At 45.2% G+C, this 72,089-nt stretch overlaps 1 protein-coding gene across 1 annotated transcript; it reads right to left on the bottom strand.

Moving 5' to 3' along the window:
- Positions 1-49,070: 49,070 nt before the first annotated feature.
- Positions 49,071-50,391, bottom strand: LOC125516596 (E3 ubiquitin-protein ligase BOI-like). The gene is made up of 2 exons (XM_048681979.2): positions 50,053-50,391; positions 49,071-49,953 (listed from the first exon to the last, which is right to left on the bottom strand). The coding sequence occupies exons 1-2, from the start codon at positions 50,356-50,358 to the stop codon at positions 49,396-49,398; spliced, it is 864 nt and encodes a 287-aa protein (XP_048537936.2). The 5' UTR covers positions 50,359-50,391; the 3' UTR covers positions 49,071-49,395.
- Between the last annotated feature and the right edge of the window lie 21,698 nt (positions 50,392-72,089).

Genomic DNA, 72,089 nt, shown 5'->3' with positions numbered 1-72,089 from the left:
CATGAAGGTACTTTCCTTAATAATCTTTTGCTCTGATGCATATGGCCAAGATACATGTAACACATTGCCTACTCTGTCATGATTATGCTCTCACATGCCTCTATATTTCATATTTACATGAGTGCATACATGTAGGGGGATCCTATGCTTGCTACATGTTCTTCCAAAGCTTTACTTGCTGTTCTTTATATCTTTATCTAAAGCTTTGATGTATGTTGCCATCAATTACCAAAAAGGGGGAGATTGAAAGCACAAGTGCTCCCTAGGTGGTTTTGATAATTGATGACAACATATCTTTTGTTGGACTAACACTTCTATCTAGCATGTTTCAGATAAGTTCAACAATGGAGTGGCATGGACTAAAGGTTGTGGGAACTCCTTCAAGATGCTAAGGACAAGGGATTGGCTAAAGCTTCAAGCTCAAGACTCTTCACTTTTACATTTTAGTGATCCAAGATCACATTGAGTCCATAGGAAAAGCCAATACTATCAAGGAGGGATGAGGTGTTGCTTAATGAGCCTCTTGCTTCATGTGCTTAATGATATGCTCCAAAAATCCTCAGCTACTTTCCCACATCCACATATGAGCTAAACTCTAAGCCAAACTCGGTCCTACCAATTCTTCCTATTCGGCATCACCGAGTTTCACATGTCATTAGCCACTGCCAAACCCTAGCAATTCGGTTCTACCGATAAGGTTCTTGGTCCCACCGAGATGGGATTGCAAACTCTCTGTTACCCATTGCAATATTCTCGGTCCCACCGAGATATGCAATCGGTCCCACCGAGATTGCAATGCAAACTCAGTGTTTCCCCTTTGTAACTTTTCGGTCTCACCGAGTTCCACTCGGTTCCACCGAAAGAGCAAATCGGTCCCACCGAGTTTGCCTGACCAACTCTCTGGTTAGCTAATTACCAAACTCGGTCTCACCGAGTTTGTGTAATCGGTCTCACCGAGATTACGTTATGCCCAAACCCTAACCGAATCGGTCCTACCGAGTTGCATGTCAGTCCCACCGAAATTCCTAACGGTCACTAGGTTTACATTTTCAGTCCGACCGAGTTTTATGATTCGGTCCCACCGAGATTGGAAAAATGTGTAACGGTTGGATTTTGTGTGGAGGCTATATATACCCCTCCACCTCTTTCTCATTCTATGAGAGAGCCATCAGAACACACACATCATTCCAACTCATTTGTTCTGAGAAAGAACCACCTACTCATGTGTTGAGATCAAGACATTCCACTCCTACCATATGAATCTTGATCTCTAGCCTTCCCAAGTTGCTTTCCACTCAAATCTTCTTTCCACAAAATCCAAATCCTATGAGAGAGAGTTGAGTGTTGGGGAGACTATCATTTGAAGCACAAGAGCAAGGAGTTCATTACCTACACACCATTTGTTACTTCTTGGAGAGTGGTGTCTCCTAGATTGGCTAGGTGTCACTTGGGAGCCTCCGACAAGATTGTGGAGTTGAACCAAGGAGTTTGTAAGGGCAAGGAGATCGCCTACTTCGTGAAGATCTACCGCTAGTGAGGCAATTCCTTCGTGGGCGATGGCCATGGTGGGATAGACAAGGTTGCTTCTTCGTGGACCCTTTGTGGGTGGTTGCTTCTTCGTGGACCCTTCATGGGTGGAGCCCTTCGTGGACTCGCGCAACCGTTGCCCTTGGGTGGAGCCCTGTGTGGACTCGCGCAACCGTTACCCTTCATGGGTTGAAGTCTCCATCAACGTGGATGTAGGATAGCACCACCTTTCCGAACCACGGGAAAAACATCCGTGTCTCCAATTGCGTTTAATCTTTCCAAACCCTTCCCTTTACATTCTTGCAAGTTGCATGCCTTACATTCTGCTGCTCATATACTCTTTGCATGCTTGCTTGATATGTATTGTGTGTATTGAATTTATGCCTAAACCCCACTTAAACCGAAAAAGCTTAAAAATTGCAACTTTAGCACTATGTGTCTAATCACCCCCCTCTAGACACATCTACTTCTAGATCCTACACTTGCGCTTGCGGGCTTCGGCTTTAGCTACCCTGGTTTTCTTGAGTTCCGAAGCCACTATGGGGACCTTAGGCTTTGAGCCTGTCATACTAGCTGGGAAGACAATGCGAGTTTCTTCCTGCCTTGAAGCTTCTGGTTGGGCCATAGCTGGCTTCTTCTTCTTCTTCTTGGCAGCCATTCTGGGGTTGATGCCTGGTCGCCCCAAAGCCTTGAACACATTTGGCAGCAAGATTCTTCATGCGCTCATGAGAACCTTTTGCTTCTTCTCGTTTCTTGTGGAATGCCTCCTTGAGCTCATGCATCATGACCGTGAAGTTTTGAATGTCTTCAACATTGAGCTTGGCCATGTGCTTCTTGAACTGAGCCTTTTCATAATCAATCTTGTGCTTCATCTCAACAATCTTCTGTGCAAGAGCCAGCTCAGGAGCAATGGCTCCATGGAAGGAGACGCTGAGGCCAATTGGGAGCTGAAGATCATCAAAACTGAGACTTGGGCTGTCAAACCACTCATCAACAAACTTGTACAGAATCTCCACATCAAAGAGGGGAAGATCATTGAGGATTTCCTCCTCTTGCTTGCTCTTTATCAATTGCTCAAGAGCATCATTGAAAGTGCTAGTGATCGACTAGAGGGGGGTGAATAAGCGATTTTTATGAAAGTCTTCAAAAATGGAAGTTTCGAAGACAAACGATAGAAATAAACCTATTACCATGCAGCGGAAGGTAGACTACAATAGGCAAGCCATAGTCAAGTATTCAATGAAGTGAAAGCACAAAGACTAATAGCAGCTAGGCAGTATGGATCAGGATGGAAGATAGTATGAAGCCAATCAGAACAAGCAGTCACTCAGTGAAGACAAAAAGATAATGCAAACAAGCAATGACTTCACAAGGACCAACTGCAAATAAAGAGATGGGAAGGATAGAACCAGTACCTCGTTGAAGACAATGATTTGTTGGACCAGTCCGCACGAAGCCAACCAATTTGTGGTGTAAGGGGTGGGCTATTTATAGCCACTAGGCAACCCGACCTGATTTGTCCGAAATGACCCTGGGTCACTAAGGAACTGACACGTGTTCCAACAGTCAGATTTCAAAAACACACGGCAACTTTACTTGGGCTACAAGCAAAGCTGACTTATCCAGCTCTGGATAAGATTTGCTCTTATTGTCTTCGCTCGAAGACGTAGGATTTTGGTTAAGCATCACTTCAGTCATTCTGACTGGTTCACTTGGACCCCACTTAACAGTACGGTGGTTTCTATGACTCAACAAAGAAGAAAAGGAAACGACAAAACAACTAAGTCTTCGCGCTCCATAGACTTCACGCGATGTCTTCTCTTGTCATTGTCTTCAATGTGAATGTCTTCACATACCACCTTTGTCTTCAATGTCTTCATACATTTTTAGGGGTCATCTCCGGTAGGAAAACTGAATCAATGAGAGACTTCTACCTGTGTTATCCTGCAATTCTCACAAACACATTAGTCCCTCAACCAGGTTTGTTGTCAATACTCCAAAACCAACTAGGCGTGGCACTAGATGCACTTACAATCTCTCCCTTTTTGGTGATTGATGACAAACTGGTTGAAGTTTTCAACGCGGATAAAAGTATGTGAAATTGTAAAAGATTAAAGACGTTGTCTTCGTAAGTAGCAGGAAGGCTCCCCTTGAAGATGTGCATATAAGTATTTCGCTTTTGAATGCAAATGCACATGGTAGGTTGTTGAAAGTGTTAGTGATTGACTAGAGGGGGGTGAATAGGCGATTTTTATGGAAGTCTTCAAAACATGGAAGTTTCGAAGACAAACGATAGAAATAAACCTATTATCATGCAGCGGAAGGTAGACTACACTAAGCAAGCCATAGTCGAGTATTCAATGAAGTGAAAGCACAACGACTAATAGCAGCTAGGCAGTTTAGATCAGGGAGGAAGATAGTGTGAAGCCAATCAGAACAAGCGGTCACTCAGTGAAGACAAAATATAATGCAATCATACAATGACTTCACTAGAGCCAACAGTAAGTAAAGGAATGGGAAGGATGAAACCAGTGACTCGTTGAAGACAATGACTTGTTGGACCAGTTCCAGTTGCTGTGACAACTGTACGTCTGGTTAGGGAGGCTAAGATTCAACTCAGAAGACCACGTCTTCACCTTATTCCCCTTGAGGTAAGGACACCCAGTCCTCGCCCAATCACTTTGGTAAGTCTTCAAGGTAGACTACAAACCTTCACAGACTTCGTTCACCGGCGATCCACAATGACTCTTGGATTCTCAGAACGCGACGCCTAACCGGCTGGAGGATTCACAGTCCTCAAGTGTAATAAGTCTTCAGATCACACAGACAGGAAGACTTCAGTGATGCCTAACACTCTTTGGCTCTGGGTGTTTTGGGCTTTGTCCTCGCAAGGAATTCTCTCTCAAAGGCTTCGAGGTGGGTTGCTCTCAAACAACAAAAGCCGTACACTAACTCTGAGCAGCCAACCATTTATGGTTGTAGGGGGTGGGCTATTTATAGCCACTAGGCAACCCGACCTGATTTGTCCGAAATGACCCTGGGTCACTAAGGAACTGACACGTGTTCCAACGGTCAGATTTCAAACACACACGGCAACTTTACTTGGGCTACAAGAAAAGCTGACTTATCCAGCTCTAGATAAGATTTGCTCTCATTGTCTTCGCTCGAAGACATAGAATTTTTGATTAAGCATCACTTCAGTCATTCTGACTGGTTCACTTGGACCCCACTTAACAGTACGGTGGTTCCTATGACTCAACAAAGAAGAAAAAGAACGACGAAACAACTAAGTCTTCATGCTCCATAGTCTTCACTCGATGTCTTCTCTTGTCATAGTCTTCAATGTGACTGTCTTCACATACCACCTTTGACTTCAATGTCTTCATAGATTTTTAGGGGTCATCTCTGGTAGGAAAACCGAATCAATGAGGGACTGCTACCTGTGTTATCCTGCAATTCTCACAAACACATTAGTCCCTCAACCAGGTTTGTCGTCAATACTCCAAAACCAACTAGGGGTGGCACTAGATGCACTTACAATCTCCCCCTTTTTGGTGATTGATGACAAACCGGTTGAAGTTTTCAACGGGGAATAAAATATGTGAAATTGTAAAGGATAGGGTATTGTCTGCATAAGTTGCAAGGGCTCCCCCTGAAGATGTGAATATAAGTAATTTGCTTTTGGAATGCAAATGCACATGGCAGGTTGTACTTGTCGAGATCCTATTCAACCTATGATGACAATTCATCATGCATGTTATGATGTAACAAAGATAATGACATGCATAATGGAAAATGGACGTCTGCAAAATGATCTAAGTGCGGAATTTATCGTCGCACATGTGGAATTTATCATCGCCTCACATAATAGCAAATAAGTGGCAGATGACTATCGAGTTTAAGTGTTACAACTCAAAGAACCAAATGTATCGAAAACGAGAGTTGTAAGCACTGGGCAAAAGTAGCAAAAAGTAAAGCATCCTCCCATATTGACCCGCTTGAAGACTATCAACTCATATGCTTCTCCCTCTTTTGTCAATGAGGACCAAAAAGGTTTGAAGACATAGAGCGCCTACTCGTTCCCATGAGGTGCAGGCGAGGCAGCAGGGTCGTCATTGAGATCCGGTGGTGCAGAAGAACTTGGTGTAGTGTCGACATGCGCTGAAGTTGGAGGAGGTGAAGTTGCATCATCTTGGTCATCGATGACTCTGGCATTGATGGTCGCAGCTGAGGACGAGTAGTCAGAGTCTTCAAGTGAGGGAGTCCGACGCAAGTGAGCATTTCTGGGAGGAGTTGAGTCAAACTTGAACCGTTCAGTGAAGCCATCGTCTTGCAGATCAACTTCAGCACTAAGTAGGGTCAAACTCTTCCATGACCTCCGACAGGTTTCATGAGTGACAAAGGCATTCTTGGTGGCAAGATTGCGAATGCGGTTGACATCCACCAAGAGGCTTTGCACTGACGCTTAAGCCAGTCGTGATGTTTGTCCTGTTTCTGATGCAGCGCGACGAGAAGCTCTCGGTCATTTAGGACACGAGACCATATTCGAGGCCTTTGCGCAATGGTGCTACCAGTGGCGCCAGTCTGAGCGCGAGGGGCACGTGTGTTACCAGCAAGAGGATAAACACCAGAAACTGCTGGAACTCCATCAATAGGCTGGGTGAAGCTTTGGTGATCAACATTGTGAAGATAAAGGGGATCCTTAGCTGGCTCTGGGTAAATAGCTTCAACTGACAGATCAACCTCTGGCAAGAATACGAGATGATTGCGCGCAGATGGCTGATAGTTGAAGGCGGAGTGACGCTTGATAAGACGCATGACCCATGGAGCATAGAATTTCAACCCAAAGATGTTGGAGCCAGATGCAGCCAACTGCCTGATGAAGAAGTCTTGAGCATTGAAGCTGATGCCATTGAAGATGTAGAAAACCAAAGTCTTCATTGCTCCTTCAAGCTTCGCTGCAGATGAATGTCCTTTGACAGGCCATAGAGTCTTCCTAATGATATGGTAAATGGTGCGAGGCAGGTACTCTAAGTCTTCAACAAAGAACTCAGATGGGTATTCAGTGTCGTGAGGCAGAGGCTTCATCATGCTCAACATTTGACTCATGTTGGGTTCTGTCTTCTGAAAGATGCTTTCCAAGGCATTTTGGTGTTGTTGACAACCTGGTTCATAGTATTCACCAGGAGTGGGCAGGCCCGTGAGCTCAATGATATCAAGAGCTTTAGCTTCATGATGGACATTGCCTGTCATCCACTCAAGGACCCAAGTCTTTGGATCCCTGTTGTAGCCTCGAATGTGGAGAGTTGCATAGAACTATAGCAGAAGATCTTCATTCCAGTGTTCATTATCTGTGACAAACTGCATCAGTCCAGCATCTCTGAAGCAATCCAATGCTTCTTTAAGACAGGGCAGGCCAGCTATAGATTCAGAGTCGAGGCGCATATGTGGAAATATGCGCTCTTGATTGTATAGGACGCAGGAATAGTAGCTGCGCTGCTGATAGCTCCAGAACCGATCTGAGGAAATGCGAGGTCTGGTAGAAGCGTTCTTGGAGCTGTTGAAGAAGGTGTTATGTGCCACGAAGCCATTCACATTGAAGACCCCAGGAGAAGTGGCAGTGCCTGGGAATCGTGGAAGTCTTGCCTTGGGCTTTTGGACTTGAGGTCTGTGCTCGACATGATACTCAAATTGTTGACCCGCAGCAGGTGGAGGAACCAGAACGGGCCAGCGGACCATAATAGGCTGACCACGATCAAATGCCAGCTCAATTGTATGAGGTCTTGGAGGGGGAACAGGAGCATTGGTATTGTCTTCATGGGCTTCAGGGGCCACATTGGGTTCAGGTGCTTGTACCTCAGGTGCTTCAGCATTGACTTCGGGTGCAGCAGTGGCTTCAGATGCTTGGACTTCTGGCACCGCAGTAGCTTCAGGAAACGTATTAGCTTCAGCCATGACGACGTCATTGGCTTCAGCGGTGATGTTGGTGGCCGCCTCAGGGTTGTTAACCTCCACTTCAAGAGCTGGAGGGTCGGACACGTTCTACTCGAGAACAACATCTTGGTGGGACGGGGGTGTAGCAACTCTTTAACTCTTGGTGCTTCTTCTTCATCGGTTGAAGCAGTGGAATATCTTCAACCATTTTGGCCTCGGACTCAGACATGTGCATAGTGGGAGTGACTTGGGGCCTTGGTCCTTTGCGAAGCCTGCGTAATGCTGGCGACACTAGTGGAGATGGAGTGTGCCGGGCCTCAAAGTCATCGTCTTCTTGCACTGGTGGGGTAGCTTGCGGTTGGGGAGAGCTTGGAGTGTCTTGTTGTTGTGGGTGATCAACCCACGATGCATCCTGAGCAGTTGGCGTCAGAGGACGACCAATGCTGATGAGTTCGCTGTGCGTGAGCACAGGCGATGATACCAATTGGTGCTCGATCTGAGGAAGGACTTCATCATCTTCCACATTGTCGCGAGGACCAATGTCTTCAGCTGCGGTGGGGTCAACAGCTGGATTGTCTTCAGCTTCAGGAGCCTCTAGAGAAGCAGGCTCATGAATTACCACTTGGCGTTCTTGATTTTCAGATGCAGGACGAGCCACTGAGATTGGCTCGACCTCAAGGGGCTCTGTGGGAGCAGCCCGATCTCTCTTCTTGGTTTTGCGTTTATTTGTTGGAGGAGCATCATCAGTAGTGCCCTTGGTTTTGCGTTTTCTGGCTTCATCTTCAGCAACCCTTGTTTTCTTCAGTTCAGAAGCCACTGTGGGGAGCTTAGACTTCGAGCATGTCATACTAGCTGGGAAGACAATTGGATGTACTTCCTGCCTTGGTGCTTCAGGTTCTGCCACAGCTGGCTTCTTCTTCTTCTTGGCCGCCATTCGGGGGTCTATCCCTGGTCGCCCCAAGGCCTTGCACTTTTCAGCCTCATTGTATCCTTGGACACATTTAGCGGCAAGATCCTTCATGCGCTCACGAGAACCCTTGGCTTCTTCGCATTTGGTTCGGAAAGCTTCCTTAAGCTCATGCATCATGGTCTGGAAGTTCTGAATGTCTTCAACGTTGAGCTTGGCCATGTGCTTCTTGAACTGAGCCTTTTCATAATCAATATTATGCTTCAGTTCAACAATCTTCTGAGCTAGAGCCAGCTCAACAGCAATGGCTCCATGGAAGGCGACGCTTAGGCCAATCAGAAGCTGAAGATCATCAAAGCTGACATTTGGGCTGTCAAACCACTCATCAATGAATGTGTTGATGATTTCAACATCAAAGAGAGGAAGGTCATTGAAGATTTCTGCCGCTTGCTTGCTCTTGATCAGCTGCTCAAGAGCATCATCGCCAAGATCGTCGTCGCTGGACAGATCAATGGCGTCACATCCGCGGGCCTTTTCGTTTGCCAATAATGAGGATGTCTCAGTCCAAAATTTTCTGCGCATCTCTTCCTTAGATGAGGCGTTTCAACTACCCCTCTCCATTGAGGCCCATGTAGAAGTTCCGCGTCTTGTGGCCAATATTGTCTTAAATGATGACCCGACCACTAGAGACTTCTGGTCTTATTCCTGGGGCTCTACAGAATACACTGCACAAAGATTTTATAAGTTCTGCTTCAGGGATGTCAAAGCTCACAAGACATACCATTGGCTGTGGAAATCCAAAGTTACAATCAAGATAAAAGTTTTCGGTTGGCTTCTCCTCTCAGATCGCCTCAATACAAGAAAATGCTCAAGAGAAGACACTATAATGTGGGAGATGACCTATCCTGCCTCCTTTGCGGGAAAACAGAAGAAGATGTGGACCACATGATCCTGAACTGCCCGTTCAGCAAGTATTGTTGGTCAAAACTTGGGATGAAACCCGAACATCCTACCACTCGACTGACATGGTTGGAAACAGCAAAACGTAATTGGCACAAACCCATGTTCATGGAGGCCTTTCTACAAGCATCTTGGAGTATATGGAAGGAGAGGAATGACAAGCTTTTCAGAAATATCAGCCCCTCCTACAATTCCTGGCTAACTAGATTCAAAATAGATTTTGGCTTACTTCAGTATAGAGTGAAAGATACCATGAAGGATTTCATCTTCCTACTCCTCGACTCTCTACCTTTGGACTAGTTTTGTTTTCTAGCTTTTTCTCCCCCCCAATAACCACAAAGTGGTAAGGGGTGCTCTATGTAAATCTCTTGTACAAGGTACTATGTAAATTTTGAAAAGTAATATATCACAGTGGGAGCCTCTCCCACTGTCACAGGATTCAAAAAAAATGGCGTCATTGCGCAGAATAGCAGCAGTCAGTGCTTGGCTAGTGGGTTGCAAGGGCATCTTCACTCTGGAGGGCTTGGAGATGCATGACAAATCTTCAGGCTGCACACTATGTTCAGGAGGTGCAGTGGCCAGAGGCTTCGCTCGTGAGGCCTTTGGTGCCGGGGAAGGCTTCGAAGCTTGAGGTTTCTTCAGCTTCTTCGGCTTCGGTGGTGCATGCGCTTCGTCAGTATCAGCGTCGTCTGCAGGCTCATCCACGGCTGTCCCTTGAACCATGATATGAGTGATGAGACCTTCTAGGTTGTAGAAGGGCCCAACAAGATTGGGTTCAGCTTCGCGTGTGCCATCGACACGAGGAGTAGAGGGGCCTGGATTGAAGTCTAATCTCCGTGACTTCTTGTTTTCTTTGGCCGAATTCTTGGCAAATTGGAAGTTGCGCTTGAACAGATTATCGTCGCGGCACCACAATAATGAAGATGGGTCTGGATCTGCAGGCTGTGGTCCACGGACCATGTAAGGATAGAAGCCTTGTTCAATGGCTTCAGCTCTAGACCTGGGTTGAAGATTTCTGTATAGAATGTCTCCCCATGGTCATTTGATGGCATTCTTCTCAGCATACTCCTGGGCCACGAACCTGTACTTGAACCATTGTTCTGCCCAATATCTTCGAATCCATTGGATTCGAGTTTTTCGCTGATTGTAGTCCTCCTCTGGATCTGTCTTGTATAGCTCATAGAGGTCAGGAAGCAAATCTCTTGAGGTGTTGCCACGACGCTGTCTGCCACCCTTCCTTGCAGATTTCTCTGGTGCCATGAAGTTTAAACTGAAAGGCTTCAAAGCTGTCAAAGGCTTCTGTCTACTGGTCAGACAAGAACTGGCTTCAGGAGAATTTATATGATGCTGTAAGAATTCTGCAAATGAATGCAGACTATGAGAACCAAGGGATTCTCCCACGGACATGTACCTGTGACAGCATTAAGGTGTGAGGGAAGGGGAAGAGGTCATATGCATTCTCAGAAGATTTTGAATATAAATCAGTTTAGAAGACATTGACCTCACAGTGCAAAGACATTCACTCATAGATAGAGAGTTGGTTCCAGATTTGTACGAATCCACGAATAAGTACAAGTGAGGAATCTAACTACTTTGTGAAGCATAAGTGAACATACTTGGCATATTATGAGATGCAGTATGAAATAGATTCAACTTGTGTGAATAGAAACTGCTTGTGGTAGAAAATGATGAATCTATAGGATCAAAGGGGTCGTAAAAAGGAGGTTTTATTTACCACATGAAGAACTGCTAGACGGAGTGGAAGAGGAGGCCGAGCAGTTCGAATCTTCCGTGCCCTAACTTGGCGACGGAGGACACCTACAGCGACGGCGGAGAAGACGATGTCCACGGTCGGCGTGAAGACAGCGTCGGTGAGGTCGCGGCAGCGAAGCGCTTCGTCGCCGGCGTCGTCGAGGGCTAGCGGTGGCACTAGGGTTTGTGCGAGAGTGGAAGAAAGGATAATGACTGTGGTGAGGCGTGTATATATAGGGATAGGGAAGGAACAGTGTTATTACACAGGTGCCCCTGGCGATTCACATCTGAAGGACACGTGGCTATCATGCAACACATTGGAGGTTGTTCCATGTTCCCACGCACGCCTGGATTGTCGGGTGGTCGTTCCCACTTCTCCGGGTTTCAGGTGAAAGGATTTAGCATTGAAAACGGTTAATGTTTGTCTCTGTGTCTTCTGCTGACAAGGATGCAGAGAAGACATTTTGACAGTGTCAATAGAATGCATATGATTTGGATAGATAGGCTTATGAAAGAAGCATAGAGGGGTTAGGGTCCGATCACATTCACTTAGTTCAAAAGATTCAGTAAGAAGCCATAGCTATAAGTGAATGTTGTAGAGGACGAAAACCAAATCAGTATGTTGAAGATAATCATGAGGACATTTTAACATTGAAGACAAACAAAATGCGAAGACTTTTCAAATGTAATGCCATGAGAAAAACATTTAAAAGGGAAATTTTTTGGTGGTGGCGTCACCCACCGTATAGGAAATATTAGACCCAGACACGGCGCACAATTATCGTGGCGCTCCGAAGTCAAATTCCACGTTAATATATTCACACTCAGAATGTAAGTCTTCATTGATTGAAGATATACTTTACTTCGTGTGTTGCACATCTAAGTCATCAATATGCTTAAGTGTTAGGATGTGTGCCTGATCACAGGAGATATGAGGATTCCAAGATATTTAGCTCACACCGTAACTTGCAAAACCTCTTCTCATCCAAGGGCTTGGTGAAGATATCTGTCAATTGCTCTTCAGTGTTGACGTGTATGATATCAATATCTTCCTTCATAACATGATCTCTGAGAAAGTGATGACGAATTTCAATCTGTTTTGTCTTCGAGTGCCGAACTGGGTTGTTGGCAATCTTGATGGCGCTTTCGTTGTCGCAGTAGAGTGGCACTTGCTTCAGATGAATGCCATAGTCTTTGAGTGTTTGCTTCATCCATAGAAGCTGAGTGGAGCAAGATCCAGCAGCAATGTATTCAGATTCAGCAGTGGAGAGATACACAGTTCTACTTCTTTGAAGACCAACATACAAGTGATCGCCCCAGAAAATGACATGTGCCTGATGTAGACTTGCGATCCACCTTGTCACCAGCATAATCAGCATCCGAGAATCCAACTAGATCAAACTCTGAGCCCTTTGGATACCATAATCCTAGTGTTGGGGTGTGAGCCAAATATCTGAGAATTCGCTTCACAGCTAAGTGATGCGATTCCTTTGGTGCCGCTTGGAACCGGGCACACATGCAAACACTAAGCATGATATCTGGCCTAGATGCACATAAATAAAGCAAGGAACCAATCATGGAGCGGTATACCTTTTGATCGAACTCTTTACCATTGTCGTCGGGACCCAGATGGTGTTTGGCTGGCATTGGCGTCGTGTAGCCTTTGCAGTCCTGCATTCCAAACTTCTTCAGGCAATCTTTGAGGTATTTCTCTTGAGATATGAAGATGCCGTTGCGTTGTTGTCGTATTTGAAGACCAAGGAAGAACTTCAGTTCACCCATCATGGACATCTGATATTGCTCTTGCATCATATATCCAAACTCATCACTGTATTTCTGGTTGGTGCACCCGAAGATAATATCATCCACATATATTTGGCACACAAACAGTTCACCATCATATGTCTTCGTGAAGAGAGTGGGATCCAGGGAACCAGGTTTGAAGCCTTTGCTCTTCAGGAAGTCTTTGAGTGTGTCATACCAAGCCCAAGGGGCTTGTTTGAGGCCATACAGTGCCTTGTTGAGCTTGTACACCACGTCAGGATGTTTTGGATCTTCAAAGCCAGGCGGTTGTGCAACATACACTTCTTATTCAATCTTGCCATTGAGAAAAGCGCTCTTCACATCCATTTGATACAGAAGAATCTTATGATGATTTGCATAGGCCAGCAGTATGTGTATGGCTTCAAGCCTAGCCACAGGAGCAAATGTTTCATCAAAGTCAATCCCTTCAACTTGAGTGTATACTTGAGCAACGAGACAAGCTTTGTTTCTAACAACTTGACCATGCTCATCTTGCTTGTTGCGATATATCCATTTAGTGCCTATTATATTGTGCTTACGAGGATTAGGACACTTAACCAGTTCCCAAACATTATTCAGCTCAAACTGCTGGAGCTCTTCTTGCATGGCTTGAATCCATTCAGGTTCCATGAAGGCTTCATCAACTTTCTTGGGTTCAGATATTGAGACCAATGCGAACTGCCCACAGAAGTTAGCTAGCTGTGTTGCCTTTGAACGAGTGAGTGGACCTGGTGCATTGATGCTATCAATTATCCTTTCAATCTGTACTTCATTTGCAACATGAGGATGGACAGGACGAAGATTTTTCTCTTGGTGATCATTGTCATCGTTAGAAGGATTGTCTTCAGGCTGAGCATTGTCTTCAGGTTGATCAGGTGCAGAGATGTTAAGTTCCTCTTTAGGCTGAGCTTCAGATGGTATGATTTCTCCAGTTCCCATAAGTTTGATTGATTCACTGGATGGAACTTCATCTAGCACATTTGGCAGGTGCTCTCTTTGCGAGCCGTTAGTCTCATCGAACCGCACATCCACAGTTTCAACCACTTTATAGTGAAAGAGGATGAAGACTCTGTAGGAGTGCGAATCCTTTCCATATCCAAGCATAAAACCTTCATGTGCTTTCGGTGCAAATTTTGAAGTGTGATGTGGATCCTTGATCTAGCACCTGGCGCCAAATACTCTGAAGTAACTGACATTTGGCGCATTGCCAGTAAGGAGCTCATAGGATGTCTTGTTCAGAAGCTTGTGAAGATAAACATGGTTGATGATATGGCATGCAGTATCAATGGCTTCAGGCCAGAACTTTCTTGGAGTCTTGTATTCATCAAGCATCGTCCGGGCCATCTCAATAAGTGTTCTGTTCTTGCATTCCACGATGCCATTCTGCTGCCGCGTGTACGGAGCTGAGAATTTATGTGTGATGCCCAAAGTATCAAGATAAGTATCTAGGCCAGTGTTCTTGAATTCAGTGCCATTGTCACATCTGATGTGCTTGATCTTGACGCCATAGTTGTTCATGGCTCGATTGGCGAAGCGTCTGAAGACATCCTGCACTTCAGTCTTGTAAAGGATTATATGCACCCAAGTATATCTTGAATAATCATCAACAATGACAAAGCCATAGAGACAAGCAGTAGTAGTAAGAGTTGAGTAATGAGTGGGACCGAAAAGGTCCATGTGGAGCAGTTCGAAGGGTTGAGTCATTGTCATGATTGTCTTCGAGGGATGCTTGGCCCTCGTCATCTTTTCTGCTTCACAGGCACCACATAAGTGATCCTTCTTGAACTTGACGCCCTCGATGCCTATGACATGCCTCTTCTTAGCAAGGGTGTGCAGGTTCCTTATGCCAGCATGCCCTAACCTCCGATGCCAGAGCCAACATTCAGAAGCTTTTGCTAGAAGACATACGGCAAGTTGTGGTCCTTCTGAGAAATCTACCATGTACAAATCATCTTTCCGATACCCTTCAAAGACTAGAGACTTGTTAGATTCCATTAGAACAAGGCAACGATATTTTCCAAACATCACAATCATGTTCAAATCTCAAAGCATTGAGACAGACATTAAGTTGAAACCAAGGGATTCAACAAGCATGACTTTATCCACGTGTTGATCCCTTGAGATTGCAACTCTACCTAGACCCAATACCTTGCTTTTACAAGTGTCAGCAAATGTGATGTGACTTTTGTCAGATGGACTTCACTTGCCAGTCATGTGATTAGTACACCCACTATCAATAATCCACTCTGAAGCAGCTGGTGTCGTACCCTACAGTGCAGTTAGGGGGATAGGCTTCACGAAGAGAATTGTGAAGCATAAACATTTGACGAGCAAGTGGATTATGAAAGCTTAGATCGAGGTTAGGACTGATAGGGAAAGTAGCAAGTGACTCAGGAACAAAATACATAATAAGACCATTTTGGCATTTGATCTTGCGCCCTACAAGATGTTAAAGGTCCCCAGCAATAGCTTCAGACGAATTTGATTGTCGGCTGGAGACCTTTCCCTGCAAAAGAGAGTTAAGCTTTCTTAGCCACCCACATCTTCAAGGGTGGCTTCGAAGCAATGAGTCTAAGTGCAGCATCTGAGAATTTTGGCTTTGGAGCCCTAGAAAAAAGTCTTGCAGGTGGACCATAGTAGTCCTAAGAATAAGCAGAGTAGTTCTTGGTCTTATGAACATGGCGGTTTGATGAAATGCGCTCATATTCATAGGCCTGAGTATGGCTTCCCTGCAAAACATTTGCATTAGTGCGACTTAGGTGAGTCCTTTGTCTGTATGAAGCCTTTGGACCATATGAAGCCTGTGGTCTGGGGTTTGTCTTCTTCACTTGTGGTGTCATGATGACATTCACAGGAAGATTCTCCAGCAACCTTTTCGGCACCCAGACTTTCTTCACAGGTGGCCCATTCCTGCAGTTAGTACCAATATACCTGGAAAACACTTCACCATTCTGATTCTTAAACAGTTTATAGTTTGCATCAAAGGATTCATCAATAACAATGGGATTAGCACAATTGAAGCCTGACAGGTTGGATGGATCCACTGAGGGTTCCTTTGCAGCAACCCATGTGGTTTTGGGGTACTGCTCAGGTTTCCAGTAAGAGCCATCAGCGTTCATTTTCCTTTCGAACCCAAGACCCTCTTTCCTATAGTTTCGGTTCAGGATCTGCCTTTTGAGAACATCACATAGTGTTTGATGCCCTTTGAGACTTTTGTACATCCCTGTTTCAAGCAATGTCTTCAACCTTGCATTTTCATCAGCAATAGCAGTGGTATCCTCAGCAGAGGGGTTAGTTACCACATCAACAGTTGAAGATATTGCAATAGTAGCAGCAGTAGAACATACAGCAACAGAAGTAGCGTTGTCACGCTCAATGCATTTAAGACATGGTGGTTCAAATCCTTCCTGAGCGGGACTGATCTGTTTGGCGCAAAGTGACTCGTTTTCCTTTTGAAGATCTTCATGAGCTGCTCTCAATTTCTCAAGATCTTGCTTCCTTTGAAGATAATCATAGGAAAGCTTTTCATGAGTTGTTGAGAGCGTTTCATGACGAATTTCAAGTTCCTCATACTTAACATGAAGATTTTTTATGTCTTCAATTAAGGACTGAGATCGAGTCATTTCAGCGTCTAACAGGTCACCGCTTTTGTCTAATAATTTTTGAATATGTTCCATAGCTTTCTGTTGTTCAGTTGCAATTTTAGCAAGTGTTTTGTAGCTGGGTTTGGAACCACAGTCAGAGTCATCTTCACTGGATGTTTGATAGTGAGTAGTGCGTGAGTTTACCTTGGCACTGCGTGCCATGAAGCAGGAGGTGGGAGCGGAGTTGTCCTTGTCATTAGCATCGGCGTCGGTGATGAAGTCATTGTCTTCAGTGTTGAAGATGGACTTGGCAACGTAGGTTGTAGCCAGACTTGGAACGCCAGAATCGGACTCCTCCTCAGACTCCACCTCCGCCTCCCCAGAAGCGGACTCCTCCTCTGAATCCATTTCCTTGCCAACAAACGCACGAGCCTTGCCAGATGAGCTCTTCTTGTGTGATGAAGACTTTGAGGAAGACTTGGAAGAAGACTATGAGTATTTCTTCTTCTTCTTCTTCTTGTCGTCAGAATCATATTCCTTGCTCTTCTTTTTCTTCTTGTTCTCATTGTCCCACTGCGGACACTCAGAGATGTAGTGGCCAGGTTTCTTGCACTTGTGGCATGTTCTCTTCTTGTAGTCATGAGCAGAAGCTTCATCATTCCTTGAGCTTGATCGTGAAGACTTTTTGAAGCCTTTCTTCTTGGTGAATTTTTGGAACTTCTTCACAAGCATAGCAAGCTCCTTTCCAATGTCTTCAGGATCATCAGAACTGCTGTCAGATTCTTCTTCAGATGAGGAGACAGCTTTTGCCTTCAAGGCACGAGTTCGCCCGTAGTTGGGACCGTAGATGTCTCTTTTCTCAAAAAGCTGAAACTCATGTGTGTTGAGCCTCTCAAGTATGTCAGACGGCTCGAGTGTCTTGAAGTCAGGACGTTCTTGAATCATCAGGGCTAGGGTGTCAAACGAGCTGTCAAGTGATCTTAGGAGTGTCTTGACGACTTCATGCTTGGTGATCTCAGTAGCGTCGAGGGCTTGAAGCTCATTTGTGATGTCAGTGAGTCGATCAAACGTGAGCTGGACATTCTCATTGTCATTTCTCTTGAAGCGGTTAAAGAGGTTGCGAAGGACACTGATTCTCTGATCTCTCTGGGTTGAGACGCCTTCGTTGACCTCAGAGATCCAGTCCCAGACTAGCTTAGATGTTTCCAAAGCACTCACACGGCCATACTGTCCTTTGGTCGGATGACCACAGATGATGTTCTTGGCAGTGGAGTCCAGTTGAACGAACTTCTTGACATCAGCAACGGTGACACCTTCACCAGCCTTGGGAACGCCATTCTTGACGACATACCATAGGTCGACATCAATGGCTTCAAGATGCATGTGCATCTTATTCTTCCAGTAGGGATATTCAGTTCCATCGAAGACGGGGCAGTCAGCGGAGACTTTGATTATCCCTGCAGTCGACATAGCTAAAACTCCAGGTGGTTAGACCGAATCACACAGAACAAGGGAGTACCTTGCTATAATACCAATTGATAGTGCTAGTGATAGACTAGAGGGGGGGTGAATAGGCGATTTTTATGGAAGTCATCAAAACATGGAAGTTTTGAAGACAAACGATAGAAATAAACCTATTATCATGTAGCGGAAGGTAGACTACACTAAGCAAGCCATAGTCAAGTATTCAATGAAGTGAAAGCACAACGACTAATAGCAGCTAGGCAGTATAGATCAGGGAGGAAGATAGTGTGAAGCCAATCAGAACAAGCGGTCACTCAGTGAAGACAAAAGATAATGCAATCATACAATGACTTCACTAGAGCCAAGAGTAAGTAAAGGAATGGGAAGGATGGAACCAGTGAATCGTTGAAGACAATGATTTGTTGGACCAGTTCTAGTAGCTGTGACAACTGTACGTCTGGTTAGGGAGGCTGAGATTCAACTCAGAAGACCACGTCTTCACCTTATTCCCCTTGAGCTAAGGACACCCAGTCCTCGCCCAATCACTTTGGTAAGTCTTCAAGATAGACTACCAAACCTTCACAGACTTCGTTCACCGGCGATCCACAATGACTCTTAGATGCTCAGAACGCGACGCCTAACTGGCTGGAGGATTCACAGTCCTCAAGTGTAATAAGTCCTCCGATCACACAAACAGGAAGACTCCAGTGATGCCTAACACTCTTTGGCTCTGGGTGTTTTGGGCTTTGTCCTCGCAAGGAATTCTCTCTCAAAGGCTTCGAGGTGGGTTGCTCTCAAACGACAAAAGCCGTACACTAACTCTGAGTAGCCAACCATTTATGGTTGTAGGGGGTGCACTATTTATAGCCACTAGGCAACCCGACCTAATTTGTCCGAAATGACCCTGGGTCACTAAGGAACTGACACGTGCTCCAACGGTCAGATTTCAAACACACACGGCAATTTTACTTGGGCTACAAGCAAAGCTGACTTATCTAGCTCTGGATAAGATTTGCTCTCATTGTCTTCGCTCGAAGACATAGGATTTTTGGTTAAGCATCACTTCAGTCATTCTGACTGGCTCACTTGGACCCCACTTAACAGTACGGTGGTTCCTATGACTCAACAAAGAAGAAAAAGAACGACGAAACAACTAAGTCTTCGCGCTCCATAGTCTTCACTCGATGTCGTCTCTTGTCATAGTCTTCAATGTGACTGTCTTCACATACCACCTTTGACTTCAATGTCTTCATACATTTTTAGGTGTCATCTCTGGTAGGAAAACCGAATGAATGAGGGACTTCTACCCGTGTTATCCTGCAATTCTCACAAACACATTAGTCCCTCAACCAGGTTTGTCGTCAATACTCCAAAACCAACTAGGGGTGGCACTAGATGCACTTACAGTTGTACTTGCAGAGCTCCTCTTCTACTTATGAAGACAATTCATCATGCATGAAAGGATAATGACATGCATAATGAAGAATGGACATCTGCAAAATGACTTCGTGCGGAATTTATCGTCGCACATGAGGAATTTATCATCGCATCACATAGTGTCGAAAAATAAAAGGTAGCAGACGACCATCAAGTTTAGGTGTTACAACTCAAAACGAACCAAATGTTTCAAAAGCAAGAGTTGTAAGCACTTGGCAAATGTAGCAAAAGTAAAGCAACCACCTATATGGACCTGCTTGAAGACTATCAACTCATATGCTTCTCCCCCTTTTGTCAGTAATGACCAAAAAGGTTTGAAGACATAGAGCTTCTACTCTTTCCCATGAGGAGTAGGCGAAGCAGTAGGGTCGTCGTTGAGGTCCAGTGGTGCAGAAGAACTTGGTGCAGTGTCGACACGCGCTAAAGGTGGAGGTGGTGAAGTGGCATCATCTTGATCATCTATGACTCTGGCATTCACCGTTGCAGCTGAGGAAGAATAGTCAGAGTCTTCAAGTGAGGGAGTCCAACGCAAGTGAGCATTCCTTGGAGGAGTGGAGTTAAACTTGAATCTTTCTGTGAAGCCATCGTCTTGAAGATCTGCTTCAGCAGTGAGCAATGTCAAAATCTTCCAGGACCTCCGACAGGTTTCATGTGTAACAAAGGCATTCTTGGTGGCAAGATTACGAATGCAATTGACGTCCACCAAGAGGCTTTACATATGACGCTTAAGCCAGTCATGATGCTTATCTTGTTTCTGATGTAGAGAGACGAGAAGCTCTCGGTCATTAAGAACACGAGATCGCTTCCGAGGCCTTTGGGCAATGGTGCTTCCAGTGGCTTCAGTTTGGGCGCGAGGGGCACGTGTGTTGCCAGCCAAGGGATAAACACGAGAGACGGCCTGAACTCCTTCAATGGGCTGGGTGAAGCTTTGACGATCAACATTGTGAAGATAAATTAGATCCTTTGCAGGCTCTGGGTAAATGGCTTCAACAGATAGATCAACCTCTGGTAAGAATACTAGATGATTGCACGCAGACGGCTGATAGTTGAAGGCAGAGTGAAGCTTGATAAGGCGCATTACCCGTGGAGCATAGAACTTCAGACCAAAGATGTCGGAGCCAGATGCAGCCAACTGCCTGATGAAGAAGTCAACATTGAAGCTGATGCCATTGAAGATATAGAAAACCAAAGTCTTCATTACTCCTTCAAACTTCGCTGCAGATGAATGTCCTTTGACAGGCCATAGAATTTTTCTGATGATATGGTAAATGGTGCGGGGCAGATACTCTAGGTCTTCGACAAAGAATTCTGTTGGGTATTCAGCGTCGCGTGGCAGAGGCTTCATCATGCTCAGCATTTGGCTCATGTTAGGCTCAGGCTTCTGGAAAATGCTCTCCAAAGCATTCTGGTGTTGTTGACAACCTGGTTCATAATATTTGCCAGGAGTGGGCAGGGCTGTAAGCTCAATGATGTCTTGGGCTTTAGCTTCGTGATGTACATCGCCCGTCATCCACTCAAGGATCAAAGTCTTCGGATCCCTGTTGTATCCACGAATGTGGAGGGTAGCATAGAATTGAAGCAGAAGTCCTTCATTCCAGTGTTCCTTGGCAGTCACAAAGTTGAGCAGAACCGCATCACGGAAGCAGTCAAGGGCTTCTTCAAGGCATGGCAGTCCGGCAATGGCTTCACAATCAAGACACATATGATGCAAGAACAGAAGCTTCCCTGCTGATAACTCCAGAATCGATCTGAGGAGATTCTTGGCCTTGTGTAGGGGTTCTTGTCACTGTCGAAGAATGTGTTGTGTGCCTTGAATCCATTCATATTAAACGATCCTGGTGACATTGCAGTACCTGGGAACCGTGGTAGCCTTGGCTTTGGCTTCTGGACCTGAGGCCTGTGCTCCACATGATAGGCAAATTGAGGTCCCGGAGCAGGCGGAGGAACCAGAATTGGCCAGCGGACTATAACAAGCTGACCACGATCATATGCTTGCTCGATGGTGTGTGGCCTGGGAGGTGGTACAGGAGCAGAGGCATTGGCTTCAAGATGCAGATTTGCATCAGGTGCATCATAAGCTTCAGGTGCAGCGACATCTGGCACCACATTAGCTTCAGTCATGACAACGTCATTGGCTTCAATGTTGGTGGCAGCCTCAGTATTGGTAACCTCCACTTCAGGAGCTGGAGGGTCAGACATGTTCTCCTCGAGAACAACTTTAGGGTTGGATGGGGGTGTAGCAACTCTTTCTGCATCTCTTGGTTCTTCTTCTTGATCATCGGCTGATGCAGCCAGAATATCTTCAGCCGTTTTGGCTTCAGATTCAGGGATGTTCGCAGTAGGAGAGGCTTCAGGAAAGACTTCGCATGAAATGGATTGGCACTCTTCTCCTTCTGGAACACTTGACAATGTGACCTGTGGCCTTGGTCCTTTGTGAAGCCTGCGAAACGCTGGCAACGCCTGTGGAGATGGAGTTGGTTGGGCCTCAAGGTCTTCACTGTCAATCACCGGAGTGGTGACCTGTGGTGGGGGAGTAACTGGTCTTTCTTAATCACGAGGGGATTCTTGAGGGTGATCAGCCCGTGAGTCATCCTGAGCAATTGGCGTCAATGGACGACCAATGCTGATGAGTTAGCTGTTCGTGAGAACAGGCGATGATACCAAATTGTGCTCGACCTGAGGAAGGACTTCATCATCTTCAACATTGTCTTGATGACCAATGTCTTCAGCTGTGGTGGGGTCAACAGCTGGATTCTCTTCAGCTTCAGGAGCCTCTGTGGAAGCAGGTTCATGAACTACCAAACGACGTTATTGATGTGCATAGGAAGGATGAGCAACAGAAATTGGCTCGACAACAAGGGGCTCTGTGGAAGTAGCCCGGTCTCTCTTCTTTGTTTTTCTTTTTTTGGTTGGTGGAGCATCATAAGTGGCGGCTTTGGTCTTGCGCTTTCTTGCTTCGGCTTCAGCTGCTCTCATTTTCTTGAACTCCGAAGCCACTTTGGGACCTTAGGCTTCGAGCCTGTCATACTGGTCGGGAAGACAATGCGAGGTTCTTCCTGCCTTGATGCTTCTAGTTCGGCAACAGCTGGCTTCTTCTTTTTCTTGGCAGCCATTCTAGGGTCGATGCCTGGTTGCCCCAAAGCCTTGCGTTTTTCAGCTTCATTGTAGCCTTGAACACATTTGGCAGCAAGATTCTTCATGCATTCACGAGAACCTTTTGCTTCTTCTTGTTTCTTGTGGAATGCCTTCTTGAGCTCATGCATCATGACCTTGAAGTTTTGAATGTCTTCAATATTATGCTTGGCCATGTGCTTCTTGAACTGAGCCTTTTCATAGTCAATCTTGTGCTTCAGCTCAACAATCTTCTGTGCAAGAGTCGGCTCAGGAGCAATGGCTCCATGGAAGGAGACGCCGAGGCCAATTGGGAGCTGAAGATCATCAAAACTGAGGTCTGGGCTATCAAACCACTCATCAATAAACTTGTATAGAATCTCCACATCAAAGAGGGGAAGATCATTGAAGATTTCTGCCTCTTGCTTGCTCTTTATTAATTGCTCAAGAGCGTCATCACCAAGATCGTCGTCGCTGGACAGATCAATGGCGCCATTCTCGTTTCTCAAAACAGCAGTAGGGGTCAATGCTTGACCAGTTGGTTGCATGGGCTTTTTCAACTTGTCAGACTTGGAGATGCGAGAGAGATCTTCAGACTGCACACTGGCTTTAGGAGGTGCAGGTGCCAGAGTCTTCACCCGTGAGACCTTTGGTGCAGAGGAGGGCTTTGAAGCCTTTGGGTTCTTTTGCTTCACAGGCTTCGGTGGTGCAGGCACTTTGTCAGAATCAGCGTCATCTGCAGAGTGGTCCACGACTTCCCCTTGAACCTGAATGTGAGTGATGAGACCTTCTAAGTTGTAGAAGGGCCCAACAAGATTGGGTTCAGCTTCACGTGTGCCGTCAGCACGTGGCGCAGGGGGGCCTGGGTTGAAGTCTAATCCCAATGACTTCTTGTTTTCCTTGGCCGAGTTCTTTGCAGACTGATAGTTGCGCTTGAACAGATTGTCATCTCGACACCATAGCAATGACGATGGGTCGGCATCAGTAGGCTGTGGCCCTCGGACCATGCAAGGGTAAAATCCTGGAGCAATGGCTTCAGTTCTGGTCTTGGGTTGAAGATTTTTATAGAGAATATCTTCCCAATGACGTGAGAGAGCATTCTTTTTAGCACACTCCTTGGTGACGAATCTGTACTTGAACCATTGCTCGGCCCAGTATCTTCGAATCCATTGGATTCATGTCTTGCGCTGACCATGGCTTTCTTCGGGGTCAGTTTTGTATAGTTCATAGAGATCTTCGGGCAGGTCCATTTATGTACCCCCACGGCGCTGTCTGCCACCCTTCCTTGTTGATTTCTCTTTTTCCATGAAGTTTAGACTGAAAGGCTTCAACACTGTCAAACTCTTCCGTCTACTGGTCAGACAGGAACTGGCTTCAGGAGAATTTTTGTGATGCTGTAAGAACTCTACAAATGAATGCAGACTATGAGAACCAAGGGATTCTCCCACGGACATGTACCTGTGACAGCATTAGAGATGCGAGGGAAGGGGAAGAGGTCATATGCATTCTTAGAAGATTTTGAAGATAAATCAGTTTAGAAGACATTGACCTCATAGTGTGAAGATATTCACTCATATGTAGAGAGTTGGTTCCAGATTTGTACGAATCCACGAATAAGTACAAGTGAGGAATCTAACTACTTTGTGAAGCATAAGTGAACACACTAGGCATACTATGAGATGCAGAACAGGATAGATCCAACTTTGTAGCAACAGAAACCACTTGTGGTTGAAAATGATGAATCTATCGGATCAAAAAGACTGTAAAAAGAGTTTTTATTTACCACTCGAGGAACTACTAGACAGAGTAGGAGATGAGGCTGAGCAGTTCGATCTTTCGTTCCCTAACTTAGCGATGGAGGACACCTGCGGCGACGGCGGAGAAGACGATGTCCGCGGCCGGCGTGAGGACGGCGTCGGTGAGGTCGTAGCAGCTAAGCGCTTCATCGCCGGCGTCATCGGGGGCTAGCGGTGGTGCTAGGGTTTTTGTGAGAGAGAGAAGTGGAAGAAGAGATAATGACTAGGGTGAGGCGTGTATTTATAGGGACATGGATGACACAACGTTATTACGCAGGTGACCCTGGCGGTTCACATCTGAAGGACACGTGGTGATCATGCAACACATTGGAGGTTGTTCCATGTTCCCACGTACGCCTAGATTGTCGGGTGGTCGTTCCCGCTTCTCCAGGTTTCAGGTAAAAAGGATTGAGCATTGAAAACAGATTAATGTTTGTCTCTGTATCTTCTGCTGACAAGGACGCAGAGAAGACATTCAACAGTTTCAATAGAATGCATATGATTTTAATAGATAGATTTGAGACGGAAGCATAGAAAGGTTAGGGTCTGATCACATTCACTTAGTTCAAAAGATTCAACTAGAAGACATAGCTATAAGTGAATGCTGTAGAGGACAGAAACCAAATTAATATATTGAAGATAAACATGAAGCCATGTTAACATTCAAGACAAACCAAATGCGAAGACTTTGCAAATGTAACGCCAACAGAAAGTATTCTAAACAAAAGTTTGGTGGTGGCGTTACCCACCGTATGGGAAGTATTGGACCCAGACACGGCACACAATTATCGTGGCACTCTGAAGTCAAATTCCACGTTAATGTATTCACACTTAGAGTGTAAGTCTTCATTAGTTGAAGATGTACGTTACTTCGTGTGTTTGCACATCTAAGTCATCAACATGCATAAGTGTTAGGATGTGTGCATGATCATAGGACATTTCATGATTCCAAGATATTTAGCTCACACCGCAACTTGCAAAACAATTTATCATCCAAGGGCTTTGTGAAGGTATCTGCCAGTTGCTCTTCAGTGCTGACGTGAATGATATCAATATCTTCCTTCGTGACATGATCTCTGAGAAAGTGATGACGGATCTGAATGTGCTTTGTCTTCGAGTGCTGAACTTGGTTGTTGGCGATCTTGATGGCGCTTTCATTGTCGCAGTAGAGTGGCACTTGCTTCAGATGAATTCCATAGTCTATGAGTGTTTGCTTCATCCATAGAAGCTAAGCGCAGCAAGATCCAGCAACAATGTATTCAGATTCAGTAGTGGAGAGAGATACACAAGTGATCGCCCCAGAAAATGACATGTGCCTGATGTAGACTTGCGATCCACCTTGTCACCAGCATAATCAGCATCCGAGAATCCAACTAGATCAAACTCTGAGCCCTTTGGATACCATAATCCTAGTGTTGGGGTGTGAGCCAAATATCTGAGAATTCGCTTCACAGCTAAGTGATGCGATTCCTTTGGTGCCGCTTGGAATCGGGTACACATGCAAACACTAAGCATGATATCTGGCCTAGATGCACATAAATAAAGCAAGGAACCAATCATGGAGCGGTATTCCTTTTTTTTGAACTCTTTATCATTGGCGTCAGAATCTAGATGACTCTTGGTAGGCATTGGCGTCGTATAACCTTTGCAGTCTTGCATTCCAAACTTCTTCAGGCAATCTTTGAGGTATTTCTCTTGAGATATGAAGATGCCGTTGTGTTGCTGTCGTATTTGAAGACCAAGGAAGAACTTCAGCTCACCCATCAGGGACATCTGATATTGCTCTTGCATCATGTATCCAAACTCATCACTGTATTTCTGATTAGTGCAGCCGAAGATAATGTCATCCACATATATTTGGCACACAAACAGTTCACCATCATATGTCTTCGTGAAGAGAGTGGGATCCAGGGAACCAGGTTTGAAGCCTTTGCTCTTCAGGAAGTCTTTGAGTGTTCGAAATATGCCCTAGAGGCAATAATAAATTGGTTATTATTATATTTCCTTGTTAATGATAATCGTTTATTACCCATGCTAGAATTGTATTGATAGGAAACTCAGATACATGTGTGGATACATAGACAACACCATGTCCCTAGTAAGCCTCTAGTTGACTAGCTCGTTGATCAATAGATGGTTATGGTTTCCTGACCATGGACATTGGATGTCATTGATAACGGGATCACATCATTAGGAGAATGATGTGATGGACAAGACCCAATCCTAAGCCTAGCACAAAGATCGTGTAGTTCGTATGCTAAAGCTTTTCTAATGTCAAGTATCATTTCCTTAGACCATGAGATTGTGCAACTCCCGGATACCGTAGGAATGCTTTGGGTGTACCAAACGTCACAACGTAACTGGGTGGCTATAAAGGTTCACTACAGGTATCTCCGAAAGTGTCTGTTGGGTTGGCACGAATCGAGACTGGGATTTGTCACTTCGTGTAAACGGAGAGGTATCTCTGGGCCCACTCGGTAGGACATCATCATAATGTGCACAATGTGACCAAGGAGTTGATCACGGGATGATGTGTTATGGAACGAGTAAAGAGACTTGCCAGTAACGAGATTGAACAAGGTATCAGGATACCGACGATCGAATCTCAGGCAAGTATCGTACCGCTAGACAAAGGGAATTGTATATGGGATTGATTAAGTCCTTGACATCGTGGTTCATCCGATGAGATCATCGTGGAGCATGTGGGAGCCAACATGGGTATCCATATCCCGCTGTTGGTTATTGACCGGAAAGTTGTCTCGGCCATGTCTGCATGACTCCCGAACCCGTAGGGTCTACACACTTAAGGTTCGATGATGCTAGGGTTATAGGGAAAGTATGTATGCGGTTACCGAATGTTGTTCGGAGTCCCGGATGAGATCCCGGACGTCACGAGGAGTTCCGGAATGGTCCGGAGGTAAAGATTGATATATAGGAAGTATGGTTTTGGCCACCGGAATTTTTCCGGGTATCACCGGTAGTGTACCGGGACCACCGGAGGGGTCCGGGGGTCCACCAGGTGGGGCCACCAGCCCCGGAGGCCTACATGGGCCAATAGTGGGAAGGGACCAGCCCCTAGGTGGGCTGGAGAGCCTCCCACCAAGGCCCAAGGCGTCCTCAAGGGGAGAGGGGGCAAACCCTAGGCGCAGATGGGCCCTAAGGCCCACCCTAGGTGCGCCCCCTCTCTCTCCCCTTGGCAGCCTCCCAGATGGGATCTGGGGGCTGCCGCCACCCCTAGGGAGGGAACCCTAGGTGGGGGCGCAGCCCCTCCCCTCCCCCTATATATACTTGAGCAAAGGGGGCAGCCCAACACACGATTCAATCTCCCTGTTGGCGCAGCCCTACCCCTCTTCCTCCTCGTCTCTCGTAGTGCTTGGCGAAGCCCTGCTGGAGTCCCGCGCTCCTCCACCACCACCACGCCATCGTGCTGCTGCTGGATGGAGTCTTCCCCAACCTTTCCTTCTCCCCTTGCTGGATCAAGGCGTAGGAGACGTCACCGGGCTGTACGTGTGTTGAACGCGGAGGTGCCGTCCGTTCGGCACTAGGATCATCGGTGATTTGGATCACGACGAGTACGACTCCATCAACCCTGTTCACTTGAACGCTTCCGCTTAGCGATCTACAAGGGTATGTAGATGCACTCTCCTTCCCCTCGTTGCTAGATTACTCCATAGATTGATCTTGGTGATGCGTAGAAAATTTTGAATTTCTGCTACGTTCCCCAACAGTGGTATCAGAGCTAGGTTTATGCGTAGTTTCTATGCACGAGTAGAACACAAAGCAGTTGTGGGCGTTGATTTTGTCAATTTACTTGCCGTTACTAGTCTTATCTTGATTCAGCGGCATCGTGGGATGAAGCGGCCCGGACCGACCTTACACGTACTTTTACGTGAGACTGGTTCCACCGACTGACATGCACTAGTTGCATAAGGTGGCTAGCGGGTGTCTGTCTCTCCCACTTTAGTCGGATCGGATTCGATGAAAAGGGTCCTTATGAAGGGTAAATAGAAATTGGCATATCACGTTGTGGTTTTGGCGTAGGTAAGAAACGTTCTTGCTAGAAACCTATAGCAGCCACGTAAAAACTTGCAACAACAATTAGAGGACGTCTAACTTGTTTTTGCAGCTTATGCCTTGTGATGTGATATGGCCAAAAGGATGTGATTAATGATATATGTGATGTATGAGATTGATCATGTTCTTGTAATAGGAATCACAACTTGCATGTCGATGAGTATGACAACCGGCAGGAGCCATATGAGTTGTCTTAATTTATTTATGACCTGCGTGTCAACATAAACATCATGTAATTACTTTACTTTATTGCTAAAGCGTTAGCCATAGTAGTAGAAGTAATAGATGATGAGACAACTTCAAGAAGACACGATGATGGAGATCATGAAGATGGAGATCATGGTGTCGTGCCGGTGACAACGATGATCATGGAGCCCCGAAGATGGAGATCAAAAGGAGCAAAATGATATTGGCCATATCATGTCACTATTTGATTGCATGTGATGTTTATCATGTTTTACATCTTATTTGCTTAGAACGACGGTCGCTTAAATAAGATGATCCCTCACTAAAATTTCAAGAAAAGTGTTCCCCCTAACTGTGCACCATTGCGAAGGTTCGTTGTTTTGAAGCACCACGTGATGATCGGGTGTGATAGATTCTAACGTTCGAATACAACGGGTGTAAGCCAGATTTACACAGCAAAAACACTTAGGTTGACTTGACGAGCCTAGCATGTACAGACATGGCCTCGGAACACGGAAGACTGAAAGGTCGAGCATGAGTCGTATAGAAGATACGATCAACATGAAGATGTTCACCGATGTTGACTAGTCCGTCTCACGTGATGATCGGACACGGCCTAGTTGACTCAGATCATGTTTCACTTAGATGACTAGAGGAATGTCTATCTGAGTGGGAGTTCATTAGATGAACTCAATTATCATGAACATAGTCTAAATTGTCTTTGCAAATATGTTGTAGATAAATAGCTCACGTTGTAGCTCCCTATCAATACGTTCCTAGAGAAAGATTAAGTTGAAAGATATTGTAAGCAATGATGCGGACTAGGTCCGTAGTCCGAGGAGTGTCCTCACTGCTACACAGAAGGCTTACGTCTTTGATGCACCGCTCGATGTGCAAACCCCTACAACGTCGTCTGTGGATGTTGTGAACACCTGACAGACACATCCTGATGACTACTTGATAGTTTAGTGCACCATACTTTACGGCTTAGAATCGGGATTCCAATGACGTTTTGAACGCCATAGAACATATGAGATGTTCCAAGAGATGAAATTGGGATTCCAGGCTCATGCCCGTGTTGAGAGGTGTGAGACCTCTGACAAGTTCTTTTGCCAACAAGATGGAGGAGAATAGCTTATCTAGTGAGCATGTGCTCAGAATGTCTGGGTGCTACAATCACTTAAATCAAGTGGGAGTTAAACTTCCAGATAAGATAGTGATTGATAGAGTTCTCTAGCCACTATCACTAAGCTACTAGATCTTCGTGATGAACTATGACATGCAAGGGATGGAGTTGATCCCGGAGCTGTTCGCGGTGCTTAAGACCGCAAAAGGTAGAAATCAAGAAGGAGCATCAAGTGTTGATGGTTTAACAAGACCACTAGTTTCAAGAAGGGCAAGGGCTAGAAGGGAAACTTCATGGATGGCAAACTAGTTGCCGCTCCAGTGAAGGAACCCAAGGTTGAACCCAAACCCGAGACTAAGTGCTTCTATTGTAAGGGGAACGGTCACTGGTAGCGGAATTACCCCAAATGCATGGTAGATAAGAAGGCTGGTAACTTCAACAAAGTATATACGTGTTATTAATGTGTACCTCACTAGTACTCCTGGTAGCACCTGGGTATTGGATACCGGTTCAGTTGCTATTATTGGTGACTTGAAGCAAAAGCTACGGACTAAACAGAGACTGGCTAAGGGCGAGGTGACGATGTGTGTTGGAAGTGTTTCCAAAGTTGATGAGATCACCATCGCACGGTCCATCTGCCTTCGGGATTAGTATTGAACCTAGATACATGTTATCAGGTGTCTACGTTGAGCATGAATATGATTAGATCATGTTCATTGCAATACGGTCATTCATTTAAGTTAGAGAATAATGGTTATTCTTTTTTACATGAATGATACCTTTCATGGTCATGCACCCTATGTGAATGGTTCATTGAATCTCGGTCGTGGTAATACACATGTTCACGCCAAAAGATGAAGAGTTAATAATGATAGTACCACTTTCTCGTGGCACTGCCGCTTAAGTCATATTGGCATAAGATGCATGAAGAAACTCCATGTCGATGGATGTTTGGAGTCACTTGATTTTGAATCGCTTGACACATGCGAGCCATGCCTCATGGGCAGGATGACTAAGACCCCGTTTTCAGGTACAATGAAACGGGCAAGTGACTTGTTGGAAATCATGCATGCTGATGCGTGTGATCCAATGAGAATTGAAGCGTGCGGTGGATATCACTATTTTCTCATCTTCACTGACGATTTGTGTAGATATAGGTATATTTACTTAATGAAGCACAAGTCTGAAACGTTTGAAAAGTTCAAGCGATTTCAGAGTGAAGTTAAGAATCATCATAACAAGAAGATCAAATTCCTATGATCTGATCAATGAGAATATCTGAGTTATGAGTTTGGCAATCACTTAAGACATTGTGGAATTGTTTCACAGTTGAAGCCACCGGGAACACCACAAGGTAATGGTGTGTCCGGACGTCGTAATCGAACCCTATGATATATGGTGCGATCTATGATGTCTCTTACCAATCTACCGTTTTCATTTTGAGGTTATGCATTAGAGACAGCTGCATTCACTTTAGATAGGACACCATCTAAGTCCGTTGAGACAACGTCGTATGAACATTGGTTTGGCAAGAAACCAAAGTTGTCGTTTCTTAATGTTTGGGGCTGCGATGCTTAAGGCTTCAGCCGGAGAAGCTCGAATCCAAAGCGGACAAACACATCTTCATAGGATACCCAAAGGTGACAGTAGGGTATACCTTCTATCTCAGATCCGAGGGAAAATTGTTTGTCACTAAGAACGGGTCCTTTCTCGAGAAGGAGTTTCTCTCTCGAAAGAATTGAGTGGGAGGAAGATAGAACTTGATGAGGTTGTCGAACCTTTACTTCAACCAGAGAGTGATGCAACACAGAAAGATGTTTTCTGTGGAGCCTACGTCTGTTGAAGAGGAAGTTAATGATAGTGATCATGAAGCTTCGGATCAAGTTGCTATCGAACCTCGTAGGTCAACAAGGATATGTACTACTCCTAAGTGGTACGGTAATCCTGTCTTAGACATCATGTTGTTAGACAACAATGAACCTACGATCTATGGAGAAGCGATGGTGGGCCCGTATTCCGACAAATGGTTATTAGAAGCCATGAAATCCGAGATAGGATTCATATATCAGAACAAAGTATGGACTTTGGTGGACTTGCCCGATGATCGGCAAGCCATTGAGATAAATGGATCTTTAAGAAGAAGATGGACGTGGGCGGTAATGTTACCATCTATGAAGCTTGACTTGTGGGAAAGAGTCTTTTCACAAGCTCAAGGAGTTGACTACGATGAGAATTTCTCACCCGTAGCAATGCTTAAGTCCGTCAGAATCCTGTTAGCATTAGCTGTATTTTTCGATTATGAAATCTTACAGATGGATGTCAAAACAAGTTTTCTTACCAAGTTTTCGTAAGAAAAGTTGTATGTGATACAATAAAAGTTTTGACAATCCTAAGGATGCTAAAAGGTATGCTGGCTCCAGCAATCCTTCTGTGGACTAGAGCAAGCATCTCGGAGTCAGAATATATGCTTTGATGGAGTAATCAAAGCTTTTAGGTTTATACAATGTTTGTTAGAAACTTGTATTTACAAGAAAGTGAGTGGGAGCACTACAATATTTCTGATAAGTATATGTGGATGACATATTGTTGATCTGAAATAATGTAGAATTTCTGGAAAGCAAAAAACGGTTGTTTGAAGAGTGATTTTCAAAGGAAGACCTGGATAAAGCTGCTTACATATTGGGCATCAAGATCTATAGAAATAGATCAAGACGCCTGATGATACTTTCAAAGAACGCACACCTTGACATGTTTTTGAAGGAGTTCAAAATAGATCAGTCAAAGAAGGGGTTCTTACCTGAGTTGTATGGTGTGAAGTTGAGTAAGACTCAAAGCTTGACCACGGCAGAAGAAAGAGGAAGGACGAAGGTCGTCCCCTATGCTCTTGTCATAGGCTCTATACGGTATGCCATGCTGAGTACCGCACCTGATGTGTGCCTTGCCACATGTCTGGCAAGAGGGTACAAAGGTGATCTAGGACTGGATCACCAGATAGCGGTCAAAATTGTCCTTAGAGGAATAAGCAAATGTTTCTCGGTTATGGAGGTGATAAAGAGTTCGACGTAAAGAGTTACATCGATGCAAGCTTAACACCTATCCGGATAGCTCTGAGTAGAGATACCAGATACGTATAATGGAGCAACAATTTGGAATAGCTCCAAGTGGAACGTGGTAGCAGCATCTATGATATGACATAAAGTTCTGCGAAATACATAGGGATCTGAATATGGCAAGACCCGTTGACTGCAACCTCTCTCACAAGCATAACATGATCAAACCCAGAACTCTTTGAGTGTTAATCACATAGTGATGTGAACTAGATCATTGAGTCTAGTAGACTCTTGGATGTTGGTCACATGGCGATGTGACCTATGAGTGTTAATCACATGGCGACGTGAACTAGATTATTGACTCTAGTGCAAGTGGGAGACTATTGGAAATATGCCCTAGAGGCAATAATAAATTGGTTATTATTATATTTCCTTGTTCATGATAATCGTTTATTATCCATGCTAGAATTGTATTGATAGGAAACTCAGATACATGTGTGGATACATAGACAACACCATGTCCCTAGTAAGCCTGTAGTTGACTAGCTCGTTGATCAATAGATGGTTACGGTTTCCTGACCATGGACATTGGATGTCGTTGATAACGGGATCACATCATTAGGAGAATGATGTGATGGACAAGACCCAATCCTAAGCCTAGCACAAAGATCGTGTAGTTCGTATGCTAAAGCTTTTCTAATGTCAAGTATCATTTCCTTAGACCATGAGATTGTGCAACTCCCGGATACCGTAGGAATGCTTTGGGTGTACCAAACGTCACAACGTAACTGGGTGGCTATAAAGGTTCACTACAGGTATCTCCGAAAGTGTCTGTTGGGTTGGCACGAATCGAGACTGGGATTTGTCACTCCGTGTAAACGAAGAGGTATCTCTGGGCCCACTCGGTAGGACATCATCATAATGTGCACAATGCGACCAAGGAGTTGATCACGGGATGATGTGTTATGGAACGAGTAAAGAGACTTGCCAGTAACGAGATTGAACAAGGTATCAGGATACCGACGATCGAATCTCGGGCAAGTATCGTACCGCTAGACAAAGGGAATTGTATACGGGATTGATTAAGTCCTTGACATCATGGTTCATTCGATGAGATCATCGTGGAGCATGTGGGAGCCAACATGGGTATCCAGATCCCGCTGTTGGTTATTGACCGGAAAGTTGTCTCGGCCATGTCTGCATGACTCCCGAACCCGTAGGGTCTACACACTTAAGGTTCGATGACGCTAGGGTTATAGGGAAAGTATGTATGCGGTTACTGAATGTTGTTCGGAGTCCCGGATGAGATCCCGGACGTCACGAGGAGTTCCGGAATGGTCCGGAGGTAAAGATTGATATATAGGAAGTATGGTTTTGGCCACCAGAATTGTTCCGGGCATCACCGGTAGTGTACCGGGACCACCAGAGGGGTCCGGGGGTCCACCAGGTGGGGCCACCAGCCCCGGAGGCCTACACGGGCCAATAGTGGGAAGGTACCAGCCCATAGGTGGGCTGGGGCGCCTCCCACCAAGGCCCAAGGCGTCCTCAAGGGGAGAGGGGGCAAACCCTAGGCGCAGATGGGCCCTAAGGCCCACCCTAGGTGCGCCCCCCTCTCTCTCCCCTTGGCAGCCTCCCAGATGGGATCTGGGGGCTGCCGCCACCCCTAGGGAGGGAACCCTAGGTGGGGGCGTAGCCCCTCCCCTCCCCCTATATATACTTGAGCAAAGGGGCAGCCCAACACACGATTCAATCTCCCTGTTGGCGCAGCCCTACCCCTCTTCCTCCTCGTCTCTCGTAGTGCTTGGCAAAGCCCTGCTGGAGTCCTGCGCTCCTCCACCACCACCACGCCGTCGTGCTGCTGCTGGATGGAGTCTTCCCCAACCTTTCCTTCTCCCCTTGCTGGATCAAGGCGTAGGAGACGTCACCGGGCTGTACGTGTGTTGAACGCGGAGGTGCCGTCCGTTCGGCACTAGGATCATCGGTGATTTGGATCATGATGAGTACGACTCCATCAACCCCGATCACTTGAACGCTTCCTCTTAGCGATCTACAAGGGTATGTAGATGCACTCTCCTTCCCCTCGTTGCTAGATTACTCCATAGATTGATCTTGGTGATGCGTAGAAAATTTTGAATTTCTGCTACGTTCCCCAACATTGAGTGTGTCATACCAAGCATGAGGGGCTTGTTTGAGGCCACATAGTGCCTTGTTGAGCTTGTAAACCATGTCAGGATGTTTTGGATCTTCAAAGCCAGGCGGTTGTGCAACATACACTTCTTCTTCAATCTTGCCATTGAGAAAAGCACTCTTCACATCCATTTGATACAGAAGGATGTTATGATGATTTGCATAGGCTAGCAGTATGCGTATGGCTTCAAGCCTAGCCACATGAGCAAATGTTTCATCGAAGTCAATTCCTTCAACTTGAGTGTATCTTTGAGCAACGAGACGAGCCTTGTTCCTGACAACTTGACCATGCTCATCTTGCTTGTTGCGATATATCCATTTAGTGCCTATTATATTGTTCTTACGAGGATTAGGACGCTTAACCAGTTCCCAAACATTATTCAGCTCAAACTGCTGGAGCTCTTCTTGCATGGCTTGAATCCATTCAGGTTCCATGAAGGCTTCATCAACTTTCTTGGGTCCAGATATTGAGACAAATGCGAAGTGCCCACAGAAGTTAGCTAGCTGTATTGCCTTTGAACGAGTGAGTGGACCTGCTGCATTGATGCTATCAATTATCCTTGCAAGCTGTACTTCATTTGCAACACGAGGATGATCTGGATGAAGATTTTGCTCTTGTTGATCATTGTCATCGTTTGAAGGATTGTCTTCAGGATGAGCATTGTATTCAGGTTGATCAGGTGCAGAGATGATAAGTTCCTCTTCAGGTTGTACTTTAGACGGTATGATTTCTCCAGTTCCCATAAGCTTGATGGATTCACTGGGTGGAATTTCATCTAGCACATTTGGCAGGTGCTCGCTTTGTGAGCCGTTAGTCTCATCGAACCACACGTCCATAGTTTCAACCACTTTATAGTGAAAGAGGTTGAAGACTCTATAGGAGTGCGAATCCTTTTCGTAACCAAGCATAAAACCTTCATGTGCTTTCGGTGCAAATTTTGAAGTGTGATGTGGATCCTTGATCCAGCACCTGGCACCAAATACTCTGAAGTAACTGACGTTTGGCTTCTTACCAGTGAGGAGTTCATAAGATGTTTTCTTCAGAAGCTTGTGAAGATAAACACGGTTGATGACATGGCATGCAGTATCAATAGCTTCAGGACAGAACATCCTTGGAGTCTTGTATTCATCGAGCATCGTCCGAGCCATCTCAATGAGTGTTCTATTCTTGCATTCCACGATGCCATTCTGCTGCGGCGTGTACGGAGCTGAGAACTCATGAGTGATGCCCAATGTATCAAGATAGGTGTCGACGCCGGTGTTCTTGAATTCAGTGCCATTGTCACTTCGGATGTGCTTAATCTTGACACCATAGTTGTTCATGGCTCGATTGGCGAAGCGTTTGAAGACATCCCGCACTTCAGTCTTGTAGAGGATTATATGTACCCATGTATATCTTGAATAATCATCAACAATGAAGAAGCCATAGAGACAAGCAGTAGTAGTAAGGGTTGAGTAGTGAGTAGGGCCGAAGAGGTCCATGTGTAGCAGTTCGAAGGGTTGAGTCGTTGTCATGATTGTCTTCGAGGGATGCTTGGCCCTCGTCATCTTTCCGGCTTCGCGGGCACCAGATAAGTGATCCTTCTTGAACTTGACGCCCTCGATGCTTATGACGTGCATCTTCTTTGCAAGAGTATGCAAGTTCCTCATGCCAGCATGCCCTAGCCTCCGATGCCAGAGCTAGCATTCTGAAGCTTTTGCAAGAAGACATACGGCAAGCTATGGTCCTGCTGAGAAATCTACCATGTAGAAATCATCTTTCCGATACCCATCAAAGACTAGAGACTTGTCAGATTCCATTAGAACTAGGCAACGATATTTTCCAAATATCACAATCATGTTCAAATCGCAAAGCATTAAGACAGACATTAAATTGAAACCAAGGGATTCAACAAGCATCACTTTATCCATGTGCTGATCCTTTGAGATTGCAACTCTACCTAGACCCAATACCTTGCTTTTACCTGTATCAGCAAATATGATGTGACTTTTGTCAGATGGACGTAAGGTTGAGTCCATGAGAAGACTTCTCTTGCCAGTCATGTGATTAGTACATCCACTATCAATAAACCATTCTGAAGCAGCTGGTGTTATACCCTACAGTGCAGTTAGGAGAATAGGCTTCACGAAGAGCATTGTGAAGCATAAACATTTGACGAGCAAGAGGATTATTAAAGCTTAGATCAAGGTTAGGACTGATAGGGAAAGTAGCAAGCGACTCAGGAACAAAATATATAAGAAGACCATTTGGGCATTTGATCTTGCGCCCTACAAGATGTTTAAGGTCCCCAACAATAGCTTCAGACGCATTTGATTTTCGGCTGGAGACCTTTCCTTGCAAAAGAGAGTTAAGATTTCTTAGCCACCCACATCTTCAAGGGTGGCTTTGAAGCAATGAGTCTAAGTGCAGCATCTGAGAACTTTGGCTTTGGAGCCCTAGCAAATAGTCTTGCAGGTGGACAATGGTACTCATAAGAATAAGCAGAGTAGTTCTGGGCCTTATGAACATGGCGGTTTGATGAAACACGCTCATATTTATAGGCCTGAGTATGGTTTCCCTGCAAAGCATTTGCGTTAGTGCGACTCGGGTGAGTCCTCTGTCTATATGAAGCCTTTGGACCATATGAAGCCTGTGGTCTGGGGTTTGTCTTCTTCACTTGTGGTGTCATGATGACATTCACAGGAAGATTCTCCAGACACTATTTCGGCACCCAGACTTTCTTCATAGGTGGCCCATTCCTGCAGTTAGTACCAATATACCTGGAAAACACTTCACCATTCTGATTCTTAAACAGTTTATAGTTTGCATCAAAGGATTCATCAATGACGATGGGATTAGCACAAGTGAAGCCAGATAGGGTGGATGGATCCACTAAAGGTTCCTTTGCAGCAACCAAAGAAGAGTTCGACCCAATGCTTTATTTCTGTCTTAGTGAATCCCGATTCGACATTAAAAGTATATTGATTCTTTCCCAATAACCCATGTGGTTTTGGGGTACTTCTCAGGTTTCCAGTAAAAGCCATCAGCATTCATTATCCTTTCGAACCCAACACCCTCGTTCCTAGGGTTTCGGTTCAGGATCTACCTTTTGAGGACATCACATAGTGTCTGATGCCCTTTGAGACTTTTGTACATCCCTGTTTCAAGCAATGTCTTCAACCTAGCATTTTCATCAGCAATAGCAGTGGCATCCTCAGCAGAGGGGTTAGTTACCACATCAACAGTTGAAGATATTGCAACAGTAGCAGTAGTAGAACATCCAGCAACAGAAGTAGCATTGTCACGCTCAATGCATTTAAGACATGGTGGTTCAAATCCTTCCTGAGCGGGACTGATCTGTTTGGCGCGAAGTGACTCGTTTTCCTTTTGAAGATCTTCATGAGCCGCTCTCAATTTCTCAAGATCTAGCTTCCTTTGAAGATAATCATAGGAAATCTTTTCATGAGTTGTTGAGAGCGTTTCATGACGACTTTCAAGTTCCTCATACTTAACATGAAGATTTTTTATGTCTTCAATTAAGGACTGAGATCGAGTCATTTCAGCGTCTAACAGGTCATCGCTTTTGTCTAACAGTTTTTGAATATGTTCCATAGCTTTCTGTTGTCCAGTTGCAATTTTAGCAAGTGTTTTGTAGCTGGGTTTGGAACCACAGTCAGAGTCATCTTCACTGGATGTTTGATAGTGAGTAGTGCGTGAGTTTACCTTGGCACTGCGTGCCATGAAGCAGGAGGTGGGAGCGGAGTTGTCCTTGTCATTAGCATCGGCGTCGGTGATGAAGTCATTGTCTTCAGTGTTGAAGATGGACTTGGCAACGTAGGTTGTAGCTAGACTTGCAACGCCAGAATCGGACTCCTCCTCAGACTCCACCTCTGCCTCCTCAGAAGCAGACTCCTCCTCTGAATCCATTTCCTTGCCAACAAACACACGAGTCTTGCCAGATGAGCTCTTCTTGTGTGATGAAGACTTTGAGGAAGACTTGGAAGAAGACTTTGAGTATTTCTTCTTCTTCTTGTCGTCAGAATCATATTCCTTGCTCTTCTTCTTCTTCTTGTTCTCATTGTCCCACTATGGACACTCAGAGATGTAGTGACCAGGTTTCTTGCACTTGTGGCATGTTCTCTTCTTGTAGTCATGAGCAGAAGCTTCATCATTCCTTGAGCTGGATCGTGAGGACTTTCTGAAGCCTTTCTTCTTGGTGAATTTCTGGAACCTCTTTACAAGCATAGCAAGCTCCTTTCCAATGTCTTCAGGATCATCAGAACTACAATCAGATTCTTCTTCAGACGAGGAAACAGATTTTGCCTTCAAGGCACGAGTTTGGCCATAGTTGGGACCGTAGATGTCTCTTTTCTCAGAAAGCTGAAACTCATGTGTGTTGAGCCTCTCAAGTATGTCAGACGAATTGAGTGTCTTGAAGTCAGGACATTCTTGAATCATCAGGGCTAGGGTGTCAAACGAGCTGTCAAGTGATCTCAGGAGTGTCTTGACGATTTCAGGCTTGGTGATCTCAGTAGCACCGAGAGCTTGAAGCTCATTTGTGATGTCAGTGAGTCGATCAAACGTGAGCTGAACATTCTCATTGTAGTTTCTCTTGAAGCGATTGAATAGGTTGCGAAGGACACTGATCCTTTGATCTCTCTCGGTTGAGACGCCTTCATTGACCTTGGAGAGCCAGTCCCAGACTAGCTTAGATGTTTCCAGAGCTCTCACACGGCCATACTGCCCTTTGGTCAGATGACCACAGATGATATTCTTGGCAGTGGAATCCAGTTTAACAAACTTCTTGACATCAGCAGTGGTGACACCTTCACCAGCCTTGGGGAAGCCATTCTTGACGACATACTAGAGGTCGACATCAATGGCTTCAACATGCATGCACATCTTATTCTTCCAGTAGGGATATTCGGTTCCATCAAAGATGGGGCACCCAGCGGAGACTTTGATTATCCCTGCAGTCGACATAGCTTAAACTCTAGGTGGTTAAACCGAATCACACAGAACAAGGGAGTACCTTGCTCCGATACCAATTGAAAGTGCTAGTGATCGACTAGAGGGGGGGTGGTGAATAGGTGATTTTTATGAAAGTCTTCAAAACATGGAAGTTTCGAAGACAAATGATAGAGATAAACCTATTACCATGCAGTGGAAGGTAGACTACACTAGGCAAACCATAGTCAAGTATTCAATGAAGTGAAAGCACAAAGACTAATAGCAGCTAGGCAGTATGGATCAGGATGGAAGATAGTATGAAGCCAATCAGAACAAGCAGTCACTCAGTGAAGACAAAAAGATAATGCAAACAGGCAATGACTTAACAAGGACCAACTGCAAATAAAGAGATGGGAAGGATAGAACTAGTAGCTCGTTGAAGACAATGATTTGTTGGACCAGTTCCAGTTGTTGTGACAACTGTACGTCTGGTTAGGGAGGCTGAGATTTAACTCAGAAGACCGCGTCTTCGCCTTATTCCCCTTGAGCTAAGGACACCCAGTCCTCACCCAATCACTCTGGTAAGTCTTCAAGGTAGACTTCCAAACCTTCACAAACTTCGTTCACCGGCGATCCACAATGACTCTTGGATGCTCAGAACGCGACGCCTAACCGGCTGGAGGATTCACAGTCCTCAAGTGTAATAAGTCTTCAGATCACACAGATAGGAAGACTTCAGTGATGCCTAACACTCTTTGGCTCTGGGTGTTTAGGGCTTTGTCCTCGCAAGGATTTCTCTCTCAAAGGCTTTGAGGTGGGTTGCTCTCAAACGACAAATGCCGTGCACTAACTCCGAGCAGCCAACCAATTTATGGTGTAAGGGGTGGGCTATTTATAGCCACTAGGCAACCCAACCTGATTTGTCCGAAATGACACTGGGTCACTAAGGAACTGACACGTGCTCCAATGGTCAGATTTCAAACACACACATCAACTTTACTTGGGCTACAAGCAAAGCTAACTTATCCAGCTCTGGATAAGATTTGCTCTTACTGTCTTCGCTCGAAGACATATGATTTTGGTTAAGCATCACTTCAGTCATTCTGACTAGTTCACTTGGACCCCACTTAACAGTACGGTGGTTCCTATGAATCAACAAAGAAGAAAAGGAAACGACAAAACAACTAAGTCTTCGCGCTCCATAGTCTTCACGCGATGTCTTCTCTTGTCATAGTCTTCAATGTGAATGTCTTCACATACCACCTTTGTCTTCAATGTCTTCATACATTTTTAGGGGTCATCTCCGGTAGGAAAACCGAATCAATGAGGGACTTCTACCTGTGTTATCCTCTAATTCTCACAAACACATTAGTCCCTCAACTAGGTTTGTCGTCAATACTCCAAAACCAACTAGGGGTGGCACTAGATGCACTTACAATCATCACCAAGATCGTCGTTGCTAGACAGATCAATGGCGTCATTCTCGTTTCTCAAAACAGCAGCAGGGGTCAATGCTTGACCAGTTGGTTGCATGGGCTTTTTCAACTTGTCAGACTTGGAGACGCGAGAGAGATCTTCAGACTGCACACTGGTTTCAGGAGGTGCAGTGGCCGGAGGCTTCGCCCATGATACCTTTGGTGCAGAGGAGGGCTTTGAAGCCTTTGGTCTCTTTTGCTTCACAGGCTTCGGTGGTGTAGGCGCTTCGTCAGAATCAGCGTCATCTGCAGAGTGATCCACGGCTGCCCCTTGAACCTGAATGTGAGTGATGAGTCCTAAGTTGTAGAAGGGCCCAACAAGATTGGGTTCAGCATTGTGTGTGCCGTCGGCACGAGGAGCAGAGGGACCGGGGTTGAAGTCCAGACCTAGTGACTTCTTGTTCTCTTTGGTAGAAGTTTTGGCAAACTGGAAGTTGCGCCTAAAGAGATTATCTTCACGACACCATAGCAGAGAGGATGGGTCGGCATTAGCAGGCTGCGGTCCATGAATCATGCAGGGGTAGAAGCCTTGAGCAATAGCTTTGGACTTCGACTTGGGCTGAAGACCTTTGTATATAATATCTCCCCAGGGGCCCTTGATGGCATTCTTTTCAGCATATTCGTTGGTGAAAAATCTGTACTTGAACCATTCCTCTGCCCAATGTCTTCGAATCCATTGGATTTGGTTCTTGCGTTCTCCATAGGTCTCTTCTGGATCTGACTTGTATAACTCATAGAGATCCGGTGGTAGGTCCTTAGCAGTGTTTTCACGGTGCTGTCTGCCGCCCTTCCTGACTGATTTTTCTGTTGTCATGAAGTTTAGACTGAAAGGCTTCAACACTGTCAAAGTCTTCCGTCTACTGGTCAGACAGGAACTGGCTTCAGGAGAATTTATGTGATGCTGTAAGAACTCTGCAAATGAATGCAAACTATGAGAACCAAGGGATTCTCCCATGGACATGTACCTGTGACAGCATTAGAGATGCGAGGGAAGGGGAAGAGGTCATATGCATTCTTAGAAGATTTTGAAGATAAATCAGTTTAGAAGACATTGACCTCATAGTGCGAAGACAATCACTCATATATAGAGTTGGTTCCAGATTTGTACGAATCCACGAATAAGTACAAGTGAGGAATCTAACTACTTTGTGAAGCATAAGTGAACATACTAGGCATGCTATGAGATGCAGAACGTGATAGATCCAACTTTGTAGCAACAGAAACCACTTGTGGTTGAAAAGGATGAATCTATCGGATCAAAAAGACTGTTACAAGAGTTTTTATTTACCACTCGAGGAACTGCTAGACAGAGTAGGAGATGAGGCCGACCAGTTCAATATTTCGTGCCCTAACTTGGCGACGAGGACACCTACGGCGAAGGCGGAGAAGACGATGTCCACGACCGGCGTGATGACGGCGTCGGTGAGGTCGCGGCAGCTAAGCGCTTCGTCACTGGCGTCGTCGAGGGCTAGCGGTGGCGCTACGGTTTGTGCGAGGAAGACAAGTGGAAGAAGAGATAATGACTAGGGTGTTGTGAGTATTTATAAGGACAGGGACGATGCAACGTTATTACGCAGGAGCCCCTAGCGGTTCACATCTGAAAGACACGTGGCGTTCATGGAACATATCGGAGGTTGTTCCACGTTCCCACGTACGCCTGGATTGTCAGGTGGTCGTTCCCGCTTCTCCGGGTTTCAGGCAAAAGGATTGAGCATCTAAGACATCTTCTGCTGACAAGGACACAGCGAAGACATCTTCTCCACGTACGCCTGGATTAATAATTGTCTCTGTATCTTCTGCTGACAAGGACACAGCGAAGACATTCAACAGTTTCAATAGAAGGCATATGATTTGGATAGATAGATTTGAGACGGGAGCATAAGGTTAGGGACTGATCACATTCACTTAGTTCAAAAGATTCAACGAGAAGACATAGCTATAAGTGAATGTTGTAGAGGACAGAACGCAATCATATGAATATATCCGAATAAGACCAAATCAATATAGTGAAGATAAACATGAAACCGTGTTAATATTGAAGACAAACCAAATGCGAAGACTTTGCAAATGTAACGCCAACATAAAATACTCCAAACAAAAGTTTGGTGGTGGCGTTACCCACCGTATAGGAAGTATTAGACCCATACACAGCGCACAATTATCATGGCGCCCCGAAGTCAAATTCCGTGTTAATGTATTCACACTTAGAGTGTAAGTCTTCATTAGTTGAAGATATATGTTACTTCATGTGTTGCACATCTAAGACATCAACATGCATGAGTGTTAGGATGTGTGCATGATCATAGGACATTTGAGGATTCCAAGATATTTAGCTCACACCGCAACTTGCAAAACCTTTTCTCATCCAAGGGCTTTGTGAAGATATCTGCCAGTTGCTCTTCAGTGTTGATGTGAATGATATCAATATCTTCCTTCATGACATGATCTCTGAGAAACTGATGATGGATCTGAATGTGCTTTGTCTTCGAGTGCTGAACTGGGTTGTTGGCGATCTTGATGGCGCTTTCATCGTCGCAGTAGAGTGGCACTTACTTCAGATGAATGCCATAGTCTTTGAGTGTTTGCTTCATCCTTAGAAGCTGAGCACAGCAAGATCCAGCAGCAATGTATTCAGATTCAGCAGTGGAGAGAGATACACAGTTCTGCTTCTTTGAAGACCAACACACAAGTGATCGTCCCAGAAAGTGACATGTGCCTGATGTAGACTTGCGATCCACCTTGTCACCAGCATAATCATCATCTGAGAATCCAACTAGATCAAACTTTGAGCCCTTTGGATACCATAATCCTAGGGTTGGGGTGTAAGCCAAATATCGAAGAATTCGCTTCGCAGCTAAGTGATGTGATTCCTTTGGTGCCGCTTGGAATCGGGCACGCATGCAAACACTAAGCCTGATATCTGGCCTAGATGCACATAAATAAAGCAAAGAACTAATCATGGAGCGGTATACCTTTTGATCGAACTCTTTACCATTGGCGTCAGAATCCAGATGACTCTTGGTAGGCATTGGCGTCGTATAACCCTTGTAGTCTTGCATTCCAAACTTCTTCAGGCAATCTTTGAGGTATTTCTCTTGAGATATGAAGATGTCGTTGCGTTGCTGCCTTATTTGAAGACCAAGGAAGAACTTCAGCTCACCCATCATGGACATCTGATATTGCTCTTGCATCATGTATTCAAACTCATCACTGTACTTCTGGTTAGTGCAGCCGAAGATAATGTCATCAACATATATTTGACACACAAATAGTTCACCATCATATGTCTTCGTGGAGAGTGTGGGATCTAGGGAACCAGGTTTGAAGCCATTGCTCTTCAGGAAGTCTTTGAGTGTGTCATACCAAGCACGAGGGGCTTGTTTGAGGCCATACAGTGCCTTGTTGAGCTTGTAAACCATGTCAGGACGTTTTGGATCTTCAAAACCAGGCGGTTGTGCAACATACACTTCTTCTTCAATCTTGCCATTGAGAAAGGCACTCTTCACATACATTTGATACAGAAGGATGTTATGATGATTTGCATAGCCTAGCAGTATGCGAATAGCTTCAAGCCTAGCCACAGGAGCAAATGTTTCGTAGAAGTCCATTCCTTCAACTTGAGTGTATCCTTGAGCAACGAGATGAGCCTTGTTTCTGACAACTTGACCATGCTCATCTTGCTTGTTGTGATATATCCATTTAGTGCCTATGATATTGTGTTTACGAGGATCAGGACGCTTTACCAGTTCCCATACATTATTCAGCTCGAACTGTTGAAGCTCTTCTTGCATAGCTTGAATCCATTCAGGTTCCATGAAGGCTTCATCAACTTTCTTGGGTTCAGATATTGAGACGAATGCAAAGTGCCCACAGAAATTTGCTAGTTGTGTTGCCCTTGAACGAGTGAGTGGACCAGGTGCATTGATGCTATCAATTATCTTCTCAATTTGTACTTCATTTACAATACGAGGATGAACTGGACGAAGATTTTGCTCTTGCTGATCATTTTCATCGTTTGAAGGATTGTCTTCAGGCTGAGCATTGTCTTCAGGTTGATTAGGTGCAGAGATGATAAGTTCCTCTTCAGGCTGTACTTCAGACAGTATGATTTCTCCAGTTCCCATAAGCTTGATGGATTCACTGGGTGGAATTTCATCTAGCACATTTGGGAGGTGCTCTCTTTGCGAGCCGTTAGTCTCATCGAATCGCACATCCACAGTTTCAACCACTTTATAGTGAAAGAGGTTGAAGACTCTGTAGGAGTGCGAATCCTTTGCGTAACCAAGCATAAAACCTTCATGTGCTTTCGGTGCAAATTTTGAAGTGTGATGTGGATCTTTGATCCAGCACCTAGCACCAAATACTCTGAAGTAACTGAAGTTTGGCTTCTTACCAGTGAGGAGTTCATAGGATGTTTTCTTCAGAAGCTTGTGAAGATAAACACGGTTGTTGACATGGTGTCTTGTATTCATCGAGCATCGTCCGAGCCATCTCAATGAGTGTTTTGTTCTTGCGTTCCACGATGCCATTCTTCTGCGGCGTGTACGGAGCTGAGAACTCATGAGTGATGCCCAATGTATCGAGATAAGTGTCGAAGCCGGTATTCTTGAATTCAATGCCATTGTTGCTTCTGATGTGCTTGATCTTGACGCCATAGTTGTTCATGGCTCGATTTGCGAAGCGTCTGAAGACATCCTGCACTTCAGTCTTGTAGAGAATTATATGCACCCATGTATATCTTGAATAATCATCAACAATGACGAAGCCATAGAGACAAGCAGTAGTAGTAAGAGTAGAGTAGTGAGTAGGGCCGAAGTGGTCCATGTGTAGCAATTCGAAGGGTTGAGTCGTTGTCATGATTGTCTTCGAGGGATGCTTGCCCTCGTCATCTTTCCAGCTTCACAGGCACCGCATAAGTGATCCTTCTTGAACTTGACACCCTCGATGCCTATGACGTGCTTCTTCATTGCAAGAGTATGCAAGTTCCTCATGCCAGCATGCCCTAGCCTCCGATGGCAGAGCCAACATTCTGAAGCTTTTACAAGAAGACATACGGCAAGTTGTGGTCCTGCTGAGAAATCTACCATGTACAAATCATCTTGCCGATACCCCTCAAAGACTAGAGACTTGTCAGATTCCATTAGAACAAGGCAACGATATTTTCCAAATATCACAATCATGTTCAAATCGCAAAGCATTGAGACAGACATTAAGTTGAAACCAAGGGATTCAACAAGCATCACTTTATCCATGTGTTGATCCTTTGAGATTGCAACTCTACCTAGACCCAATACCTTGCTTTTACCAGTATCAGCAAATGTGATGTGACTTTTGTCAGATGGACGTAAGGTTGAGTCCATGAGAAGACTTCGTTCGCCAGTCATGTGATTAGTACATGCACTATCAATAATCCATTCTGAAGCAGCTGGTGCCATACCCTACAGTGCAGTTAGGGGGATAGGCTTCATGAAGAGTATTGTGAAGCATAAACATTTGACGAGCAAGTGGATTATGAAAGCTTAAATTCAGGTTAGGACTGATAGGACAAATAGCAAGCGACTCGGGAACAAAATACATAATAAGACCATTTGGGCATTTGATCTTGCGCCCTACAATATGTTTTAGGTCCCCTGCAATAGCTTCAGACTCATTTGATTTTCGGCTGGAGACCTTTCCCTGCAAAAGAGAGATATAAGCTTTCTTAGCCACCCACATCTTCAAGGGTGGCTTCGAAGCAATGAGTCTAAGTGCAGCATCTGAGAACTTTGGCTTTGGAGCCCTAGCAAATAGTCTTGCAGGTGGAGAATAGTACTCATAAGAATAAGCAGAGTAGTTCTGGGTCTTATGAACATGGCGGTTTGATGAAACCCGCTCATATTCGTAGGCCTAATTATAGTTTCCCTGCAAAACATTTGTGTTAGTGCGATTCAGGTGAGTTCTCTGTCTGTATGAAGCCTTTGGACCATATGAAGCCTCTGGTCTAGGGTTTGTCTTTTTCCCTTGTGATGTCATGACGACATTCACAGGAAGATTCTCCAGACACTTTTTGGGCACCCAGACTTTTCTTCATAAGTGGCCCATTCCTGCAGTTAGTACCAATATACCTGGCAAACACTTCACCATTCTGATTCTTAAGCAGTTTATAGTTTGCATCAAAGGATTAATCAATGACAATAAGATTAGCACAAGTGAAGCAAGATAGGGTAGATGGATCCACTGAAGGTTCCTTTGTAGCTACCCATGTGGTTTTAGGGTAATGCTCAGGCTTCCAGTAAGATCCATTAGCATTCATTTTCCTTTCAAACCCAACACCCTCTTTCCTAGGGTTTCGGTTCAGAATCTGCCTTTTGAGGACATCACATAGTGTTTTTGGGTTGCTGGAGAAGGCTCGTTATTTTCTGGGTTGGAGGTCGGTGTTGCTGCTGGCGCAGGTTCACGGAAGACATGTTTGCTGCTTGATGAAGCGGTGGAACATAGAGTCCGAAGTCGCCAAAGCAGCCGATGACGAACACCAGTGTGCCGAAGAAGAAGGTTCAGACGGGGATGGGCGTCGGGTCGAGGTGGATAAGTACTGACCCATTTGTGATGAACATGAGAGAGCCCAAAGTAAAGCTCTGGCCTAGCATGAAGTCACCATGCATGATCTTAGATTCGATCAAGAGTCGGCCTCCTGTCGACGCAGTGGCCGAATGGTGCGCCAACTGATGGTGCATAAAATAACCAGTGCCCTCCGTAGGGTGTAGAGAATAGCCGGAAGTACCAGAGGGGATTGCACATGAGCTTTACCCAAGTTCGACCCCTCATGGCAGAGGTAACACCCTACTCCTACTTTGTTTTGGATTAATGGTAACAACGCCTCGTGTGAGGTGGTTATAGATTGAAGATGATAAAAATCTACCGAGGGATGAATCACGGAACAGAGGCCCTCGACCTACCCCTAGCGTCGCTTTATAGAGGGGATTAGAACTAAGTTTTATAGGGGCCCTGGACGACATTGCCAGGGGAACTATTGGCTTGCACGCCAAGATCAAGCTTTCTTAGAAGTTGGGCCCTTGATGGATCGCCAAGGCAAGGCTGCAGCCAGGCCTTCTAGGCCCTGAGGCCGTCCCAGTATCGAGCTTCCTGGCCAATGGGTACCGTTAGAGCGTGCGGATCAGATCATGTGAGAGGCACTCGCGAGGAAGGATGCCCATAGGAGGAGGGTACTCTAGCATATCCTTGTATCTTGTTGATGGTTTGAATGTAGAATCTGAGTGTTTTGTTTATGCAAAATTTAGTTAGTCTTTTGGTTTGTTAGATCTAAAATCAGTTCCTATCTGCTCCCTTTTAGATATCTAAGCCCTAGCCCTGGTCAGCCTTTCCTCACATGTGACGCTTTGTGGCGAACCTTCTCTTCATCACTCATGAATGCCATTAAAACATTTCCTACTATACATTCAATTTTATGAATTTTTACAAACCCAACTTTGCCAGCCGAGCATTTTTTTCTATAAATCCAACCAATCTTTGTGGACCATTGGATCTAAATCTGGTCCGTTCATTTCGGTTCCTTGCTAAAACCTAACCTTAGCCACCCACCCACTCCTCCCATGCGCCGCCGGGCGCCGCACACCCTCTGTCCTTCGTGCAATCACTTTTCTGTACCACCATAGTCATACGTGTCATCTTTCCCATCTCGAATATTTCCACACAACCGTATACACTATCTCCACCATCCCCCACCACTCTGATGCGGCGATCACGTAACTCACCGCAAACGCTCGGATGTAGTACAAACTTTTTTTCTTCTTGTTGAATGAATGGTAAAATAGCTTAAGAAGAAACCTAAACCGAACAAAAGAAGGGGTACTGATCCGCTCATATCGACGTCATCGAACCGTCGCGGTAGCATCCCCGTCGAGAACAAACGAAGTAGAAGAAAACATAACTTACAAAAGTCGACTCGAAAAAAGGTTCAGAATGAAACAAAATGTCGACTCTAAAACTACGGAAATAATGATGCATGAATGTTCGGCGATTCATCGACAATGCGCGTCGTCTGATGCCTGGCGCCGGCCGGTTCATGCGTTCCAAGAACTATTACACCCTTGCATCACGATAAGTTGATGTAGATGCTGCCCTGCTTGGCGCATCCACACGATGGGCACCCCGACGCTACTTCCGCGCATGGCCCGCAGATGGAGAGGTGCCGGCACGGCAGTAGCACCACCACCGGCGCATTCTCACTGCACCCCTTGCACATTCCGGCTCCTGTCACCGGAGGCTCCACCACCGGCGTCTCCACCTCCTCCCCCCCGCAGAATGCCACGTGATAGTCCCCCCAGCAGCATGACTCGGCGTCGTCCTCACCTTCACCTTCACCGCTGCCACTGCCACGGTAACGGACCGCTTGCTGGGCAAGCGCCCGCTCTAGGTCGGCGCGGAGCACGTTGGCCTCGGTCTGCTTGGATTGCGCGTCCATGCGCCACGCCTCAGCCTCCATGTAGAGGGTCCTGAGGCGCTCCCCGAGTGCACAGTTGACGCCCCAGTTGTGCATGATCTCCTGGTCCTTGGCCAAGAGCCGCTTCTCCACCATGGCCTCCACGGTCGAGAGCATGAGCGTCTCATGCCTCCGCATCTCCTCCTCCAAAGTATTACAAAACCTTTCTGCCTGCATCATCCATTACGGTTAACCAAAGCTAGATAAGCATCAAACGCAAAGTATGGATCTGTAGTGCATGCATGGTGGCGATTTGATCTGGGCACTTACTTCGTTGCGCAGGCTGCGGTCGACGACCATTGGCTGCTGATGCGCCTGGGCCGCGCCAAACGCCGCCGACGACTGCTCCTCGCGCTTCCGCTTGTTGTTGGTGGTCATTTCCTGAGCACCGTCAAGCTCGACGCCCAACGTCGGCGCCGGAATCGGTGCCGCGACGAGGCCCGAGTGATCTCCCTGCTGGCTCGGCACCGCAGAGCCATACAAAGGCCAACTGCTCACAGGCATAGCAGCGGCGGAGGCACCCGCGGCGAGCCCGTGAGCAGCGGCAGGTTGGTGGTGGCCGGTTCCGAGTATCATCTGCTATAAGCGTTGGTCGTCCATGGCCATGACACGCCCTATATATAGAGCCAAGCCGGCGCGTTCCCGGGGTCAGAGGTGAGGGATGGGGTCATCGATCGGTGGGGTGGCAAACGACGCGCAAGGTTGGCAGCGAGCGGGGGTATTAATGGCCTTGGGTTGGCGTCGAGTGAGAAGAGCAACTGAAGATTATATTTGACCCCAAATAACTCCTCTCCTTTTCAGGATGGATCTCCATTTCAATCTTCCTAAATTTGGAGTAGAAACCAAGAATTCACCGTGTTTCTTTCTTTACAAATCTGCAACCAACGTATATGCACCCAAATTGCTGGCTTCTGTTCGCGTCCAACGATCGATCCGGTTGGTTGACTTGCAAAACCCCAGGGAAAACCTAGCTAGATGCCGAGATTACATGTGTAGTATACTTGTTTACGGTAATCCGTATATATATGTTCTGGCGCCAAATCAGCGTGCATCGTCGAGGAGTACTTGCTTCAACCTGCATGAATCCTGGTGTGTACTGTATGGAAACCCAAATTAAACAAAACATATTAATCTCTAGCTAGACTAGACTTGGCAAAGGGAAATTGCATTTTTTTATCGCTTACGAACGTTCGTTCATGCACTGCATGCGTTCCCAGAATCAGCGCACGTACTTTTAATGTGCTGCTGGGATATATAGGCGTTTTTTGGCTGCCTAGCTGTAGACGGTTCAGGAAAAGGACAGAGGAAAATAAGGAAGTAAGTTAAAGCGTATAGGCTCGAAATTAGGAAGGAAATAAATGAGCTAACTGATTCGGTGAGAACAGATATCCATCCTCGGCAATTCATTCTTGCAAATCGGCCGATATAGATCTTTACATTTAATACTTGGATGAAAATTAATTCTTTTATATAATTGTCAAATATCTCTGCGAAGTGTGTGTGTATCCCTCGTACATCATCCTCTTAAATTGCGGGATACAAATGCAATTACTAGAGGAAATCGACGCCAAAATAGAATCGGCACGTCACCAGCCATAAAAACACATGGCTTGTACAGTTGTACAAAACAGTGCTGATCTGTATGCTACAATAGCAACAACTCATCACAATTCACAAATCAACCGTATGATTACGTGGTTTGCAACCAAAACTTGATAAAAAAAACTGTATGATTCAAAAAAGAAAACAAAGAAAGTTAAAGACAAAATAATTAACGTGAATGTAGAGGCCGGAGGTCCTCCTTTTCAAAAATTGCCCGTTAATAAACCTACCATTTACGTATCTTTGGAAAAGAATAACAAATGACTAAATAATTTGAGAACCACTATATTTGGAGATTGGAATTGATAAAGTTAGAAATTACGAATTACTGTATATTGCAATTTTACTTTCCTTTATCGTCTTTTTATGGACTCCCACCCCCCCCCCCTTTTTATACGGTCTTATGGACCTTTGTGCAGAAGGTAGGATGTGCGCTCAACGAAGATGTAGGTGCATGAATAATTTCATGGAAACGATTTGCTTGATCTAGAAAAGAAGAACAAAAGACCTAACGTGGAGCAAAAAAAAAGCAGGAACGGATACACTTTTAAGAAAAGTGAAGGAAATGCAGGAAGAAAATGAGGGGGAGATGCTTGGGAGAGTAGTGATCGGACGGACGACCACGGGACTGCGGGCATGTCACGCGTCATGTTAATAGCCCCACATGTAGGGCGATGTCCGCAACCCGTCCTAGGGCGAAAAAAATAAACCTTTGACTTGTTCTAAGTCGTGGCATGCCGATCGGGGCAGCAGCATGGCATTTGACATGTCACACATGGGCCCGCATCTACAGCTGATATCCCTAATTACTGCTTGCCCATTATGGTTTTTTGCTTTACAAGAAAATATTTAACGACCCAAAAAAATATTTTAAGGTTTCTTCGGAAATAGCCCATTATTGTCATGTATTAAATAGTACTAGTATTTACAATAACTACCTTATAAGAATATGAAATTATAGACAAGTCCTTGAAGAAATAGTCATTGTCTTCCTTCTGCATTGCCGCCCCTTGTCATCCGTCTTACCGAAGCAACTTTGTTGAAATCCAAGAGCATGTAGTAACAGCATCCTGAAAGTTGTCAATGTAGACTAGAAAATGTCGCCGACCACGATCTGGATTGATCATTGTCCAAGAGAAGCTAGCACCATTGAGGGCTAGAAGATAATCCCAATACCATCCAAACACCAGAGGGTGATACAAGTTTCCCGACGAAGTCGTATCTATTCGAGATTTGTCGTGCGAAGATGGAACTGGAGAATAAAACAAGCCGCAATGCCACCCTCTCTGCGGGACGTCACCATTGTCAACAAAAACTAATCACACTAGACCAAAAGCAATACGTGTTAGAAATATGCCCAAGAGGCAATAATATTGCATTATTTATTTCCACGTTTATAATTAAGTGTTTATATTCTATGTTATAACTGCTACGATTCTGGAATATGTGATCCAGAGGAAAACTCATAAGCACATGTGGAATGATAAACGGTAAAACCTGATTCCTAGTCTTGCCTCTAGGAGACTAAGACTAGCTCAAGTGTTGCATGGTGATCATGCTTTTTGGATCTTGGGATTTTGCTAAATGTAACAATAATCCCAAAATGAATTTACGCAACTTGTTTGTTATACTTTGAGATGTAATTGTCACAAATCTATTTATGTAACACGGAGAGTTGATGTATGATTTATTTCCTTAGACCATGAGAGTATCGTAGTAACTTCATATCGAACAATGGACTTTGGGGTTGCTCAAACGTCATCTGTAACACGGTGATCATAACGACAACTATCAGGTTCATTGGAAAGTATGACAAGGGGCTAGATGACTCAAGAGTGGGATTTGTTCTTCCAATGATGGAGAGTTATTATTAGGGCCCTCTCGGTGTGACGGCATCCATCATCGTCTGGCCAGACACAGGTGACTAGGTCACAGGGATGACGGAACATGTCAACGAGAAAGAAGAACAAAAACGGTAATGAGGAGACCGGTATAATGAGCATGAGAATGACTCAAGAGAATACCGATATATCTCACCTCGGGTTTTCTAAAGTATCACGAAGCAAAGGGAATAGCATATGATAACCAAAGGTTCACTCGAATATCATTCATGTATTCATAGGGGTCAATATGGATGTCCACATATCTACAATTGATCATTGAACGAAAGGGAGTTACATTCATGTATATGTTTTACCAAACCTATAGGGTCACACGCTTAAGGGAATCATAATCTGTTGAGTGTCAGTGGAGTAAGTGTTATGAGAAAATATTCCCGGAATAGTTCCAGAACATAACACATAATTTCGAGAGAAACAGTTAGCGTTTTGTGGTTACCGAAAGAGTTTTAGGGCTTACAGGATAATACAGGGAATTGATATATAGGTGGAAAATATTTTCCGGAGATTAAAATAAATGATAAAAGGTTCTAATATTGACTAGCAGACTTTTAGAATATATTTAATGTCAACAGGCTATAGAAATACTAAAAGGCTTAGTAGTGGAGAGTTATTCCGCCTTAGGACCCAATGACAAGTGGAGGCGCCTCCTAGCTTGTATGACAAGCTAGAGGGGGCCAAATTGGATTGGGAGAGGGAGTCTCCCACGGGGGGCACCAAGGGGAGGATCCCTCCCCAAGTTGGCTGCCCCTCTTCCCTACACCCATATATACATGAGGAGGGGCGTCCCCAAGAGATACAACTTTCTCCCGTTGTCTCGGGCGCCCCCATCTCCTTCTCTAGTTCTAATCATGTTCTAGACTTGATCTAGTTCTAGTGCTCTAGTCCTCATAATAGAGAAGTGTCGCGAGGTTCTCTTCTCACTCCTTTAGTTCTCCGATAATGCAAAGCTCTGGACGTTGAAGCCTTGCCGGATCATGAAGCATGTACACCTGCAATCCGTAGAGAGGTCGTGCTTTCGCTCTTCGGTTCGAGGACTTCATCAATGATCTACACCAACTCTTCTTCCGCTGCAACTCAAAGTTGGTAACGATCAGATCTAGACCTGTAATGCATCTTCATAGTGTACTTGGATCGTGGTCGTAGGATGATTTTTTGTTCACCAGATATCGCCTATTCTTCTCTCTACTACTTGCATTAGAGTAGTGTAGCATGTTACTGCTTTCCGTTAATCCTATCCTGATGCATAGCCTATCTTTGCTACTATTGTTGTTACCTTTACCTGCAACCCTAAATGCTTAGTATAGGATGCTAGTATTCCATCAGTGGCCCTACATTCATGTCTGTCTACCATGCTATAATATCGGGCCATGATCACTCGGAAGGTGATCACGGGTATATACTTATATACATAATATGTGATACTTGGTGACTAAAGTCGGGTCGGCTCGTAGAGTACCCGCGAGTGATTTTGTTGTGGGGGCTGAAAGGACAGGTGGTTCCATCCCAGTAGTGGTGGGCCTGGGTTCTTGACGGCCCCCGAGTGTTACATTGTGGCGGAGCGACAGGGCAGGTTGCGACCACCTAGGAGACAGGTGGGCCTGGCCCTGGTCGGCGTCCGCGGTTACTTCAAAATAACACGCTTAATGAGATCTAGATATTTGATCTCAGTCTGGCCACTGGCCTATACGCACTAACCAGCTACGCAGGAACATTTATGGGCACTCGACGTCGTGGTATCAGCGGAAGCCTTCTTGACGTCAGCGACTGAGCGGCGCGCGTCGGGTTGGACTGCGTAATGCAACTTCATTTGTAATGGAGGTTGCTAGGTCTGCTCACCGGCCACGTACTCAACGTGCAGGTGTGCAACGGGCGATGGGCCCAGACCCCTGCGCGCTTAGAATTTAGACCGGCATGCTGACCTCTCTGTTGCCTAGGTAGGGTTGCGACGTGTTGATCTTCCGAGGCCGGTCATGACCCAGGAAAGTATGTCTGGCCAGAGGGATTGAGTGTGTTGGGTAATGTGGTGCACCCCTGCAGGGAAGTTTATCTATTCGAATAGCCGTGTCCCTCGGTAAAAGGACGACCCGGAGTTGTACCTTGACCTTATGACAACTAGAACCGGATACTTAATAAAACACACCCTTCCACATGCCAGATACAACCCAGTGATCGCTCTCTCACAGGGCGACGAGGAGAGGATCGCCGGGTAGGATTATGCTATACGATGATACTTCATGAACTTACCATATATTCTCTTCTACTTCTTCAAGATGGAGGCTGCCAGAAGCGTAGTCTTTGATAGGATTAGCTATCCCCCTCTTATTCTGGCATTCTGTAGTTCAGTCCATAGATACTACCAATTTCATTGATACCAATGCATATGTAGTGTAGATACTTGCTTACGAGTACTCTCGATGAGTACTCACGGTTGCTTTCCTACTTCTTGTTCCCCTTTTCCTGGTTATTGTGATCATATGATGGAGTCTAGGAGCTAGAGGATCCCGAGGATGATTCTACGTGGAGTTCGACTTTGAGGAGTAGTTAGGAGGTCCCAGGAAGGAGGCCTTGCCTTTTCGATCATTGCTACTTTTGTGCTAGCCTTCTTAAGGCAAACTTGTTTAACCTTATCACTACAAAAAAAAGACACATCCGTGACATTTTGGGCCGAACAAAAATCTTTTATGTCATACTTATGAAACTTCTATGATGATAATTGTGACAAAACCCGGTATCATCATAGATGTGGTGGGGTCCTACTTCTATGACAAAAAATCATGACAGAAAATGGGCTTTTCGTCCTGGGTGGGCCGGAGACGCAGCTGCATGACATTCTTTGGGACGTCCATGACGGAAAAAACCATGGTAGGAGCGAGGGCGAGGAAAATATCGGGGTGTTCCCGGTTAATGTGGGTGCTTTGGCCGAGCGATGCGCGTCTCTCTCGTACACGCACGCGCGTGGGTGCGAGGCATTGGGCTCTAACTGAACCCGAGCGATTGCACTGCAGGCTACACGTTACTGAACCCGAGCGATCGATCGATGGCTGTTAACTGAACCCTATCAAGCGATTCCTACGCTACTACTGCTAATTGAAGACGATCGATGCTGCCTCTGGATGAACAGTGAGCGTTGCTGGGGGGTGGATGAACAGTTCCCGGTGGGGGTGGATGAACAGGACCCAATGGTGTTGCCTCTGGATGAACAGGACCACGATCAATTGAGCCAGTTGGGGCTGGATGAGCAGGACCCCGTGGAGGGCTGGATGAACAGGACCACCCCGTGGAGGGCAAGATGAACAGTAGACGATGGAGGGAACGATGAACAGTAGCCCATGGAGGGGTGGTTGAACAAGAGCCCGTGGAGAGGGCTGGCTGAACAGTAGCCGGTGGAGTAGCGCGCGGTGGAGGCTGGGTGAACAGGAGCTCGTGGATGAACAGTCGTAGGTGGAGGTTGGAGGAGGTCGACGGTGGATGAACAGTAGCCCGTGGAGTCTAGAGGGGGTCGATGGTGTAGATGAATAGTATCCCGTGGAGTCCTGTTTTGCGGTACGCTACACCCCTCCCGATGAACAGGACCCCCGTTTCGACCGTAGCGCTCCAACACAAGTCCGTTTCCTCCGTTTTGCTGTACGCCACACCCCCTGATCAACAAGACCCCCGTTTCGACTGTAGGAGGTGCGTTTCCTCCGTTTTGCGGTATGCTAGACCCCTCCCAATGTAGGTACACGTTCGCGACCAGAATGACAATGCTACGTACGCTTCGACCAGGTGGGCCCCGACTGTCAGGCACTTCCTTGCGTGCGAAGATGTAGCTGGTGGGTCCCAACAATCAGGGGGGCGAATCATCTTTTTTTGCACGTACGCACTTCCTTGCGTGCGAAGATGTAGCTGGTGGGTCCCAGCAGTCAGGGGGAAACATTTTTTTCGCGAAATACGATGGCCCATCCGGGGGGTCCCCGCTGTCAGGTGGAGGAATATTCATTTTGCGCGTAATAAGGAGGCACTTCCTTGCTGCGGCCGTGGACCCAACTGTCAGCCTCTCCACGTACAGTACTCTTCCGATGGAAGTTGGTCATTGACCGCATTGACCACGCCGCGCCGAGATCACCAAGGCGGTGAACGAAGGCGAGGCCTTGGAAGGGGATGACGCGGAGCCAGGGAGGACGCGACAGTGGATGCCCACGCGGAGAGGAGTACGAGGGTTCACTTGTTCGGCTGCGGTGTGAGGCTGCCATAGTCGCAGAATAACAGGGGGTGTGGGTAAGTCGAGGGATGGCTTGGCCAGTGGTGGGAGTAGTAGGGGGCGTTGAGGCCTCCACGGCATCGCAGCCGGCCACGGGAGGTAGGAGCACGAGGCACGATTGGCGCTGGTTTGGGCGGCTGGAGTAAGAAGACCAGAGGTTGAAGAAGCACTATGGCCGTTGGATGGACATCGTACGGTCAATGGAGCTAGAATCGTGCATATTGACTAAGTTGACAAAGCCCTCCGTCTCCGTCAACTTAGTAGGCACACAAGTCAGCCTCCCACTATACTGGGTCCCAGCTAGCAGGGGGAGTATTCATTTTTTTATGCGTAATAAGGAGGCACTTCCTTGCGTGCGAAGATATAGCTGGTGGGTCCGAGCTGTCAGCGGCGGTAATGTTTTTTCATGAAATACAGAGGCCCTTTCAGTGGGTCCCAGATGTCAGGTGGAGGAACCATTATTTTGCGCGTAATAAGGAGGCATTTCCTTGTGTGCGGCCATGGACCCAGCTGTCAGCCTCTCCACGCACAATCCACTTCAGATGCATGTCGGTCGTTGACCACGTTGACTAGGCCGCGCCGAGAGCACCAGGGCGGTGGACGATGGCGAGGCCTAGGAAGGGAACGACACGGAGCCAGGGAAGACTCGGCAGTTGTTTCCCACGCGAAGGGGAGTACGACTGTATGAGGGTTTATTGGTTCGTTTGCCGTCACCGGAGAATAACAGCAGGTGTGGGTGAGTAGAGGGATGGCTAGGCCATCGATGGGAGTACAGTGGGGCGGTGAGGCCTGCGCGGCAGCACAGCCGGCCGCGGGGAGGAGGGAGCAGGCAGTCCCGCTGGCGCTTGTTTGAGCGGCTGGAGTAGGAAGAGCAGAGATTGAAGAAGCACGACGGCCGTTGGATGGACATCCAACAGTCACTGCTTGTGCATCAACCTTTTTTTAGGAAAGCCTCAAATCTGTGGAAAACAGCATACAGCCCATTTGCCATTATTTCTAATAATTTACATCCCATTTGCTAATTCTTAAGGTTTTTTGGAGCCCATATTCTTTTTGTTAGCATTACAGCCCATATTGTGGCCACGGTTAAAAAATTATACGAAATTTTGCATATTCCAGTGCAGTCCAAACTCTTTTTAATCCTGAAAGTTCGAGTCATGTTCAAACTAATTTCTGATTTTAAAAATAAATAAATATATCAATATAAAATCCAACAAATTGTCCATGCATAAAAATCAATGCAATTCAAAATCTCGAAATGAAAAAAAGAATTTTGAAACTAATTGCCGGTTTGATGTGTTTTAAAAATGTACAACCCATTTCTCATTACCGATAGGCCATTTTCTCGGCCAGCCGAATGAAGCTCTCCTCGTCTTGAAAGATTTGCAGCCCAACAGGCCTGGCAAAGCGACTTACTTGGCAAATCACAAAAAAAACTGGGTTGTGGCCGTGGACCCAGCTGCGGCCATGGACCCAGCTATCAGCCTCTTCACGTATAGTATTCTTTCGATGGAAGTCGGTCATTGACCACATTGACCACGCCGCGCCGAGAGCACCAAGGCGGTGGACGACGGCGAGGCCTAGGAAGGGGACGACGCGGAGCCAGGGAAGACGCGGCAGTGGATGCCCACGCGGAGAGGAGTACGAGGGTTCACTGGTTCGGCTGCGGCATGAGGCTTCCGTTGCCGCAGAATAATAGGGGGTGTGGGTGAGTAGAGGGATGCCCTGGCCAGCGGTGGGAGTATGAAAGGATCGAGACGAGGTGTCTAGAGGGGGGGGGGGTGATTAGACACTAAGTGCTAAAAGTTGCAGTTTTTAATTTTCTTAAGTTGAAGTGGAGTTTAGGCACAAGTTTAACAAACACAATACATATCAAGCAAGCATGCAAAGAGTATATGAGCAGCGGAAAGTAAAGCATGCAACTTGCAAGAATGTAAAGAGATGGGATTGGAGTGTGCAAACGCAATTTGGAGACACGGAGATTTTTGAGACGTGGTTCCGATAGGTGGTGCTATCGTACATCCACGTTGATGGAGACTTTAACCCATGAAGGGTAATGGCTGCGCGAGTCCACGGAGGGCTCCACCCACGAAGGGTCCACGAAGAAGCAACCTTGTCTATCCCACCATGGCTGTCGCCCACGAAGGACTTGCCTCACTAGCGGTAGATCTTCACGAAGTAGGCGATCTCCTTGCCCTTAAAAACTCCTTGGTTCAACTCCACAATCTTGTCGGAGGCTCCCAAGTGACACCAAGCCAATCTAGGAGACACCACTCTCCAAGAAGTAACAAATGATGTGTTGATGATGAACTCCTTGCTCTTGTGCTTCAAATTATAGTCTCCCCAACACTCAACGCTCTCTCACAGGATATGGATTTGGTGGAAAGAGGATTTGAGTGGAAAGCAACTTGGGGAAGGCTAGAGATCAAGATTCATATGGTAAGAATGGAATATCTTGGCCTCAACACAAGTGTAGGTGGCTCTCTCTCTCAGAAAAAGGTAACTTGGAAGTGTAGGTTTGTCCTGATGGCTCTCTCCATGAATGAAGAGATGGTGGAGGGGTATATATAGCCTCCACATGTCTAACCGTTACACACAACTTGCCAATCTCGGTGGGACCGAATTGATAAACTCGGTCGGACCGATTCAGCAAAGCTAGTGACAATTAGGGTTTTCGGTGGGACTAACTGGATCAACTCGGTCGGACCGATGTGCTAGGGTTAGGGTAAATCCAAAACTCGGTTTGACCGATTACTCAAGCTTGGTGGGACCGATTTGGGTAATAAGCGAAACAGAGAGTTGGCCATGCAAACTCGGTGGGGCCGATTGCATATCTCGGTGGGACCGAAAATATTGCAACAGGTAACAGAGAGTTTGCAAGCCCATCTGGGTGAGACCGAGATCCCATCGGTGAGACCAAACTGATTAGGGTTTCTGGCAGTGGCTATGTCAACTGAACTCGGTGGCTCCGGATAGAAAGAATCGGTGGGGCCGAGTTGGATATTTGGTGTGGGACATATTTGGAAGTGAGAAAGTGGTTGAGGGCTTTGGAGCATATCACTAAGCACTTTGAGCAAGCAAGCCATTAAGCAACACCTCATCCCTCCTTGATAGTATTGGCTTTTCCTATAGACTCAATGTGATATTGGATCACTAAAATAGAAAATGTAGAGTCTTGAGCTTGGAGCTTGAGCCAAGCCTTTGTCCTTAGCATTTTGAAGGGGTTCCACATCCTCTAGTCCATGCCACTTCATTGTTGAACTTATCTGAAACATACTAGGTAAAAGTGTTAGTCCAACAAGAGATATGTTGTCATTAATTACCAAAACCACTTAGGGAGCACTTGTGCTTTCAATCTCCACCTTTTTGGTAATTGATGACAAGATACATCAATGATTTAGATAAAGATATAGAGAATGGTAAGTAAAGCTTTGGAAAGACATGTAACTTGCATGGGCTCCCCCCTACATGTATGCAATCATGTGAATATGGAATATAGAGGCATGTGAATGCATAAACATGACAGAGTAAGCAATGTGTTACATGTATCTTGGCTATATGCATCATAGCAAATGATGTGAATATGAGAAATGTACCTTCATGCTCATGAATCCTTCTTGCAAACAGTATGTACATCAGCAAGAATTTCTCATACACATGATTGTGATGCATATACTTACCTTGTGGTCTTGAGTTGGCTTAGGATGGGATGAACCTGCGTAAACAAGGTTAGATAACATAGATACACCTACTGGCCAGAGCAAACAAGAGAAACCACAAGAGTACCAAGACTGGGATGACATGTAGAGTGAGTACTAAGTACCACATTGAATATAGAGATGTCCCCAAAGGTAAAGATGTGCAATAAATTCAAGGATTTCCTTCCCTTAGATGTCTTGCTCCCCCTGAATCTTAGCATGGGATACTGGGAGAAGATAGGGATCAGAGCAAAGTCAGAGCTCAAAGAAATCTTAGCAAAGGAAATAAACAGAGCTAATGCAAACGAGCAAATATGAACATGTCTTTCCCCTCTAGAAGACATGTAACTTCTCTCCTCTTGAACACCAAGCATTTGGGGTCCTTGATGATTACTATTTCTTCCCTTGAGTATTCTCTCCCCCTATAGATATGATTAAGCTTTGATGTGTGATCTCTCTCTCCCCCTTTGACATCAATTTCCAAGAAGGGTTCTTCTGGATTTTTGTCATGATGGGTTTGGTCCTTGAGTCACAGAACAAGGCAGCAAGTTTAATAGGATGTTGGTCGAGGACAAGATTCATTGAGTGGAGCTGGATCAAAAAGAATGCAGAAACAAGTGGCAAGATGTCTTTCCTGTAGTGAAATCGGTGACACCAAGTTGTATGGTTCGGTTGTACCGAGAGGATTCGGTTGGACCGAAAGCATCAGATCGGTGAGACCGAGTTCATCGTAGAGAAAACACTTGTCACCTTAGCTCACTAGACAAGTAAGATCTCACAAGGATTTGCAAGGAATTAACTGAAAGATTTGCAATGAATTGGATGCAAGGAATGCAGAACAAAAAACAAAAGAGAAGAAACTAAAAAGAAGTCTAGATGAAGTTGGAAACAAATATGCATGAGACAAATGCAAGAGCACAAAAAGAACACAAGAGAGCTTCATCTAGAAATGGTCGGCGACAAAGTCACCTGTGTTAGAGTATATTGACTTATGAGTCAAGTGAGATCACTTGATCTTAGGTCATACTCATCGTTTAAGCTCAAAATGGGGTTACCAGTTTTCGTTTAAGCTTTTTTTATGTATTCACATCTTGTAGAGTTGCTTTGACTCATGACTTGGAGTAAAGCTTCTTTAAGATGGAATAACAAACCTTGGGTGGTGCTGTTGATCATGATCATGTAGTTGAACTTGTGTGGGTTGCTCAAGGTTGATGTAGCTCATCAAGAGTTGGGAGCACCACTTGGAGTTTGAGTTCATCTACCTACATGGGCTAGTTTTTGCAAGGAAGAGCACTTGTATCCAAAATGACAATCATGAAACTCAACATAAATTTTTTCCAAGGATATGTTTAAATGGTTGCGTGCTTCCTTGTCTTCATCCATTGTTGTGTAGAGACTTGGTGATATAGAAATTGCTCAAGATGTGAGTGAGTTGCAATCTCATAGATTTAGATTCAGCCAAGTACCTACACGGGTTAGATAACATGCAAGGTGCAAAAATATCCAAGACATAAGATGGTCAATCATAAGAGAAATATCAAGGATTAGTCATCGGCTCATGCCTTGCATGTATCAAATGGAGTTCTTACTCCAAGTTTGAAGCATCAATGATGTTCAATTCACCTCTTAACCTGCAAAACACTTTCTCATCAAGTGGTTTCGTGAATATATCAGCTAACTGCTTTTCAGTGCGAACATGCTTATGATTAATGTCCCCTTTGGCAACATGATCTCGAATGAAATGATGACAAACTTCAATATGCTTAGTTCAAGAATGTTGCACGAGATTGTGAGCAATCTTAATGGCACTTTCATTGTCACAAAGTAATGGAACATGTTTCACAGATACCCCATAATCTTTAAGAGTTTGGGTCATCCAAAGTAATTGAGCTCAACATGATCCAGCGGCAATGTATTCTGCTTCGGCGGTGGATAAGGATACCGAGTTTTTTTCTTGGAAGACCAAGACACAAGAGATCTACCAAGAAATTGACAATTGCCCGATGTGGACTTCCTATCAACCTTGTCACCGGCATAGTCCGAGTCAGAGTAGCCAACAAGATCAAAGGAGGCCCTCTTTGGATACCAAATGCCAAAATTTGGTGTATGGATTAAGTATATCACTATCCTTTTCACGGACTTAAGATGACATTCTTTAGGAGCGTCTTGATATCGTGCACACATGCACACACTTAGCATAATATCGGGGCGTGAAGCACATAGATATAACAATGAACCAATCATAGAGCGATAAACCTTTTGATCAACCGGTTCACTATCTTTGGTTAAATCAAGATGTCCACTAGTAGGCATGGGTGTAGTCATACCTTTGCATTCTTGCATATTGAACTTCTTGAATAAGTCCTTTGTGTACTTCGTTTGAGAGACAAAGGTACCTTCCTTAGTTTGCTTGATTTGCAAACCAAGAAAGAATTTGAGTTCACTCATCATCGACATCTCAAACTTCTCTGACATTAGCTTTCCAAACTTTTCACTAAAATGAGGGTTAGTTGATCCAAATATAATATCATCGACATAAATTTGGCACACAAATAGTTCTCCATTAACCCTTTTAGTAAAAAGAGTAGAATCTATTTTTCCAATTTCAAAGCCTTTTCAATAAGGAATTTGGTCAAGCATTTATGCCATGCTCTAGGAGCTTGTTTAAGACCATAAAGAGCTTTGTGAAGTTTGTAAACATGATTAGGTTTCTTAGGATTGACAAATCCAGGAGGTTGCTTAACATAAACTTCCTCCTCTATTTCACCATTTAGAAAAGCACTTTTAATGTCCATTTGGTACAAGGTGATATCATGATGATTAGCATAGGCAAGTAAGATGCGAATGGACTCAAGTCTAGCAACGGGGGCATATGTCTGACCATAGTCCATACCTTCGACTTGAGTGTAGCCTTGGGCGACGGGACGTGCTTTGTTGCGAACTACTTGTCCATCTTCATCTTGCTTGTTGCGAAACACCCATTTGGTACCGATGATGTTGTGGTTGTTGTCGGGCTTCTCAACTAATGTCCAAACTTGATTTCTCTCAAAGTTGTGTAGCTCTTCATGCATGGCATTTATCCAATCTGGATCTTCCAAAGCTTCTTCAACCTTCATAGGTTCAATGCTAGAGATAAATGAATAGTGTTCACAAAAGTTAGCTAAACGAGTTTTTGAGCGAGTGATTCTCCCGGTTTGGATATCATTGTAGATTTGCTTGACGGGATGGTCTTTAGCAATTCTTGCTCGAACTCGTGAATGCTTTTGATTGGATCTAGGTTGAACATCTTCTTCATCTTGTTCTTTTTCTTGGCCTTCTTCATTGTTGACGTTGTCGTTCTCTTGTCATGGTGGAGAAGGAGGTTGTTGGCGTTCATCTTGGTGCACTTCCTCGTTTTCTTCATTTTGGCGTGTCCCACTTATGGATGCTTCCATATCAACTCTTGGTTCACCTTGTCGTGAGGTAGAAGCTTCCACTTGGATGGACGAGGTACTCTCCTTCACCTCCGTTGGACGAATCTTACCAATAGACAAGTCTTGGATTGCTTCCGAAGGGTCTTTGTCTCCTACATCAATTGGCAATTGCTCTACTTGAGAGCCATTAGATTCATCAAACTTCACATCTACCGTCTCTTCAACCTTTCGGGTGAAATTGTTGTAGACACGGTATGTGTGAGAGTTTGAGCCATAACAAAGTAGGAAACCTTCATGAGACTTAGGACCAAATTTAGAACGACGATGCTTATCAAGAATGTAGCACTTTGAGCCGAATACTCAAAAGTATCCAACTTGTGGTTTGTTACGGGTGAGGAGTTCGTATGCTGTCTTGCCGAGTAGCTTGTGAAGATACAAGCGATTTGTTGCATGACAAGCTGTCTCAACCGCTTCTGCCCAAAAGTGCTTTGGCGTTTTGTACTCATCAAGCATCGTTCTCGCCATTTCGATGAGTGTTTGGTTCTTCCTTTCAACAGCTCCATTTTGTTGAGGTGTGTACGTAGCCGAGAACTCATGTGAAATCCCTTCTTCATCAAGAAAGGTGTCCACATTTGCGTTCTTGAACTCTGTTCCGTTGTTGCCGTGAACCTTCTTGATTTTCACTTCAGATTGATTTTGGGCCTTCCTAGCGAAGTTTTTGAAGATCTTTTGGACCTGCGATTTATCATCGAGAAAGAACACCCACGTAAATCTGGAAAAATCATCAACTATAACTAGACCAAAAGAATTTCCACCGAGACTTTTGTAAGCGTTAGGACCAAAAAGATCCATGTTAAGTAGCTCGAGTGGTCTCCTTGTAGTCATGATGTTCTTCACGGGATGCCTTCCTCCAACCTGTTTACCTGCTTGACAGGCACTGCAAAGTCTATCCTTATCAAATATGACATCATTAACGCCAAAGATATGATTTTCTTTAATAAGCTTGTCAAGGTTTCGCATACCAACATGACCTAATCGTCTATGCCATAACCAACCTTTAGAGGATTTACCAATTAAGAAAGTTTTAGATTGAGCCTTTTTAGTGAAATCAACAATGTAAAGATCACCTCTGCGTATACCGGTAAAGACTATTTTATGATTATCTCTACGAAACACTTGGCAATCTACTTTAGTGAATAGAACATTGAAACTGAAATCGGCAAGTCTAGATACTGAAAGTAAATTGTATCCAAGAGATTCAACAAGCATGACATTTTGTATGGAGCTATCATGTGATATGGCCACCTTACCTAGGCCAACCACCTTACCCTCTGAGTTATCACCAAAGGTGACATACTTTCGAGGGCCATCGTTTTCAGCATGCTCACGGAACATATCTTTATCTCCGGTAATATGATTAGTACATCCACTATCAAGGACCCATTCCTTTCCTCCGGCCATGTAGCCGTGAAGATTTTCCATAAGACCAAAATGTCTCATCGCATCATCAAGATCATAGTTACTATCATCATCCTCATCATAGTATCCATGTTCAACATCATCTTATGATTGATCAAGTCCTAGAGAGGGTAATTCATTAGATAAATGATCATTTCTATGGTCATCTTTGTGAATTCTAATAGCTTTGGAAATGATATTGCTAATGATTCCAACATCTCCTTTGGCACTCGTAAGATTTGTAAGCTCAAATAAGCGGTCACCAAATTTGGGATCATTGGAATTCATCTTAATCAAGGCAATGGGCTTATGGAGAATTTCATCTAGATCTTTCAAGGAATAATTTGGAAAGAGTTCCTCAAGAAATTTCCATATGGTGTAGGCACACTTAAGAGTAGGCAAACATCCAATCAAGTTTCTAGGCAAGCCTCTAGTGATAAGATTAACAGTTCTAAGATTGCGAATCATGTGAATTGTCTCATCAAGGGTAGGGTGCATGGGATCAACATGAGGTGCACAAGGGCTAGCAATATACTTGCTCAAATGATATTCATTGAAAATCTCAAGCATTTCATTTTTCCACTCATAAAAATATTCTCCATCAAGAATAGGCACTCTACGTCTAAGACTCCCCAAAGTAGACTCATCCATCTTCCTGCAATGGTGTTTTTAAACCAAGGCAATGGAGACCAAAGCTGTCATACCAATTGAAAGGATCGAGAAGAGGTGTCTAGAGGGGGGATGATTAGACACTAAGTGCTAAAAGTTGCAGTTTTTAATTTTCTTAAGTTGAAGTGGAGTTTAGGCACAAGTTTAAAAAACACAATACATATCAAGCAAGCATGCAAAGAGTATATGAGCAGCGGAAAGTAAAGCATGCAACTTGCAAGAATGTAATGACATGGGATTGGAGTGTGCAAACGCAATTTGGAGACACGGAGATTTTTGAGACATGGTTCCGATAGGTGGTGCTATCGTACATCCACGTTGATGGATACTTCAACCCACGAAGGGTAATGGCTGCGCGAGTCCATGGAGGGCTCCACCCACGAAGGGTCCATGAAGAAGCAACCTTGTCTATCCCACCATGGCCGTCTCCCACGAAGGACTTGCCTCACTAGCGGTAGATCTTCACGAAGTAGGCGATCTCCTTGCCCTTACAAACTCCTTGGTTCAACTCCACAATCTTGTCGGAGGCTCCCAAGTGAGACCTAGCCAATCTAGGAGACACCACTCTCCAAGAAGTAACAAATGGTGTGTTGATGATGAACTCCTTGCTCTTGTGCTTCAAATGATAGTCTCCCCAACACTGAACTCTCTCTCACAGGATATGGATTTGGTGGAAAGAGGATTTGAGTGGAAAGCAACTTGGGGAAGGCTAGAGATCAAGATTCATATGGTAAGAATGGAATATCTTGGCCTCAACACAAGTGTAGGTGGTTCTCTCTCAGAAAAAGGTAAGTTGGAAGTGTAGGTTTGTTCTGATGGCTCTCTCCACGAATGAAGAGGTGGTGGATGGGTATATATAGCCTCCACACAAAATCTAACCATTACGCACAACTTGCCAATCTTGGTGGGACCGAATTGATAAACTCGGTCGGACCGATTCAGCAAAGCTAGTGACCGTTAGGGTTTTTGGTGGGGCCGACTAGATCAACTCGGTCGGACCGATGTGCTAGGGTTAGGGTAAATCCAAAACTCAGTTTGACCGATTACTCAAGCTCGGTGGGACCGATTTGGGTGTAAGCGAAACAGAGAGTTGGCCAAGCAAACTCGGTTGGCCGATTGCATATCTCGGTGGGACCGAAAATATTGCAACAGGTAACAGAGAATTTGCAAGCCCATCTCGGTGAGACCGAGATCCCATCGGTGAGACCGAACTGATTAGGGTTTCTGGCAGTGGCTATGTCAACTGAACTCGGTGGCTCCGGATAGAAAGAATCGGTGGGGCTGAGTTGGATATTTGGTGTGGGACATATTTGGAAGTGAGAAAGTGGTTGAGGGCTTTGGAGCATATCACTAAGGACTTTGAGAAAGCAAGCCATTAAGCAACACCTCATCCCTCCTTGATAATATTGGCTTTTCCTATAGACTCAATGTGATCTTGGATCACTAAAATAGAAAATGTAGAGTCCTGAGCTTGGAGCTTGATCCAATCTTTTGTCCTTAGAAATTTGAAGGGGTTCCACATCCTCTAGTCCATGCCACTTCATTGTTGAACTTATCTGAAACATACTAGGTAAAAGTGTTAGTCCATTAAGAGATATGTTGTCATTAATTACCAAAACCACTTAGGGAGCACTTGTACTTTCAGAGTAGTAGGGGGCGGTGAGGCCTCCGCAGCATCGCAGCCGGCCACGCGAGGCAGGAGCATGCGGCACGACCGGCGTTGCTTTAGGAGGCTGGAGCAAGAAGACCAAAGGTTGAAGAAGCACTATGGCCGTTGGATGGACATCGTACGGTCACTGGAGCTAGAATCATTCATATTGACTAAGTTGATAAAGCCCTCCATCCCAATCAACTTAGTAGGCCCACAAGTCAGCCACCCACTATGGTGGGTCCCAGCTAGTAGGGGGTATTCATTTTTTGTGCGTAATAAGGAGGCACTTCCTTGTGTGCGAAGATATAGCTGGTGGGTCCGACCTGTCGGCGGGAGGAACTTTTTTTCGCGAAATACAGAAGCCTTTCCCACGTACAGTCCACGTATAGTGCGTAATAAGGAGGAACTTTCCTTTCATGCGACCATGGACCTCGTGGGTCCTAGCCGTCAGGCTCTCCCTGTACAGTCCTCTTTTGATGAATCTCGTATGTTGACCACGCCACGCCAAGCGCACCGAGGCGGTGGACGACGGCGAGGCCCCAGACTGGAACGACCCGGAGATGGGGAAGACGCGGCAGTGGAGTCGCAGACGAAGAGGAGTGGGAAAATTGACTGGTTCGGGTGCGGGGTGGGCCTACACTCGACAGAGAATAACAGGAGGTGCGGAGTGGAGGGATGGCCTGGCCATCGGCAGGGTAGCATTTCGCTGAGGAGCGCAAAACAACGCCGCTGGACGCTGGAGGCTGGAGCAGGCGGTCCCGGCAGCGTTGGGGGAAGAATACGAGAGATTGAAGAAGAATGCCGGCCGTTGGATGTAAATCCAACGCCTTCCTAGGATTCAACCTACTGGCCCACATGTCAGCCAGTCCATTTGTTTTTTAATCCATTTGGTGGGCTGGGTGAAACAATGATGTACCATCTATGCAGCCCATTTATATATATGGTAGAATTTAAAGCCCATTTGCATTTTCCTCGAAATCCGTGGACTTGCTGGGCTGGGTGAAAATATCATGTTGGGCTAGATGGAGAAATGTTATAAAAACATAAACACATGATTGCACGTCTATTACTGCATTGGTCAGTAAAATCTTTACAAGCTTATGTATGCAATCACTAGGAGTTAACTTGCCAACTTATATATAAACAATTATTATTATTATTTAGTAAGAACTTTCAACTTACGAAATAAAATATCATTTAAATCTGATGAGTTAATAGTACGTGGGGTATTATTATTTTTTAGGCTAGACGTGGGACAGTTGAGTTGGTTCTAGGGAAAAGTATTGGGAGAAAACTCAGTTTACGTCGAAAAAGAAAGTGGGAGAAAATTCAGATATAGGATTAATGAAAACAAAAAATAAAGGAAGTGGGAAGGTCTATAAAATGGTTAGACGAATGACAGGTTTAACGGAAACTTATGTCTTTTATAATATATATATATATGTCATAAAATAAGATATAAATATAGGTTCAGTTTTGCATTCTTAATGAAAAATAGAACTGAGTTGTGCGTCGTCTTGAAAAAACAAACATAACTTGGCTGCTGATGTTATAGACAAGCTAGGTTGGGAGGCCCAGAGGCCGCTTGATACCTGTTGGATCCAAAAAATGTTGAAACATGTCATGGGCTGCCCATGTTAAACAACAAAACCTAGGCCATGGACTTGGTGGGCCCGGGACTGTCAGCCTCTCGACAAACAGTTGTCTCCCGATTCCTCTTGTTTTGCTGACCATGTTGGGAACGACAGACGGCGTCGCCGCGGCTAGAGCACCAAGGCGGAGGACGACGTCCCGCACACATACCTGGGCGAGGGCGATCCGCTGGTCCCTGTCAGGAGACAATGGATGGGCACAAGGTCTAGTCCTGCAACCTTGTGCTTTCTCGTCTTGTAGGTACAGCTTGAACTCGGCGAGGCAGAGCTTCACCGAGTCCGGATCGTTGGTGTACATCACATTCAACTTGGTGCAGCCATAGGACTGAACGGCAAACTCAAAGGGGAATTCCTTGCTGAAGTCCATATCCAGCAGGCTCACCCCTCGGATCGCCGATGGAGTCTTTTCAAGTGAACGAGTGTGTAGGCGGTGGCAGCAGTTTGTTTCTCAGCTCTTGGGGAACTAGATTCAATAGTAAACTAAGTGCGTACAGACGACAACAGTTACTACCCCTCCCTCGTCCATTGCATGCCCGACAGAAGATGCACCCTCGGTGCATTCAAATGCCTCCATTAAGAAACCTACTCCGGCCACACGTCGGTTCACGAGCGGGTGTGTATTGGTACTGTAATAACAAGAGTTAGTGGTCACTATACTTAAATTTAATTAGTTTTAATAGAAATTTATACTTAAAATAATCAATGCATTGGCTCGTTCCATCAGTGCCACAGGATCAACATGCACAACAATTAGAATTATTATTCTCAGGACGCACACGATCAACACATTTGTCGCACTTTCACAAAGATAATACTACCAAGTTTGAACTGTTTGTTATGGTTGTTGTCTCTGCATCATCATTTCGTGTTTCCTAGCTTGCAAGATTCAGAACCAACAAATAAGATCCAAATAATAAGTACAACAAAGAAGCCTACACAACTCATTGATTCCCAGCTTGCAAGATTCAGAAACCAAAAAAAAGATCCAAATAATAAGTACAACAAAGATGCCTACACATCTCATTGATTCCCAGCTTGCAAGATTCAGAACCAACAAATAAGATTCAAATAATAAGTACAACAAAGCTTGCAAGATTCAGAACCAACCCATTAGAGCCTTTTGATAAAGTGAATATCGGGATTAAATCCATCTTGGCTAGCCATGTCATACAATCGAAGAACTTGGCGAATGCTCTTGACCGTCACAACATCTGCAGTTGAGTATTCCTGTTTGCACAACACAAACAAGAAGAGCATCATTTCACTTTAATAGTGGCCTCCTTGAACTCAACCTGCAGCTCCACTTGGATGAGGCCTACCTCGAGTTCCATGATTCAATTCATGTGCCTTTTTCTGCAGTTCACCTGAAATGAAGCAAAGATTGCATCATTCAGCTAGCCAGAAGTACTTGCGCTCGTGAGTTGGCAGTTTCTTCTTTAGTAGTTGCACTAAAATTGAGGAACATTAAGATTGGCTGTCCGGCTCATGTAAGGTGTAACTATAATTTTTTTATCCTTTTGTGCAGTCCATTGTGGTGACAGTGACGGCTCATCTTGCAAAGGCTAATAAAATGTTACATGAGATTACCAGCAGAACTTGACAGAGATTTTGGAAACACCAATCACCATTTTGTGTAGTTCCACCAAAATTGAGAGATGTTGCCCACGTGACATTTTAGTTGAACTGCACAAGACACTCAGTCCAAAAAAAGTGTTTTGTGCAGTTCACCAAAAGGTCACAATAGCAACAAGGTGAAATGGATATCCCTATCTGCACAAAAAGATAGAAATTAAACAGTTGCTGGTCAATAAGAATATACGAAACATATATGAAATGAAAAGAAGCATCTTCATTAGGTTCATGGCAATCATTAAAACGTCAGCAATGCTTCATGTTACCAGAAACATTATGATCAATAATGAGATTCCTCAAATATGGGATTACTTTAATGGTGGCATTGCTCGTTTACCAGATACTGTAAATCAACATCAGCTAAAGAGTTGGTTTAAGGGCATGGGTCTGT

Source organism: Triticum urartu, chromosome 6A, assembly GCF_056163025.1.
Source record: "Triticum urartu cultivar PI428250 chromosome 6A, HENAU_Tu73, whole genome shotgun sequence".
Lineage (NCBI taxonomy): Eukaryota > Viridiplantae > Streptophyta > Magnoliopsida > Poales > Poaceae > Triticum > Triticum urartu.
This window is presented reverse-complemented; position numbering and strand designations above follow the sequence as displayed.

Excerpts from the sequence above, each read along its gene's own strand:
- LOC125516596 (XM_048681979.2), bottom strand. The coding sequence starts at position 50,358 with ATGATACTCGGAACCGGCCACCACCAACCTGCCGCTGCTCACGGGCTC. Across the intron at positions 49,954-50,052 it reads ACCGCAGCCTGCGCAACGAA|GCAGAAAGGTTTTGTAATAC; the intron begins GTAAGTGCCCAG and ends TGGATGATGCAG.